Source organism: Chrysemys picta, chromosome 15 (assembly GCF_011386835.1).
Source record: "Chrysemys picta bellii isolate R12L10 chromosome 15, ASM1138683v2, whole genome shotgun sequence".
NCBI lineage: Eukaryota > Metazoa > Chordata > Testudines > Emydidae > Chrysemys > Chrysemys picta.
Window position 1 is genome coordinate 30,097,714 of NC_088805.1, and position 60,948 is coordinate 30,158,661.

Sequence of the window (60,948 nt, forward strand, 5' to 3'; positions counted from 1 at the left end):
TGTCCTCTGGAATGGTGGTTGACGCAAGAAGGGACATATGAATCTTCAGCGCATCTGGCATGTAAATATCTTGCAACGCCAGCTACAATAGTGCCATGCAAACGCCTGTTCTCACTTTCAGGTGACAATGTAAACAAGAAGCAGGCAGCATTATCTCCTAAAAACTGTAACCCACCTTGTTTGTCTGAGTGATTGGCTGACCAAGAAGTAAGACTGAATGGACTTACAGGCTCTAAAGTTTTACATTGTTTTATTTTTTAATGCATTTTTGTACATAATTTGACGTTTGTAAGTTCAACTTTCATGAGAAAGAGATTGCACTACAGTACTTGTATGAGGTGAATTGAAAAATACAATTTTTTTGTTTTTTACAGTGCAAATATTTGTAATAAAAAATAAACATAAAGTGAGCACTGTACACTTTGTATTCTGTGTTGTAATTGAAATTAATATATTTGAAAATGTAGTAAACATCCAAAAATATTTAAAATAAATGGTATTCTATTGTTGTTTAACAGCGCGATTAATCGCAATTAATTTTTTTTATTGCTTTACAGCCCTAGTGATAAAGGGAAATTTAGGCTGAATACTAGGAAAAGCTTCCCACCACTGAGCGGTATTAGATTGGGGTCTCCCAAAGGAAACCTCATTGCTTGGGACGTTTAAAACAATTCTGGATGAGATGCTTGGAAATGTGGCCTAGGCACCCATCCATTAGGTGACCTACCAGGTCTTGTCCGCCGATGAGACGGGAAAGCTAGACAAAGTGCAAGGGGCAGGAAATTAAATAGGGGGGGGGGCTCAGAGGACAGAATGCAGGAGCAGCATTTATGTGGTCTAGTGAGAGGGATTCCAGGGAGCATGGTCAGAATCCATGTCTCTGGGGGACAATGGAAATGAAGGAAGGGAACTCTGCATGGCCTCAGCAGAGGGCAGGAGCCTGAAGCAAAAGAAAGGAAAAGATTTGGGGCCAAATCCAACTTCCTTTGAAGTCAAGGGGAGTCTTCCCATTGCAACTTGAGGCCGTGTGTTAGACATCGGGGAAGAAAGCCACCCCTCTCCCAAGCACAAGGCTGATGCACCACACAGGTGCCTATTTTGAGGGTCTGAGTGGTGCATAGACCTTCACACAGGGGGAATTTTACCCAGAAAATCTAGACTCCCCGGGGAGGTGGCAGAGGTTCCAGAATGCATTCGCTTGAGCAGTCACGAGAACCAGCACGGGAATGGTGCTCCCGCAACGTGCCGGCGGATCAGACTGTTACATCAAATGGCCTGTTCAGGCTGTGCTCTGTACACGCCTGTGATTAGATACACTCTCGTTCCATCGCCAGGGTCTGGGTTTGCACTGGAAATGGATCCAAATGCGCCTTCCTTGAGGGAGCTGGAGGTGGAACATTCCAGCTCAGGTAGTTACCTTAACAGGACGTCCAAATCTTGCATTTGGCCACTCCGTTTTGCGCTGGGGTGCGTGCCTGCCTATTTCACACCCCCAGGCGCCAATACAAGAAAACAGGTGTAAGATCCAGACGTTCCCCCTTTGAAAAGCCATATTCCCTCCAGACACCCCATTTGAAAGCAATAAGGAAGCTCAGCGCTTGTTTGACACCGTAACACCGGGGCCGTAGCCCAGAAGGAAGCACTTTCCAAAGCAATCAGGAAAGGCAGCACTTGAATTTGAACTGCCGGGACACAAATGAGCACAGATTCCACAGAGCCATCTGGGAGGTCTATGCCAGCAGCTCTGATTTACTGTTTGTCAGGCAGTGGAAGTGCTCCGTGCCAACAGATCATTGCACCCTTCACTGACCCAGTTATCCATCAGAGAGCAGCTCACTTTCAGAGCGGCAGTCCCCTGTCACTCGCGAAATATAGATCTGCTCAGCAGAGTCACGGGAAATCATTGGTGGTTTGCTGCTTGGGCCTCAGAAATTCAAAAACCAAAATGAGGGCAGTTGGTTTGCTTTAGATCATGGATTTTTCCACCGTGCTGAAGAAGGGAGGGAAATTTTGAGTTCCTCAACCCACCCACCACCCCGGGCTGTAGAGGAAGAAGAAACCATCTGTTTCCATGTCTGTGCTGGTGCTAAAGGGAGTAAGCTCAGGTTTTGATGGAAGAATTATAACTCCCAGCAGCCTGGCTGCAGTACAGGCTCAGTGTATGGAAAAGATTGGAGTGGACTTTAAAGGGGGACACCAGCCTCAGATAGGGCCAAAATTTAGGGATTTTTTTTATTCAAAAGGAGGTGGATTTACAGATTCGAATGAGTAAAATTCATCCCTGCGGGACTTCAATGATACCTAAGTCTGTCGGGGTGCTGGAAGGGGGGGTCCATGTCCCCTCACACTTTTAGAAGAGGGAGGGCTATGTCCTTCCACTTTTTATCCACCCTAAGGATGAGCGAGGGGGTGGGAACAGGGCCTCGGGGGAAGGGGCAGTGCAGGGGCAGGAGATCAGGGAGAAGGGGCGGTGAGAGGGTGGGGGATCAGAGGCAAAGGGTGATGTGGAGTGTGGGGCCACGGTTCGGGCTCCAGGGACCCCCCACTGTTAGGAAGCTTCCGCCACCCCGAAATCTACTGTCCCTCTGCACAGGGTGTGAATTTCACTATGGATTAATAGAAATGGTTCCTTGAATGTATCAAATCCAATTAAACCATGGTGTGTTTGTTTAATTCAATCATTCCCTCGCAGCCTTGGGAACCCAAACACACCAGCCATTATACATGGGAACCAGGAAGTGAAACTGACTGCAAAGAAAAGTATCATTCTCCAAGGGGCAGAAAATAACAGGAAGTAAATGAGCACCCAGCAGAAATGGTGCAAAGATAAGCGAGCACCTCTCCGATCATTTCTCATGCCAAGGAATTGTTAGAAGCAGCAATGAGGAAAAGACATTGCAATCAACTGGCAAGAGTGTACGTAACTGCTTCCCTCTCTGCTAGGTGGAATGAGAACATCTCAAGTGTGTGTCATAGGTGCTGCACTGCTAGGCATTTAGGAAGATTCTCCTTCAGTTCCAGTGACAGGGGCCTAGGAGTTTTGGAGCAGGAGGACCTGACTCCTATCTCTAGTGTCACCGTGGCATGAAGCACGGGGACAGGAAGGAGGGTCCCAGGAGGTCACAGATTTGTTGCCATGTGAGATTTGCCTTGGCACTCTCTTTTTCAGCAAGAAGGGGCGGATCGGAGACGGGGTAGAAGAGGGGGATGAGCAGAAGCAAAGGGAAAGGAAGAGAAAGGCTGCAACTGGGTTTGGATGCTTCCCTTCTCAGCAGAGGAGCGGGAGGGCAGGGAGAGAAATGCGGGACACGTTACGACTATTTAGACACCGAGATTTACGGTGCCGTGCAAATGCCTTTGCTTTTTGCTCCCATATTGCACCTCAATTCAATTAAATTTAATTGAATTGATTCCTTGGAAGAAGATGCAGCCAAGCAGAGAGTTTATTTACAGCAGAGTATTTCAAACAGCTGCACCAATAAAAGCCAGCGAAGAGAACACGGACGTGATCTAGACGGCGCTTGGTGCAGGGAAAGAACGGCCCAGTTTGGGTTGGAACTGACACCACTTGCTCACCTTCCATGCCCAGAATTTATCTCCCTCTGAAACACCCCCAGTCATATCCAGCCGCCATTGCTAGCACCAGCCCACGCTCCCTGGCATCATTGTACACTGATGATTTGCTGCAAGCCCAGATGCTTCTGTCTGGTACACAACTGAGCCCTGCCCAGCTTAAAGTGTCTGGCACGACAAGCTTTGGTCCTTGCCCAGCTCTGGGGCCTGAGGAGCTACATCGCCATGGTGAAGCGAAATGAATTTTGTGCTGGCGACGGGAGTCAGATAGAATTTGAGCGTTAGAGAGCAGAGTTCTTTGTATCCCCAGGAAAGGCACAGCCTGGGCAAGTGTCCCCTGCTCTGCTCCCCACTGTGCATCAGAGTTCAGTCTCTGGGCTGGTCTTCACTACGGGGGGGGTCGATTTAAGATATGCAAATTCAGCTACGCGAATAGCGTAGCTGAATTCGACCTATCAGAGCCGACTTACCCCGCTGTGAGGACGGCGGCAAAATCGACTTCCGTGGCTCCCCGTCGACGGCGCTTACTCCCACCTCCGCTGGTGGAGTAAGAGCGACGATTCGGGGATTGATTGTCGCGTCCCGACGAGACACGATAATTCGATCCCCGAGAGATCGATTTCTACCCGCCGATTCAGGTGGGTAGTGTAGACCTAGTCTCTGAGTCCTTGGCCACTCTGCTGGGACGGACAGCCAGGGACGGGCCATGGTGTTTGTGCAACGCAGGCCCCTGGGCTGAGATCAGCAATTCATTTCACCCAGGTCAGCACCCAGCAACCAGAGGGCACAGCCCTCTGGTCCTTCCAGGCCCTGTCCTGCAGCGTGCTGAGAGGAACCCCTGGGAGCGCAGAGCTCCTTCCTCTGCCTTCGATTTCAGTTGCAGCTGAGTATCTCAGCACCACACAGACGGAGCCCAAGCTCAGCTCCTGCCCTGACTCCCAGTGCAGGCAGGAGCAAAACTGACCCGCCTGGGGAGCACCATGCAAAAGGCCAGATCCCCAGCAGATGTAAACCAGCACAGCTTCTGAAAGCGTAGAATCCACTGCAAAGCTTTCTTCTGCTTGTCAGCCGGAGAGCCACTGGATTCCTAGTCTAGTCTCTAAATGTCCTTTCTGCTACATGGATAGAAGACAGTGGGCTTAAAGCAGAAAATCACCCTGTATTCCAGATGATCTGAAAGCCCCATCGTGTGGCAGCTAATCGTGGATTTTGCTTTCCCAGCACTGAGTTTCAAACGCAGAGAGGTCAGGCTCGGTTTAGAGAAAGCAGCAGTGTGTTCTCGGCTTTTCTCTCTGCTGGACTGACAGCGGAGATGTGCACGGCTCAGGATGCCAAAGCCTTAGATAGAGGCAAGACTGTGGTGCGGTTTGTGTCAAGAATAACAGTCTTCGTGCTGAGACGTGTCTCATCTCCACCCTCTTGCCCCTCAAATCAGCGCTCCTCAGTTCTGGTTTCTTGCTACAATCAGACACAGATCAGACACGGGCAATCTTTACGTGTTTAGGCTCACTTCCATTCTGCAAAAGCAGGGCGGTAGCGTCATACAGTGGTTAGAGCAGGGTGATCAAAACAGCTGGATTCTATCCCTGGCTCTGCCACTGGCTTTGCTGGGAGACCTTGGGCAAGTCACAGCACCACTCTATGCCTCAGTTTCCCCATCTGTAAAATAGGCAAAATCTGTACTTACCTCACTGGGAGGTGGGTTTGTGGGGCTTTGCTAATCAAGGTCTGTACAGCCCTTTAAGATCCTTGGTGAAAGATGCCAGAAAAGGGCAACTCCTTAGTATTTAGTATTTATTACAATCATGCCATTAAATAGTCATGTTGCTGGAAAGAATCTGCTGGGTCCCATCTAACCCCTCTCACTCCAGCAGTACTAAAGTGTCCTCTGCTTAGGTCCCTCGGTTTTCAGATCTGCCCTGGCACGCAGCTTCAAAATACTGGTGGATTTTGTGTGTAATGAGGGCACTGGTCATTTCTGGTTGATTCCACCCTTTCATCTTCATGGACCTGTAAGTGTGGAAGGGGGACACCAGACCTGCACTTCTCTACAGGTCCATACAAGGCCATGCCCATGTTTCTGATGGAGGAACTTCAATGTGTTCAGGCATTTGGCTGGGTAAGTTTAGATACTCACAGGAGCTCTTTGGTCTGAAGACAGAGTTGTATACCCCAGGAGCACGGGCTTCCTGGTGAGATTTGGGGTGTTTCTTGGTTCCATTGTGACAGAAATATTGCAAGAACCTCCTTTCTTGTGCTCTTTTGGTATTTGCACTCCTTGATGGAGTGAGGAAGTGGAAATGTCTGTGAAAATGGGAGAAACCACAAAATGTCAGAGCTTTTTAGACACTTGAAGAAGATTCAAGGTTTGGGTGAAGGTTCTGACTGGCTGCCCCATTCTTTATACTTCAGCTCCCACCATCTTCTCCCTGGAACGGGACTTGTTTGGTCTTCTGGAGACCAAAGGTAAAAGCTGCAATGTGTGACCTCCAGTGGTGCATATGCTACACAGCAAGTGCGAGCAAACTGGCACACTCAAACTCCTCTTGGGTGAAGAACTGGATTTGCACACATCAGACCTACCATTTGTACTCACAGGGAGGAAGCACGGGAAAGCTGCCTGGAAGAGATTGCACACTCAAAACCATGCCCGTGCCATTGAGGGCCCTTTGAAAACAGCGTGCAGACTGGAAGCCCTGAGCGCTTCTTCCCTGATGTCAAATAACCCAACGTGTGACCTGGGAACTGCCGCGTCTGACGCTCATCCACGGGGATTCTGCTACTTGTTAGCCAGGGAGGCACCAGGGTGTGCGTAAGGTGGGAGACATGTTCTGCACGGGAACGAGCCTGAAAGCTGTCTGGGCAGAGGCAGTAGTTTTATTGTATGGCAGCACAGCACCTACCAAAGCAGAGCCTAGAGCCCGGCCTGGGGCCGCTACACGTCACAACAGACAAAATCATAATAATTCCATAAAGTATCCTGTAGTTGGATTAAGACAGTGGTAAAAATGCTGGAAGCTGCAGGAACCTTACCACTCTAGGGTTCCCCGTACTTCACCATTAGGCATGTCTGCCCCCCTGCCACGGTCCAGTCTGTCCCCCTTCTGCGGATAAAATAGGTGGTTGCTGTCCCTGGCGCTGTTCACAAGCAGCAAACGGGAGGAGGAAGTAAATCAAAATAACGTAACCCACTTCTGAAGCCAGCTTTCTCCTTTGTGGGCAAAGGCAGGCTTAGAAATACCTGGCGCACACTTGAGGGAAGCGGATCAAAGAGGAGTTCTCTGAAAGGAGCCGGTTTGCCGCTGGTGTTGTATAATCCCAGCATGCAACGCCAAACGTGCCGTCATGACAAGGCCTAAAGAGGGTTTCATGGCAGAACGCTACTCCGACGGGCCCAGCACAAAGAGAGACAAGCACTGAGAACCAGCCGACAACGTCCTGTAGGCAAAGCTCTTCCTACAAACGCCACAGACTCCCAAGTGCTGGTGTTAAACCACTTAGGAGACACGGCAAAGATCTCCTGCAGTGATTGCTCACGCCAGAGAAAAACAGGGAAAATCAACTTTTAGAAATGAGAGGCTAAAGCGAGAAGCAGATGTGCCAGCAACACTGAGGCAAAACGAGGCTTTTAGAAACCAAACTTGAGCTTTGTGCAGATTAGCCATTAAAATGAACTCACTTAATTTCATGCCCCATGCAAATCTTTGCCAGCTGTCAGCTCTGCAATCGCTGGAGACTAGCTGCAATAACTACACAAGAGCAGAAATGCAGCAAGTCCATTTATTAGGAGTTTATTGTTCTGGGACTGTAGCAAGCATGCCTAGCCTTTACCACAGACATCCAATGCCAGCAAAAACCTTTTCAATGCAACATCTGCAACAAAGGAAATACAGGACTAGGCCATCATTTATTCCTGACATTCAAGGAATCCTAGTTTAGCCAGTTACTGGGTTTCTGTATGGCCCCACCTTCCTTAATCTCCCAACTGGCCGAGCGGGTCTCAAGGAAGTCCCATTTCCCCAGAACAGAGCATGAGCTCGGTGGTCACGATGGACCCTCTTGGACCACTAGCTGATGTTTCCAACACTACACCAAACCGCTGCCTCCATCCATAACCCGTCCGCTTCCTTTCCCATCTTCACCCCAACCTCTGCAATGCACAACATGGAGCGACACACTCAATGGCTTCATTCCTGAGTGAAACACACGGAGAAGGAACACTAGACCTGACCGAGACCAAGAATCCTTCCGCTTTTCATTGCTATCGGTAACCAGGCTGCGGCTGGTGGCTTGTTACAGCTATATGAGGCCCTAATCCCTGATGTAAGCAGCAGAGCTGTGCTGAAGTATGCAGCTAGGTGGGAATTACGCGGCAACGCTGGCTGCTTATGAACTCATTGGACAAGCCTCCGTTTTACCGGAATGACTCTATAAATGTAGTGCAGAGTAAAAATCTGTAACTCCCACCTGCAATCATTTGCAGCCAGGGGACTAGCACTTAGCATCTTCCAGCGTTTCCACAGCAGGCCGTCCTCCGAGGAAAACGAAATCCCTGTTTGAGGAAAGCATTCCCTCAAGCTGCAGCACGGCTAGGATGCTTGTCCACACAGCAAAATGCCATGTGGGCCTAACTGGTTCCAGGAACCAAGCCAGGTGCAGGGCTAAGCAGTCAGCACCGCGTAGAACATGGTGAAGGTTCACGTGGTTGAGCAGATCGTTAGCCAGGAATGGTACAGATACAAACTGTGTTTTTAGCCTATCAGCGAGAGCGTGGTAAAAAGCTGCCGCATGGGAAGGAGCAGACAACAGCAGCACTCCACCTGCCACAGGCTGCCAGCCACTTCACAACTGAAGAGACTCACAGAGAGAGACACAAACAGCGTGGTGAGAAGATGCACGGAACAAGTTTGCTAGGAAGGAACAGGTGATAATAACAACGCTCCATCAGAGTCGCTTCCTTAGAGCTAAGAGATCAAAGCAGGCGTTCGCAATCCCTTTGGCTTACGGGCTTGATGTGTGTTTCTGAGCACAGGTGCGTCCCTCTGCTCTGCTGCGTAACTGCCTGTATCTCTGTGGGGTTTACTTTAAATCCCGGGGTAAAATGTGGACAGAATGTGAATGTGGAGGAGGCTTGGATTTACTTTACGTCAAAGTTGCAGAAACTTGTCTGCCTCCCAAGCAAGGGGAAAAACTCATAGGGAAGTGTTGCAGGCCAAGCTGGGTGAATAAGTATCGCCGACAGGTTATTAAGCGAAAGCAGAAAGCCTCCAAGGAATGGAAAAAGGGCTGGATCAGCAAGGAAAGCTACCTCTTGGAGGTCAGAAAGTGTGGGGCTAAAGTGAGAACTGCCAAAAGCCAAGCAGAGTTGGACCTTGCAATGGAAAGTAAATCCAGTAGTAAAAGGTTATTTATCCATATAAATAAAAAGAAAACAAGGAAAGAAGAAGTGGGATCCCTAAACACTGAGGAGGAGATGGAGATTAAAGATAATCTAGGCATGGCCCAACACCTAAATGAATACTTTGCCTTGGTTTTTAGTAAGGGTAATGAGGAGCTTGGGGACAGTGGGATGGTGGCTAACAGAAGTAGAAATTACCACATCCGAGGTGGAAGCCAAATTCAAACTTATTTATGTCCAGATGTGGCTGCTGAGGAAACAGTGGGAGAGCCTCCGGGGTACGTGCTCTCATTGGCATGAGGTCAGATCTCCATTTAAATGGGACCAGCTGCTGAGGTGCTTTGCGGCTTATGGGGTCAATCTAAACAGTTTTTAAAACTGTTTAGCAGGGAAGATAAAAACCGGGTGAATATTCCAGCTTCCCAAACCTGAGCACCTACCAGGACCGCTTTTACCTTTTGACACTGAAATGGACAGAAGAGTAAAACTGGACTGAATGGACTGGGAGTAAAACGACAGCTGCTCGGCTGTTACCCTACAAACGCAGCTCTAATCATGCTTTGCCATTCGAGTGAGACTTTCATCAGAAAAGGGCCCCAACTCACTTTACTAACTCCAACCCAGAACCTGCATTCCCAGGACTGCGACCGACTTCCTCAAGGTTTGGGGTCATGGCAGCAGGGCAGCGAGGGCTGGATTCTCACCGGGTGCAAATCAGCATCGCTCCATTCACTCTGCAGCACCTCCACGAGCTGCTGGACTCCAGTACATCTAGGTATAATGGGATCCTTTTCCCAAACACCAGGGCCCATCTTCATCAATGCTTCCTCCGCCCACGGCAGGGTGAGTGGCACTTTATTAGGTTTTAAGCTCCAAAGTGTCAGTTTCACTTCACTGGGATTTTGATGTTTAAATGGCTTTTAAACACCGTGTTTATGAAAGCTTCCCATTATCAAGCGGCGCTCGTGGGGCAGGGGGGCCGGATTAACAAGAGCCTTGGCAAGCAGCCCAAGGTGATCAAAAGATTGAGGAGTCAGGATTCCGAAATGTCAGAACTTAAAAAAAAAAAAAACCTACTGAATAAGTCCCACTGCATCCCACTCAAATCAACAATAATTGAGGCCCCGGAAGCTGCTGATTAAAGGGACGGGGGCTGCAGAGCGACTGATAGCATTTGGGGTGGGATACGGCTCTCTGATGGCATGTGCATGACAGTATGGTGGAGATATACACCCAGCAGGGCTGAGAAAGGCCTTGTTTGCACTGTGTGTCCCCCCAGTTCCCCAGGTTTAGAAAGAGGGGAACAAAGTGGCGAGTACTCAGATACAATCCTGATCTGCCCCGAGCATGCTGGCATGACACAGAAAACATGGGCGTTGCCATACCAACGGACCTGCGCTCCAGCTCGCCCAGTATCTTGTCTCGGGCAGGAACCACCGGCAGATGCTTCACCAGAAGGTAGGAGCCACCTGGCATTGGGCAGATCCACCTTAGGTCTCCTGCTAATTCCTAGTAGCCAGAGATTGCCTTAAACCCTGAGGCTTGGGCTTTCATCGAGCTGCCCAAGTGTGGGGGACCATGAACCACGGTAGCTCTGGATATCTGTGCTGTCCAGATGAAAGCGTGGGGCTTTGGGGACTCTTGGGCCTTAGCAACACCTTGGAGCAAGGATGACCACGTGGCCAATGGCAGGGACTGAAACGGGGAGTATCTACAACGGGAGCTAAAGAACCAGGCGTCCCAGGCATGTCCCAGGCTGGCCCGCCCTGTGGATCAGGCCGAGAACACAACACACAGACCAGTTGGTTACACTGGCACCCGCAGTCTAAGGGCTTGAGGCCTTGTCTACATTGGGGGTCCAAGCACCAGTGTAACTGAGCTGATGCAAACCACTCATTGCGCCAGTGTAAACTGGGACATGCACCCTGGGGTGGAGAGATATCGGTGTAAAATGGGAGCAACACGTGGGAATTCAGGCCCCGGGGGGATCAGCCGGTTGCAATTTGGTATGGCACTCCCCGATTCAGCCTTTCACCTCACAGCCTGGAATGCCCTGAAGATACCTCCCTGGCATATTCCTGACTGCTACAGTTACCCTGCGAGCACCTGGAACCCCAGCACACTAAGACATGGCCCTGCCCTGGAGAGCTTAGCCAGGACAGGGCTGGACAAAGGAAGGGGAGAAGGGGTGCAAGACACAAGCAGAGCAATCGGGGGAGGGTTGGCAAATACCATGTTAGTTCCACCATCTTTCCTTTTTCGTGTCATTGTTTCTTTGCACTCCCCCTTCTGCCTGTATCCAGCTGGCATCTCTTGTCTTAGACGTAGGTTGCAAACCCCTTGGGTTGGGGGTTGCTTTTGCGTTCTGTATTTGTACCGCACCTAGCACAATGGGGTCCTGTCCCAGGGTCGGGGTTCCTAGATGCTACGGTGATACAAATAATCATGGTGAGGTTCTCTAGCATGGGCCTGTGTGTTCCTCCACATGCACACATTAAACAGGTCATGGGGTGAGAAGAGAAGCCAGGGTGTTAATAGGCATGACGGAGGAAGGCACATGAGACACTGAGGTGAGTGAGGACAGGAGATAGGAAGGCGAGTGGAGCGTAGAGGGCAAGGATTGTTCCCATTTATTATCTGGTTGGAGCGTACGGGGTGCTTGGAGCTGTAGCGAATTCCTGCTAGTGCCAGGCCAGATGAGTGCTGTGTTTATCCCTGTGCAGGGCAGACAGGAGCCATGAAGCCAGCAGTTTCCCATTTCACCAGGAAGCCTTGGGGGTCTTTGATCACAGAACTCCCGGCGACCTGGGACGCGGCCCAGCCAGAACGGTGACCAGCAGCCATTGCCGGAGGGCTGCTCCGGGGCTCAGAGTGAAATGATACAGGGCGTATGGCCCTCACCACAGCAAGCTGCCGTTCAGTGGCCACTTTTCAGCCGTCTCAGCAGAGAGGCCGAGGACAGAATGGGCACGCAGGCTGACCAACCCTTCGGGGGGGGCCCTCCAGAGCTAGGCTGGGGAAAGCCGGCCAGGGGGGCAGAGGGGGAAGCCTGCAGTGCTACTGAGCGTGCTCACTGGAGAGAGGCCCTTGTGTCCCCGGCTGTCAACCTAAGCTGCCTTCTAAGAGTACAGGGGTGCGGGAGCAACACCCAAAGCCTTTGATCTCCACCATATTTTTCTTTACAGAGTCCCAATGTGCTAAGCCTATGAACTCGCCCGCTTGGGCTGACATTGGACTGTGCGTTTGCTTCTTTCCCCCCATTAGAATAACAGGGAGAGAACAAGGGTGGGGAATCTGCTTTCCTCCACCGCGTCCTTGCTCATTTCCATTTCTCCCGGTTGCTATGGGGACCAAGGATATTACCTTCAACAGACACCGTTTGTTTTTCTTTTTTTGGTGCGTCAAAAGCCTTTCCGATCCACCCGGCACCTGCAGACCCCACCTCATTATGCAGCTGCCTCCGCGCTGCCAGGCCTAAAAGTTTCAATCATTTCAGCTCCATCCCTCTCTGTTGCTGGGCTCCCCGGCCTGCCGGAGCGGCCGTGATCCAGACCCCGGCGCTCCAGGCTCTGAGCGGAAATCTACAACAACAAGAAAGTCAGAATTTCCAAGTGTGGGAGGAAAAAACCCTTTGAAATTGACACAAACTTCCCAGATGGGAAGGAGAGGGACGGTCCCTGCTGAATCAGAGAAACAGCCCCCTTTGAAACAAGGAGGGCTCCGTTCTCCAGACGCCAAAACCCTCACACAAATTAATAAAATACAATCCACAGCCTCTGATATTAATCAGAGCTGGGAATAATCCACCCTGAGGAGGGATCAGGGTAGGAGGCAGATTGAATCCGGATTAGAGCCGCCTCCTTCAGCTCAGATGTAGAAGGAGCTCTCAGCGCCTGTGCTTGTCACCTGGAGCTCGGCCAGCATGGGATGAAGCTCATGGGCCCGATTCTGAGCGCATACTGGGCTAAAATTGGGAGCATGTCCCTGGAACTGCGGGAAGCTCTACTAGTTCACATGGCGTGAGAGTGAGAGCTGCTCCCTGCTGTACAAATGCAGCATTTGTCCCCCTCCCTCTGGCTGCAACTGTGTCTGTGTAAAGGGACTAACTTCAACCCTGGAGTAAGTCGAGCCCACTGTATTGTATGAGTGGGGAAAACTGCCTGTCAAAATCTGTGAAGCCACCACCGTGTTCTCCCGGGACTCTCCACTGCTGTGAGGCCTGCAAAGCACTGACCGCTGTCAGTGCCTCAGCTGAGACGAACACTCGTATGCAAACAGCGCTGGTTTTACTCCGATCTCGTCCTCTCTGCCCAATTGCTTCTTTCTTCACCCTCTCGTCATGAGCCCAGACGGCGTGCACGCTAGGGCAGGGATTCTTTGATTGGTTTGCACAGCACCACGCACAACGAATCTCCACCCCTCAGTGGGCGCCTTTAGCTGCTACTGTAATACCCATCGTGTAAACACCCTGAGCACACGGCAAACCGTTTGCAGGTACCCAGAGGAGATTGTTCTCTGCCAAGACAGGCTGGCAAATCCATGCAGCAACCAGTGCCAGAGTCTGAAGCTCCTTTGGGTGACAGTCTGCTCGTCTCTTTCACCAGCAACACCCAAACCTCTTTCTGCCACATTACTTCTGCCACAGACTGTCCCTGACCCATGGGCTTCAGTGGGTCTGATGCCGAATCATTGTGAATGAGTATCAGCTCTCTGCATTAACAGCCAAACCCTCCTCCTCGCTCCGTCCAACTACCACAGTCAGCAATGGGGGGAACGTGAGTAAGAACCTGCGTCTCTCTCTCTACGAACCTGCTCATCCCACACGGTGCTGATCACCTCTTGGAGCTGATTAAGTTAATAGGCGCTGTGGCAGGATCAGAGCCCTTAGAGAGGAGATCGGTGAAGGCAATTTCCCGACCTTTATTGACATGCAAATCATCAGCACTAAAGGCAGCTCGCAGGATTAATATATTTCCAAATTGCCTGGCATGGAGTCACATTAGTCAAGTATATGTGGCAGTCAGTCCAAAATGTCTAGTTATTATACCGTCAGCAATTCTGTGCTAGTTTCAAGGGCAGCCCAGAACCAAATGCTCAGGGAAAGTCACTTGGGCGTTCATTCGGTTAAGGCCCGTTTGAGGCAGAGTCCCCGGTGACCTAGTTTTCTGAGCCGCACGAAAGCGACGACAAACGCCGTAGCGAAATGCTGGGCAAAAGCATTTGTCAAACCCAGACATTTTGGGGGAGCCGTGTACAATGTCTGAGAAACACCCACTTTCTGACCCTGGGAAGCTAGCAGAATTGGGGAGCTTCCTGGGCAAAGTGAGTTTTGCAATTTTAACATTTTTCACTTCAAAACAAATTCCTGAGTGCGAACAGGGTCTCTCGTTCAAACACAAGGGCCGGCTGTCAGGCAAAACACTGACATCTCAGTGGTGCTTCTCCCCACAACCTGCAGCTTGAAAGCTGCGAAGTTCCATCTGTCAAGGTTTTGAATCAGATTAGACTTTTCATGCCCCTTTGGGTACGTCTACACTGCAGTATAAACCCAAGTCGGTGGGACCCAGGGTTGTGGACTCAGTGATTCCAAGCCTGAACTTGAGTGTCCACACTGCCTTGTAAGCCTGGGTTTACAATTGCAGGATCCAGCTCTCATGACCGTACTAACGCCTCCACACTGCACTAGCAGACCCTGCGACGCAGGTCTGCAACCTGAGCTGTGCCGTGCCAACACTGCAGAATGCCAGGGCACAGGCCTAAGTCACAGCAGGACTTGGGCTCTGACCCACCCCCCTATCAGGATCCTAAAACCCAGGTTCCAAATGCTTGTTGACCTGAGTCCGATTGATTTGTGGGTGGATGGAAGAGGAGCTTGGGTTCCAACCGGAGTCAGAACCTGGGGTTAGTGTGCAGTGTAGACATACCCTTTGTGGCTTATTGCCTTTTGAGCACTTGCCAAACCAGCAGCAGCCTGCAGCCAACCGGGCTGACAGCAAGCGCAAGAAATAAAGGGAGTCTCTTCCACCCCACTTGGGACTTCCTGTTCCATTCTCTCAAGCTCTGCTGAAGGGGATCTATCCTTAGACAGATGTTCCAGTGTGGCTTTGTCACTTGGGATCTGCTACATGAAACAAGCCCAGCTTCCTGATGTTAAAATTGGAAGTCACTGAATGTTCTGTACATGTGTGCTGTGTTTACACAGCATGCAGCTCCAGCCCGGCTTTTGAAGTTCCCTTTTTGTTCATTTATTCCCAGTGTTACAAACCAATCTGCTACAAAACCTTGCTTTGGGCATTTATTAAGAGAGCCAACAAAGACCTCTGTTTCTGTCTCATCCTCATCAGAGCTTTGCTCCCTAGCCACATATGCATGGATGTGTTTTGCTTTTGTATTTCTTTGGCATTTGTACTGAGAGCAACACACTTTGTCAAAATCGTTGTTTTCATTGCATACAAGGCACAGCACTCTTGGTACTGGGTGTCTTTGCATTGTGCTGTAATTGTCTCCATGTACAGCCAACAAATCTGGCCTCTGCCTTTTATTTACCTTTGTCCTGTCTTGCTTACCAAGGCGCTTGCTAATGCTTTTATCTGGGAAGCGCCGTTTTCACTAGCCCGCCAAATATTCACTATACTTTGTGATGTCAACGCCATTTCTCACAATAACCTTCCTCTGACCTGGTCATCAGCTACATACTGCAGATAATTTGGTCTCTCCTTAGACCATCTTCTACCTGTTCAAAATCACATGACTTAGCTTTGGTATGTAGATCTCTAACTGCAGTCAGTGGTGTCTCTGGCAGCTGGATTCTTGCCAAGAAAATGTGCTTTTCCCAAGTTTTATTCTGACATCATAGTATCCTGGACAGTTTTGAATGACTTTGTCTGCTCATTTGCAATTCCCTTCACCCTAGCACTGGGCTGCATCGTAGCCCTCCAAAGCCTCCAGGCCTGGATTTCACCCTCTGCAACCCTGAGAAAGTCAAGGGGCATAATATCCTCCATTTTTGCAAAGATTTAATTTCCTTCAACACCACGTAATAAAAGTGGTGTTGAAGGAAACCCAGGGGAGCCTATAAGAGATAGCTGCTTTAGTTCCTGATACAGGTGAGGGTTATGAAAGATTAACACCATCACAAAATTGATTCTAGTGGCAAAACCGCACAAGCTTTTACCTAACAGATACACTTACAATATAACAGTAATGACAGCTCATCAGGAAGAGGTTTCAAATATGCTCATTGCAAACAGCATCAAAGCAACTTTCAACCAATGCTAACAGTCCCCCAGGCTATTCTGGTGCCCTTCCTTTAGACTTAAACTCTGTTTTTCATGCTCACAGCATCTAAATGCAGAAATGCAGACCAAGTCCAAAGGGGGGGAAATGGCAATATTTCTTACAGGAAGAAGAAAAGCAGAATGAATTACTGCCATCTAGTGGCTGCAAAGGACATTTCCTCCTTTGGATGAACATGGTACTGAGACAGGGTAAAAAGAACAAAACGCTCCACCATGTAAAACTCCATTGCTGACTATGAGAATAATGATCAAGCCTTTACAAGTCTGTTAATGGGATATGGTCTTAATGCTTCTAGTCTATGCATCTGTAATGATATGACTGTCTGACACGAGCAACAGAGCATGATTTCTAGTGCAGAGTCATCATGGGAGTCAATGGTAAAATTCAAACATTCTGAACGTTCACACCCGCTTTTGGCTACTTCCTGTCTATAGAACCTGAGTAAAGGCCCTGCAAGGAAAGTAACCTCTGGGCTACATAAATGTACAAACATACAGCCCTAGACAATGAAGTGTAATGTTATTTTCAATGAACTGGAGAGTGTGCATGCGTATATCATGGCCCTCTGAATCAGAACAGTTCAAAAGCATCTTAGGCCCTATACTGCTAATGGTGAGCCTCCTTTAGCTCATGTCATAGTGGCCTGTGCTTCTGAAATTCTTTCCCTGCTACCCCTTGTGAAGCTGTGAATAATGACGGTGTGCAACCTACCAACAACTGCAGTGCTTAAGCTGCCACGGATTTGTCATTATATTTGGCATTTACACAGCACTTTAGAAACATTAACTAATCAACCCTCACCACACTCCTGAGGGATGGGTTGCTATTTTCATCCCTGTATTATACATATGGCAACTGAGTCACAAAAGAGCACTGTAGTAAGTGAAGGCAATATAGGGAAGGCCTAATGAAGGCCCAGTATGAGGCCTGAACCAAACTAAAGTAATGGTCAAGGCTTTGCTAGCATAGAAAGCAAAGTTAAGCTGTGAGCAAAAGGCAGGCCCTGCTCACAGAAGTTGGCAAGGAAAGGGCTGATGTTGCAGAAATACATATTCATTTAGCATAGTTATAGTATAAACATGGTACCAAGACATACCATACGGGAACATTCCACAGATAACATGGAACAGACCGACCCATGCCAATGACAGGGGCAAAAGGGTAAAATGATGGATAGAGATGTTTTGATCGAACCAACAGGTACAAGGTGCGAGGCGGCCCCTTACTGCATAGAGGGGTTGTACCTTGCTACGTAGAGGGGTTGCACCTCAATACGTCAGGAGTGATGTATAACTTGTTTGTACTTGTGTATAAGAATGTGTCCCTGGGGTGGTGTCTTTGTCCGGCCACAGGGGCAGTGGAAAGTCCCGCCACTGAGCCGGGTCCTTGCCAAGAGGCACTTTTCTCGTAGTATGCCCTGAATGAGGCTCAGAAACCTACAGGGAACTGCAATTGTGTCCGAGATCGCAATAAACCTGGCCAAGGTGCCTTTGTATATTAGTAGACTCTGTGGTTATTGGGGATTCTCGTCGGGTCTGCTGTGTCAGCTATCTGCGCAGAGCTGGGACAGCACACAGAGGGAACACAAGCACGCAGCCGAGTGATATCAACAGGAGAAAGCAGAAGCACCACACCGGTAGCCTCTCACAACAAGCACTTTTCAAAGAAGTTGATATCAAAGCCAAGAATAGATCCCAAGCATTCCTGGCTACTGGTGGTGTGCTCATACCATTAGATCAAATCTAACCGGATCACCAATGACAGATTATAAATGTGCTTCTTAGAATGTAGCTTGGGACTGTCTGAATTTAAAAAAAAAATACAGCATGTACTGAGGTGCAGTTGTTTTCTAATCCTCAATAATTAATTCCCCAATTAGGTTGGAGTGCAATGGCGTTAAGAACAACGCATTTGGTGTTTGTATTACAGCTTCTTTGAAGAAATGTTTGCTGATCTCTCAAAGGCTATTCGATTGTTCCAAAACTTGTTCCTCCACATTTTGTCATAAAGGACATTGGCATGTTCAAAATTAATAGACTACATGGTAATTCTTGCTGTAGGGATTGCCTTGGGCTCAGTTTGATGCTGAGCGGTCTCCTAGCTGAGATGCTGTCAGGCTACCTTTAGGGATGCAGGTCTAATTGAGCTGCTCAAGCTGCTTTTGTCAATCCCAATAAGTCAAAAAGCACATGGAGAAGTCCCAGGACTGAGAATGTGGTTACTGCATTTCGTATTGCTGATCTAAAACAAACCAGAAAGAAGTGGGAAGACTTTCTCTGAGCACCCTCTCCAGTATAATGGCAACACCGGAGAGCGCTGCCTTCCCTGGGATCCTTAGGATGACAGCAGTGACCTAGCTCTGAGCAGAGTCAGCGCAGTCCTGGAGCAGTGGAAAACAGGTGAAAAGTAGCCCAGAATCCAGGTCATGTGTGTAAATCATGATCTCCTGCTAAGAGTTGCCTTCCCTGTTAATAATGCTTTTACTTAAGTGTCTATTGTTTGTTTGGTAACGTTCAGGACACAGAAGGCAGCACTATCTTCCCCCCCCACAGCTTATCACCCAAAGAGAAAACACAGCACAATGTCCCTGAAAAAGACAGTGTCTTGGACCATTACTGGAGAAGGGAGTCCCATTCCCATTATTTTAGTTGGTGGCAGCCATTCATGGGAAAAGCAAGCTCCGAGGAGAGATCTGACAGCAGAGAGGATGAGCTCCACGTACAATAATGGAGGAAAGCTGGGCTTGTGCTTCAGGCACTGACAGAAACCTCAGATCTAAATTATCTTCCTGATTCTGCCACAGCACCCCTGGGTGACCCTGGAGTGAAGTCACACTCTCTGTGCCTCAGTTCCCCCTCTGTAACAAGGGGAAACAATCCTTCCCTACCACACCGGGTTTGTTTTGAAGGCAAATGCTTTAATGTTTGTGAGGCACTGCTGGGAGAAGGGAGTTCCAGACGGAAGGGGCAGCAAGGAAAAAGGCAAACGAGACAACTAGGGTCTAGGGAAGTTTTTCAAAGGAGAATTGCAGCCTGCGCATTGCCAGCAGTCCAAGGCTTTTCTTCAGCTTTGCTAGGATACTTAGCTCTTAAGTATCACAGAACACCCGATGAGAAAAACAAAGGTGAGGCAGGTGCACATAATTAACCCCATTTTACAGCTCAGGAGACTCCAGCAGAGTTTTGTTGTGTCACAACCTTCCTGTGGCGGAGGCAGTAACAGGGTGCGAGCACAGCACTTCCTAGCTCCCTCACCTGCGTTGTATCACACTTCTCGGCTGGAGTTTGTTTAGTGGCAGCGGGCTGTGCATTGCAGGTGCTGAGGGCTGCTCTGAAGAGAGTCACCGCCAGACACTGCTGCACTGGATTTATAGATTCCAGGGCCAAAAAGGACCCTTGATAACCCAGGCCAGAGCCCTGCCCCACAAGGATTCCTAGAGCAGATCTTTTAATAATAATAAATTTTTAAAAAAATCCAGTCTTGAGGATTTAAAACTTGCCAGTGATGAAAAATCCACCACAACTCTTGGTAAATTATCCCTCCCTGCTAAAACTTTACACCCTATGTCTAATCTGAGTTTGTCTAGCTTCAGTTTGCAGCCCTGGAATCCCCTTGTATTTCTTCCTGCTAGCGTGCAGAACCCTTCATCAAGTGTTCATTCCCTCAGCAGCCACTTCTAAACTGTCACCAAGTCACCCCAGGCCCGTCGGTCAGCCCCAGAGCAGGAGAAAAGCTCGGGAGACCCTGCCACAGCAGGTCCAAGCGGCCCCAGCATGCAGCGCTTACAGCCCACCCCATCGGCCCCTAGCACCCCAGGGAGGGTTTCTCTGAAGCCCCAGCTCCTGGAGCACCAGGACAAGGGAAGAAATGGGGTGTCCGTGTCCCCACAGGTTCCTAGCCCCAGTGGATGCAGACAGCAGCTGGGAAACAGGCCCCTGGCAGCTGCCTACCCAGCACTAATGTGCTACCGCCGCAGCACCCAGCCCCTAGGCGGCTTGTTGGCCCCCTGGCTTTTAAATAGCAGCTCCCGCCCTTCCTGATCGAGCGGCCTTCTCATTGGCTGCTAGCGCTGAGACTGGCGTGAGAGTCCCGCCTATCGCTGCTCTCCACGAGCCTCTCCGGCGCCGGAGACGTGGAGCGGGACGAGAAACACGGCCGGAAGAGGGGGCGGGGCGAGGGGAGACGGATAGGCCGGGAGGCCAATCAGAAGGGGAGGCCGGGGGCGGAGTAGCCAATGGTGGTGAGCGGGGTCGGGGCAGGGCGGAGAGTGGAGACCGGGCCGAGTGGGGACAGTAGCCGGCAGCCGGTGTCTGCGCGGGGGGGGGCCGCCAGGTGAGGCCTCGGGAAGCCCCGGAGGGCGCGGGCTGAGCTCTGGGGACACAGGGAGGGTGAGTGGGCCCCGGGGGGCTAAAAGGGGGTGTCCCGAGGCCGGGGGGTGGAAGGTGCCCCGAGGCCGGGGGGATGGGCCCCAGGAGGGGGTGTCGGGGGGGGGGGGGTGGAAGGCGCCCCGAGGCCGGGGGGATGGGCCCCAGGAGGGGGTGTCCCGAGGCCCGGGGGGGGGGGCAGGAGGGGGTGTCCCGAGGGCCGGGGGGGGGGGGTGGAAGGTGCCCCGAGGCCGGGGGATGAGCCCCAGGAGGGGGTGTCGGGGGGGGGGGTGGAAGGCGCCCCGAGGCCGGGGGGATGGGCCCCAGGAGGGGGTGTCGGGGGGGGGGGTGGAAGGCGCCCCGAGGCCGGGGGGATGGGCCCCAGGAGGGGGTGTCCCGAGGCCCGGGGGGGGGGGGCAGGAGGGGGTGTCCCGAGGGCCGGGGGGGGGGGGGGTGGGCCCCAGGAGGGGGTGTCCCGAGGCCCGGGGGGGGGGTGGGCCCCAGGAGGGGGTGTCCCGAGGCCCGGGGGGTGGGGGGGTGGAAGGTGCCCCGAGGCCAGGGGGATGGGCCCCAGGAAGGGGTGTCCCGAGGCCCGGGGGGTGGGGGGGTGGAAGGTGCCCCGAGGCCGGGGGGATGGGCCCCAGGAGGGGGTGTCCCGAGGCCGGGGAGGGGGGGGTGGAAGGCGCCCCGAGGCCGGGGGGATGGGCCCCAGGAAGGGGTGTCCCGAGGCCCGGGGGGTGGAAGGTGCCCCGAGGCCGGGGGGATGGGCCCCAGGAGGGGGTGTCCCGAGGCCCGGGGGGGGGGTGGAAGGCGCCCCGAGGCCGGGGGGATGGGCCCCGGGCGGGGGTGTCCCGAGGCCGGACACTACCCAGCTGCCTGCACGGGAGCCCTGGGGGGAGCAGGCTGCTGGGGCCAGGGGCACCCCAGAGTCGCTGGGTGCTTTGCTGCCCCGGGTCCCCAGTCAGGCCACCCCCTGGAGATCTTGCTGCCACATTGTGCTGGGGGATGGGTGGTGCTCCATAGATGGACCATCCCTACCCTCGAGCTGTCCTGTTGATATTTGCGTTGAGGGTCTGGTTGGGGGGCATTGCCCTGGGCCCTGCCCCCAAGAGCTCACAGTCAAAATAGACAAGACAGACCCAGGGTGGGATGGGAAATAGCAACCATAGAGAGCTAGTGACTTGCCCCCGGTCACCCATCAGGCTGGTGTTAGAGCCCAGGTCTCACGAGTCCCAGACCGCTGCCTTACCTGCCGCATCATACTGGTACAGCTACAAACCTCTGTGCTAAGGCCATTTCTGTTCCCAGGTCTGACCCATGAGAAAGGAGATGCTCCTTGCGTCCACCCCTGGGCCCAGATGAATCTCTTGTCGATGGCTGTGGTGGCGGATCCGGAGCTGAAATGGATGAGTCTGTGGCTCCGTGTCAGATGGGCAGCAGTGCTAATGGTCCTGGTGGGCTCTCTGTTGGTGCTGTTGCTCCCACTGGCTGCCGTAGAAGAGCAGTGTCAGGCAGTGCTCAAAGGACTCTCCTTCCTGAAAAATAAACTGGGAGTAGGCTATGTAGGGATTACCAGGTACACAGGGCAGACAACTGGACTCAGCGTGACTTCAGGTAAATTAGAGCTGCTGGTGCTGAAATCCAAACCCTCCCCAGGTAAGAAATGGGCTTTCTGTGCTTGAGAGACTAAGGAAATGTTGGGGGAGTGTGGGCTGCAGACACCGGTTACTGCGTGACTGACTGTATAATACTCTGCATTTGCATAGAGTCCTTATCCAAGGATCTCCATGCACTCTATAAACATTAATAAACCCCCTGCAAGTTGGAGAAGTTGTCCCCATTTTACCGAAGAATTAAACTAAGGCCACACACAAAGCTGAAAATAAAAGCTGACGCCTAGTCCCTAGCTGTGCTACCACTCATTGATTTGAACCATGAAAGGAGTGCGTGCTGGTATTTTACTAGCCCTGTTGGTCCTTTGAGGTTCTTTCCGTGTTTTCTCTGTTGCGGTGAAGCTTCATTAAAATAATTTCAGGATCTTGAACACAGTATATTGGACTGGTGCAGAGCAGCCTGGATTTTGGAGCATTTCTTCCAAAATTCTGACATTGTATAACCTGTTGTGCTAACTTCTTTCTTGAATGCGCCTAATTCTACTATTGACTTCTTTGGGCAGAATTCAGAGGAACGATTGCATTTCTAGCACTATATTCTTAGCTACTTCACATGCACTAGAAAGGTATTAAATACTTTAATAAAAAAACCAGCAGAAATGCTGCTTCATACTGATCCCATTACGGACCTTGCATAATTGGCTACATGCATCATGTGAAGTGGAGATCGGCACCCTTTGGCACGCGGCCCATCAGGGAAAGCCACTGGCGGGCCGGGACTGTTTGTTTACCTGCAGCCTCCGCAGGTTCGGCCAATCGCGGCTCCCTCTGGCTGCGGTTCGTCGCTCCAAGCCAATGGGGGCGGCGGGAAGCGACGCAGGACGAGGGATGTGCTGGCTGCCGCTTCCCGCAGCTCCCATTGGCCTGGAGCAGTGAACCGCAGCCAGTGGGAGCTGCGATTGGCTGAACCTGCGGATGCTGCAGGTAAACAAACCTTCCCCCGCCCGCCAGGGGCTTTCCCTGACAGGCCGCATGCCAAAGGGTGCCGATCCCTGGTCCGAAGCATCAGCCATGTCTGAAAACTGGATACTAGGCAAGATGGACCAGTCATCTAATTGTAATAGCAACACCTATGCTAATTGTGGTTTGAGCAAGAGGCCTTCTCCAGCAGCAAGCTGTGCGGGCAGGGCTGGTCCCGATCTACATACCTTTCTCTTTAGACTAAGGTCAGGTGTACCCTTGGAAGGCTTTGCTGGTACAGCTGTAGCAGTATACCATACTGGCAAAGTGCTCCAAGGGTGAATGGAGTTTCTGTCAGCAAAACGCTCTCTGTCAGTATTCCAGCCCACTCACCTTCCCAAGTGAAAGAAGCTATTCCTGCTCCAGGACACTTTTGCTAGTATAACTGCATCTACCCTGGAGGCTTTGCTGGCACAGCTGCATTGGTTACAAATCACGCCCTGTGCCAGCAAAAGTTTGTAGGGTGGGCCTGGCCTGAGCTTCTGGTATTTGCAACCCACAGTAAAGTCTAGAACATGAATTCTTTATATCACTCTTGGCTTGATTAATTTCATTGTAATATGTATTAAAGGAACACTCTTAGTACCCATCACTGTAGTGTCTAAGTACTGTTGTTGTGCATTTCAGAAGTCAAATTAGAAGCCAAAGCCGCTTTGAATCAAGCCCTTGAAATGAAACGGCAGGGGAAGCGGGAGAAAGCCCATAAACTCTTCATGTACGCCCTCAAGATGGATCCAGATTATGTGGATGCTCTGAATGAGTTTGGCATCTTTTCTGAAGAGGAGAAAGACATCATTCAAGCAGACTACTTGTACTCCAAAGCACTGACCATTTCTCCTTGTCATGAAAAAGCTCTGATCAATCGGGACCGAACTCTGCCCCTGGTTGAAGAGATAGACCAGAGATACTTTAGCATTATTGACAGCAAAGTTAAAAAAGTGATGTCAATCCCCAAAGGCAATTCAGCCCTGCGGCGAGTGATGGAAGAGTCCTATTACCACCATATTTATCACACAGTTGCCATTGAAGGGAACACATTAACACTCTCTGAAATACGGCACATCATCGAGACCAGATATGCCGTTCCTGGGAAAAGTCTCGTGGAGCAGAATGAAGTCATCGGTATGCATGCTGCTATGAAATACGTAAATACCACACTGGTATCCCGAATAGGCACTGTAACCATCAGCGACATTTTGGAGATACACAGGAGAGTGCTGGGCTATGTAGACCCAGTGGAAGCTGGGAGGTTTAGGACTACCCAGGTGTTTGTAGGACATCATATCCCACCCCACCCTCAAGATGTTGAAAAACAGATGCAGGAGTTTGTACAGTGGATCAACTCCGAAGATGCCATGAGCTTACACCCTGTGGAATTTGCTGCCTTAGCCCATTATAAACTGGTATATATACACCCATTTGTAGATGGCAATGGAAGGACCTCACGCCTGTTAATGAATCTCATACTAATGCAGGCAGGCTATCCACCCATCACAATCCGTAAGGAGCAACGGGCAGAGTATTATCATGTCTTAGAAGCAGCCAATGAAGGAGACGTGAGACCTTTCATACGCTTCATTGCAAAATGTACTGAGACCACGTTAGATATGCTGCTTATTGCCACAACTGAATATTCAGTGGGTTTACCTGAGGCTGATGGCAGCACTGCTAGATACAAGCAAACGATTCCAGTCAAAACTTGACTGTTATGACGATCCAATGACTAACTGAATGTGTGGAGTAATAAAGCTTCTCAACATTCCTGTTGAGAAACAACTCCACCAGAGGAGAAAATCACTCTTAGCATTTCATTTATTTAAAGATTAGTAAATTAATATACTTTTTTATCTCCATTATCCTTATGCCAAGCTAAACTGTGAAGCGTTAGTGTTGAACGTGCACTAGGTCCAGCTTGTGTTACTGGAGGGGAAAGGAGAGAGAAATCCAAAGTGAGGCCAATTTGCAAGTGTGATCCAGGCTGTAGTAAAACTGATTGAATTACTTTCTACAATCCTGTATGAGATGGCTTCCTAAAGCCAACACCTTGTAATTGCCTCAATGCCACGTCTATCTTAATTTGTATCGTACAGGGAAGGCACAAGCACCCTTTCTAAAAGTCACAAGGTGGGGGCTAGTATTTTATTGTATTGCTACCATTGTCTTATTTCACTTTCCAACAAAACCCCTTCAGCCAGTGTTGTAGCACTTTATTTAAAAGCTCTTTAGCGGAATTATTTTACAATTGTCCAAAGGCTCAAGATCTTCTTTCCTCCCTCACCCCACTGTAATGTGCCATACTGCTCTCTTGGTAGCTAATCTACTTTTGTTAAAGGTAACATCTAAAATTAGGGCTTTTTTTTTTTTAAACTTTGTATGTTCCCTCTATTTGGGTGAGTTTTATGCAGCAACTGGGGTGGGGGAGTGGGGATTTTTTAAAGTTGGTGTGAGACCACTGTCCAGGGGATTCAGGAGCAACTGAACAACCCATCTGTCCAAATTTAATTCAACTGGATTGCAAATTGATTTCTTCTATTGTGTATAAGGGTCCTATACTGCCTCCTGTAGCTTACCTAATTCTGTAAGCAGAAGTTGCCATGCCATAGAAAGTGCCTCTTGCAATGAACACTCCAGTTACATGTTTGAAAATAGGTAGCTTCTGCAAAACCCTGGGAAGTAGGTGTTCCTATACATAATAGGATTCAAGATCCAACCCCACCATGTCAGTAGCAATAGCAAATTTGTATACTAGATACTCTACAGCCCAGTTAATGCATTTTCATCTTCAAATGGTACAAGAGGCTACTAGCCCCAACTGATGGCTTTAACAATTTCTAGATTTCCTGACTGCTGATGTGGTTGAGCTATATATGTCATCTCAACAGTATGGAGAGGGCCACTTTCTGATGCTATAATTTTGCAAGTACTCAGAAGCACATCACACACAATTTCTTGCACGTAGGCTCCAGTAAATTCTAATACTAGAGTTCAGTTACTGTTTGTGTAAGTTGGCAATATCTAATGAAAAAATGTCAGTATATGGCCATGTTCTCATTCCTGCTCTTGCTTTGATAAAAAAGCATTTGAAGCTTATTATAAACAGTAGCCCCTCAGACCCCTTGCTTGCTAGTTAGGTGATAGTATGTCAAAAAACTGCAGCAAACTGAAAATATAACAGCCCAATGCATCCTAGTTGGATCACCTACAGCAGCATCCTGAATCTGAGAATGCAATAAGATCTTTCCGTAGCTCACTAATTGATGGGTATCATATAGCCACTCCATTTCTGAAATCACAAGTAGCAGCTTGTAATTGTTATGCTGCCTAGTTGTTTACTATACACAATAATTTCCCCCACCCTCTGACAAATATCATTTCTCACTTAAAGGCCTGACATGAATCCTATTTAATAGCAAGTTTCATAATAAAACCAGGAGACCAATAAAGTATCAAGATACGATATTGCCTGTTAGTATGTGCTGGCTCATGTTCATGTCATGTATCATGACTCAGTGTACTAGACGTCACTGACTGGGATAATAAACAATGGGAATTGTTTTTAAAAGCATGCTTATTTTTGTAGTACAAGATGTGTATATGGATTCTGCACTTTAGCTATTTGTGGAAAATGTTATTTTAGTAACAGATTAATAAAGTATTTTACTATGTAAATCTTTGTTTGGGGATAATATCACTTAGCACAAGTTTAATACACTACATTTTAATTTTACATAGACGAGCCCGGTTCCCTGAAATCTGAGTGCTAGATGTCATTACTAGGTACTGTTACTTTTTTTTCACTCAGACAGATGTGGATTACTGTGGTTAGTTACAGCAAGAATTCCTGGCTAGCCCTGGCTTTGAAAAAAACAACTTTAAGTGTAGCTATAATTTACTGCATTCCAACCAACATTTCTAATTTGCTTCTAGATTCAGAGGTCACATGATGAAAAATTATTTATTGTTCCAAGCAGGGGTACATGAATGTTTTCTTCTAGAGCACTGTTTCTGGACCTTTTTGATACCAGGGACTGGCTTGCTGCCTTCCTAAACTAGGGAGATCAGGGACCAGCGTCAGTCCACGGATCGGTTGTTGAGAAACACTGTTCTAAAGCACTGAACAGAACTCATGGGATTATGGGGAAACAAGTGTACCTTGTTCCCTCTCATTTCCCAACGGTGTCACCCACAAGTTATGATGTGACAGTTTCAGTTGGTTGGTTCCAGGCTACTGAGGTGAATAATTAGTTTCAATTTAAAAAAAAAAAAAGCACACAACTAGAAAAGTACTGAAAATACTGTTTGTTCACACCAGTGCCAGTGTTGTAGAACTGACCTCAGCATCTTCTCCCCATACTCATGTATGTTCTGGCATCTGAAATTCCCTCATTTCAGTTGGATAATAATATTAGTCATTTTCTCTTACATGCAGTTTAATGTATTAAGTTACTATAACTCAGTTTCGGTAAAGCATTTCACCATGTTGATCAATTAAGTAGTTTAGGGAATCATAGAACTGGAAGGGACCTCAAGAAGTCATCTAGGCCAGTCCTCTGCACTCATGGCAGGACTAATTATCTAGACCATTCCTGACAGGTGTTTCTCTAACCTGCTCTTACAAATCTCCAAATGATGGAGATTCCACAACCTTCCTAGGCAATTTATTACAGTGCTTAACCACCCTGAGAGTTAGGAACTTTTTCCTAATGTCCAACCTAAACCTCCCTTGCTTTTAAGCCCATTGCTTTTTGTCCTATCCTCAGAGGTTAAGAACAACAATTTTTCTCCCTCCTCCTTGTAACAACCTTTTATGTACTTGAAAAGGTATGTCCCCTCGCAGTCTTCTCTTTTCCAGATTAAACAAACCCAATTTTTTCAATCTTCCCTCATAGGTCATGTTTTCTAGACCTTTAATCATTTTTGTTGCTCTTCTCTGGACTCTTTCCAATTTGTCCACATCCTTCCTGAAATGTGATGCCCAGAACTGGACACAATACTCCTGTTGAGGCCTAATCAGAGCAGAAGAATTACTTCTCGTCTTGCTTACAACACTCCTGCTAATACATCCCAGAATGATGGTGGCTTTTTTTGCAATAGCGTTACACTGTTGATTCATATTTAGCTTGTGATCCACTATGACCCCCAGATCCCTTTCCGCCGTACTCTTTCCTAGGCAGTCATTTCCCATTTTGTATGTGTTCAACTGATTGTTCCTTCCTAAGTGGAGTACTTTACATTTGTCCTTAATGAATTTCATCCTATTTACTTCAGATCATTTCTCCAGTTTGTCCAGATCATTTTGAATTTTAATCCTATCCATCCGCAAACTTTATAAGTGTACTCTCTATGCCATTATCTAAATCACTGATGAAGATATTGAACAGAACCGGACCCAGAACTGATCCCTGCGGGACCCCACCCGTTATGCCCTTCTAGCATGACTATGAACCACTGATAACTACTCTCGGGAACGGTTATCCAACCAGTTTTGCACTGACCTTATAGTAGCTCCGTCTAGGTTGTATTTTCCTAGTTTATTTATGAGAAGGTCATGCGGGACAGTATCAAACGCTTTACTAACATGTACATTAAATGAAGGGATCTTGTGAGAAAAGCTAGGTATCAATATCATACTGCCACCTTACGGTAAGTGCAAATCAGACACCATCTCTAAACAAAAGCGACAGTATTTAAAAAAACCTTTGAGAACTTTAGTTTAATAAAGCAATAACTCGCACTTCACATTGTGTACAAAACAAAATTCAAGAAGCAAACCATACAGAAACCAACTGTCAAGACATGGAATAGTCATTTAGCAAACAAAAGGTAAAATGGTCCGCAGTAGCATATACAGCTTTTACATGAAACAAAGTTACCAGCTCTAATGTTGTTTATGAAGCTTAAAAATAATAGTTTGAATGTCATTTACAAATACACAATATAAAAACAGACCAACTTGAGCGGAACATTGATTACATTTTTATAGAATTCCCTCCCCTCTCAATACTAAAATAGGCCATTGTGGTGAAGTTACTAGCATCTGCCATACGAACTTTTTAAATGGAAGGAGGTGTACGGGCCCATGACTTCTGAAATAAGTCAGTGTGTGTTTAAGATGGGTTGTATGTTGCCACAGAGGCTGTCTACCATCACCAACCAAATCCTGGTGACCAGTGGGGCTCTACAATCACACCATTAAGCTTTCATTCAACTGTCTCATTCTTTAAAAAAGTAAAAAAGAATACTCCATAAAACTTCATATTGTACCCAATCTGTAAAGTGAAGATTCCCCCCCATTACCCTCAATATGAGGGATCATTTAAAGCCATTTTACCGGAACAAGAAACATACCTCTTTGCTCTCAGAGAAAAAACAAACAACTGGATTTGTACAGCCCCATTCTGGATCTCGGTGAATGCAACAGTGCAGAGAAGTATTTACACATGAGTGTGATTGGCTGTTTCTCTTGCTAGCATAAATAAGGACACAACATGGCTTCCAAAAAGGCATTTCTCATTTTACTCTTGCTCACTTTTCCAGTAGCATCTTGGCAAAATCAGCATTGGACATCTTTTTAGGCTCCTCAGTGGCTACAGATGAAGTTGCTGGTGAATTCTGAACCATCCCATTCTCAGCCTTTGTCACAAGATTGCTCTGGCGTTGTAATGCACGAGGCACCATTGAGAGCTGAGTTCTGCCCTTCCCCCGTCTAAAAAACCAAAAGGCATGTTTGAGAACATCAAGGAGGTTTTTTTTTTTTTTGGGGGGGGGGGGGGGGGGAAGGGTTGGTACATTACATTTGAATCAAGAGGAAAGAAAAGGTTTGTTCACCACAAGGAACACCCATTTAACTATTGTTCCTTTCTCAGTTGTTTTATTACCAGGCAATGCAGTGTTTACGTTGCTTTCATTTTGTTGCCCGTTGAAAGAGTGTATTTTAGTGCTGGCAAAAGGCACCAAACTGGACAGCCCGGGAGACTGAAGTCTCCTATTTATCCATTGAACAAGTACACAGCAGCAGCACACCCCTGGTCTACTAGCGTGCCTTAAACCCTTATCCGTGGGAGCACCTTTCCAAGATGAAAGGAGAGCACAGCCTTCCTGGCCAATTTGCCAAGACTGCCAATAGCAGATAATTCAGGCCAGTTTTGTGCTCAGATGTTCACATCAGAGATTATCACCAGAACAGCCATCAACACCATGGTACCTTTCAGTCACTGCTACACTGGGTTGGATTTGAACTAGCAATCTGGAAGTGGGAAGTGTCTACATCCTATTACCAACCCTGTGAATCCGCCACACCCTAAACCATAACAATAAGGCACTTCTCTAGCACCTTTCAAACATTATCCTCACCTGTCCTGGGTGTGGTTCCTAAGTATCCCTGTGTTACACACCTGATGTTTTCTAAACACCCCCAAGCAATGCGTGCCATGAATACTTACGCTCCATAAATCTGTCGTGGTACCATGGACTGTGAGGCTCTCCCTGCCTCAGGTTTGTCGGGGAATTTTCGGAGAGGTGGATTACTGATTGCCACCTTGATGACATTTTCCTTAATTGTCAGCCCATCCATTTTCAATACAGCCTGCGAGGCCTGAGCTTCATTTTCGTACTCTACATAGGCCAGGCCCTGAACAAGGAAAGCCCAGAGACAAATCAGGTAAGTGTCAGTGTATATTTTCTGCATGACAGCTTCTGCACAGACCGTAGTCAACTGAGAGGACTGAAGTGACAATGGTAGGTTATAGACATGACATATGGCTGAGATGAAGTCCCACTCTTCATGGTGAAACTGCAGGTGTGCTGAAGAATTCAAAGCTATATGGCTGTCTAGAGAGCAGAGTCTTGCTAACTGCTACTCATGAGACCCCTTTTAATTGACAATGTATTTTGTACATTAGCAAGTAGATAAACAGTCATTCGAGCGCTACACCACAGAATGCTGTCTTAGTGGTGAGACCTCACCGCAGCACTCTAGGATCTGCAACCAGGCTGAGACCATAGGGTTGGAAAGAATCATCAGAGTTATGGGTTAGCCCAGTGAAAGTTAGTGAGAGTCTAGGCATCTCTATCTAGCAGCTACAAAGGCAAGATCCACATGGAATATGCTGCAATTCTTTACTGGGTTAAAACTTCCACTTAGGAAATCAGGTCCATTACCATATACCCTATACCCTATAGTTACTTTAGTTTCAAGAGCAGCCAATCTATTTTAGGCAACACCATCAACATTGAATGGTAGAAGTGGTCTCTGAAGGGTTGGAGAAATTTGTCCCACAAACCACATGGGGATACTTTTAAGTCGTCAGCAACAAAGCATTCCCCATAGGCAATGGTTCTCTGTGCAGGTTTCACTGTATAGCAGCTGCTAACCACGCTGCTGATGGTCCCCATGGGTGAGAGTTTCCCCACTCATTTCAAATTAAACATGGGTAAGGAGAGGCTGCATGGAGGCACTTCCTCCCACACAACGCAGGAGATTTCTAGCAGCTGTCACTGCATAGTAGGCCAGTGATACTCGCAATGATTTCACAACGTGCAAAACTATGCCTTTCTAATTGTGTTACCATTGCTCTTCAGGCCCCGTAGTTTATATGCACTTTTAAGGCTGGATAATCTTGGGAGGACGCATCATTCTGGACCATACAAGTACATCCAGTTTTAAATGTGACCTTATTTAAGCTATGAATGATTAAATACATTCTATGGCATTTAAGTACGAATCCCAGCTCAAGCCAAGCTCTGAACATACCCTGAAAAAGTAAGTGAAGCAAGTGGAGAGCATCAATTACAAGACCTGCAGTGAGAGCCATTTTTGAAAGATTATATTGCTTTAAAATGGATTTTCAAGCTCGTAGTACACACAACATACGCATGATTAGCAGGACAACAGCTGTTAGAGTGACTAGCACTTAATCATGTCTATTTGAGACAAGTGTGGGAGGGCAACATTTTGAGGGAACAGCAGCTGATTTAAAATCTCTCCTTTAATGAATGTCCTTAATTTGATACAGATGCAAATGTAATAAAATCTGTCATGAGATGAGGTGACTAATTCCTTACTGCCACATCCATTGCTAGAAGAAATATTGAGAGATCACTAGAGTCAAAGAATTAAAAACAACTGAAGTCGTTTTAAAACTAGTTATGATCACAGCCGTATTTCCATATAATTACATCAGAAGGATACTGTCGTGTGAGATCAGTTTAAAAAAAAAAAATACAGATTCTTCAGACTACCAGCACCTATTACTAGAATTGAAAGTTCTACAGAACATCTTTTTCCCCCATTTATACCCATACTTTTTGCATTTCACTTAATTTGAGCAAGACAGACTGACTCAGTTTCATTTTCTGGTGCTCATGCACTAGCATGAAATGTTTGGGTTACAGATACTGCAAAAAAAGGTATAAATTTAAACAAGCCTGGTTTTGGATTAAGAATAGCTGGTGAAAACATTCCAACTCCCTTGTTTGGTTTGAAACAGAAAATCTATCTTTTGGACCCAAAATATTCAAGAGTTTCCCTTTGAAGTTTCTTTTAAAATTTAGATTAACGTTAACATTAGATTAACATGAGTGCTGGACACTTACCTTAGGTTTCCCAGCTCGATTAGTGACTAGCCTAATGTCTTTCACATTTCCATGTGCTTTACACATCTCCTCCAGCTCTTCTTTGGTGCAGGAGAATGGCAAACCAGAAATAAATAGTTTATGCTTCTCTAGTGCAGTGCTGTACCTGAACACCTGGGGTAAAAAAGGGACATTAATTCCTGTCCAGTTGCAGACATTCAAAGAATCTATGTCCAACTTGCGCCATAATTTCAGACCATTAAATATTAGTATGAGACTGGGGTTGTGTCTTATGTGATTATAACAGCACTTAACACAATAGGGCCTGTCTTGATTGGAGCTCTTAGGCGCTACAACAATACAACTAATAGGTACGCACTTCTAAGAATTCAGTCTGCTCTAAGCAAGCAAAGGTTTCACCCCAATGAGTCTCTACAATATTATAGGTCTGCTCCAAGTTCAGGAAGAGTTTCCCTAACTGTGTCTTAATGCTATATTTTGAGTGTTAAAATAATATAGGATATCCAGCTAGTGTAGCAAGTTGTGTGTGCGCACACAGGCATTACATCTAACACAGAAACATTAGCAAGATTTTAAGGATACTGAACATACTTCAACGGCTGTCAGCTGCAGTGTTGATGTGCTTCACAAACACTGCACTTTGGGATCATGCGTGGATCAAAGTTCACTATATACAATACCTGCAAACGGTTACTTCTGCCGCATTTGGCGCAAACCTTTCCCTGTATTACTAGCATTAGTCGCAGCCTCTTGAAAAGCATTTTACAGATTATTTGAAAAATATACAGCTGGGAGATTGAGAAGCATGGTTACTACGCTGAGTGAGTACACAAATGACGGAGGATTTATTCAAGTGTAGATAGTCAGAGATACACTGATCACTGCAGAAGTCAGCTCTAGCGTGTGGCTCAGCTACCTGAAAAGATGCAAGAATTCTGAAGGGCTTCAAATGCTTTGGAGGTTCAACCAGTCAAGTATCTAGCACCATCCAAAGAGATCACAGTGTGGGTTCTCAACCAACAAAGCAGCACAATTACCCTCCCTTATTTATGGCTAAATTGCAAAGGGGGGGGGGGGTGATTTTTTTTTTCCTGTTGTAACAGGAGAGTACAGAAAAGGTTGAGAACCACTGGACTAAGATACCAATCAAGCTAATTATTGATTATCTATTTATCAAAAGGTGTCACCGACATGCACTGAGCGCATCTAGTGCGGACATTTCTCAACGTCAATTCTGGACTGCCAGTATGAAGAGGTTAGTGCAGGGTTGATCACTAGGAAGGATTATTGAAGGGACTAGACATGCTGCTAGTCTTCCTATGCAATCTCAGCAATAAGGTTCTTAATCATTCAATAAATAAGTATTGTACCTTAAAATCTGGATTCTTGTTCTTGTCAACACAGGGAGACACAAACATTGGCCTCCCCTCCACAATCCTACGATCCAATCCCAGGGCCTGTAGAGCTGATTTTTCATCCACAAATTCTACATAGCAGTAGCCCCGGAAAGTCCCCCTGTTAGAAAATATGGGGCGGATTTCCACCACTTCCCCACAGCTCTCAAAGAGCTCTTTCAGTTTCACTTCAGGGTCTGCCATGCTATAAGAAAGATTGCTGACAAAAACAGTGACGTTATCTTTAGCACTGTCATGGAGAACTCTGGGAGCTTCTTTTCGGCTTGCGGCTGCCTTTTCCTTTTGTTTAGAGGAAGCAGCTGGTCTCGCAGGTGTACTTCTTCCAAACAGGCCGGTTTCTACCTCCATATCTTCCACCTCTTCTTCAGCACACGCACTGTCACCATCCCCCTTGTGTCTCTTGCTGGGCTGCTCTGCTGTTTAGTGAAACAAAAGCTTGAAATGGTTTAGACGTTCTAGCAAACAGCAGGGTTTTATTTACATAGATATTAAGGGAAAGGCTGCCTTCCCCTAACAGCCTGATCCAGGGAAGCGCTCAGCACCAGGAACTGCAGGTGCAAAATAAGATCCTACCACAAAGAAGAGCAATCCTTTTGGAGTTAAAGAGATATGGACTGCATGCCTAGGACAGTGAAGGCTTTAAAGGGACACAAGGTTAGCAGTCACATTTTTCCACTTACTATCTCATCACACACACTGTAACTATATGCATGATCATGTGTTTTTCCCTCTCCACAAATAAGCGGGTAATAGCATTCTTTTCAAAATGAGCAGTCTTCTGAAACCACCCTGTATATATGCATGTTCCTCCCTCTGGGAGACTTTCCACAAGAAACATTTGTTTCAACCTTCTGAGATGCTGTTATAAATACAGGAAAATGCAGATGGTTTGAATAGCTTGGAGGACATACATAGACTCAGGGAAAAAATAGGGAGATTTCAGCTAATTGGGGTTTACATCCAATGAAATAATTGTATAAGCCAGGAAACACATCTAGTGAGCGCTCTTTTAAACTTATTTCAATTATTAAGGTAATGTAAGTGTTCACTCCCTATTTCGTTTTATGATCACTGACGACCAAACAATGCGAAGAGGCAGTTTTGTGATCGACACGTGGAGATAAATTAAGATCCCTTTGGAACACACAGCTCCAAGGAGACCCCAGCCAGACTTCCTTGACCTGTGCTGACTGCAGGGAGGCAGCTAAAAGTCCTGCTGTCTTAAGTTGTGAAAAATTTTAAGCTACAGTTTGTACCTTCCTCCTCTTGCCCCCACTCTCCGTCGTCGTCATCTTCGACTTTGCGTTTCTCTCCAGGTTTCATTTTTTTAGCCTTTTTGGAAGCTTTTTTCTCAGCCCGAGCCTGCTTTCGTTGTTCAGCTTTTTCTTCTTCCTGCTTCACAAGAGCCGCTTCCTTCTCAGCAGCCTGGAAACATTGGGGAGTTTTGTCAGTCACTACAAACTGAAGCAGATTTTTTCTAAAGCACTGCTTTGCAGACGTATGCTGCATGTATCTACAGCAATGAGAAATAGATTCTTCCACTAAGCTTTACACACACAGCTCGAGTGGGAGGATCACTTAACAGCTATATCTTAACTGGTCATTTCTATAGTTTTAATTGTCATGTTAATTTTACCTCTTCACAAGTATCAACTAGACATCCAGTGCAGAAGAAACTAGTTATATCACCACACTAAGAAGTTAGCAGTTTTTAGGGTATGGCTATACTAGCAAGTTTCTGCACAAGAAGTTATACCACTTTTATTAAAGCGCTGGAATTAAACCGCTGTTGCGTGTCCACACTGTGTTCCTTGTGACAGTGGAGCGCAGCCACATTAGCAGCTCTTGCAATGGCAACGAGAGCAGTGCATTGTGGTAGTTGTCCCACTGTGCAACTGGCTGCAGAGTGCTTTGGGAAGGGTTTGCAATGCCTCATGGGGCAGGCACAGCATCACATGATGCAGGTTTCCCAAACCCATTGCTCCATGGGCCTCCTACTACATTGCCAGCTGCTTTTCAACTGAAAGGGGAATGGGGGGGGGGGGGGGGAGATTGTGAGACAGGGAGTGTGCGTGTGTGTGTATTGGGGGAGGGAGAGACAGTGTGTTTTGGGGGACAGAGAATTTGTCAGCATGCTGTCTTGTAAGTTCAGACAGCAGCAGGAAGCAACCAGTCCTGAGACAGGGGGAAAACCCCAACATCAGCCCGTCTCCCTCCCCAGGCACGCCTCTGTGTTCAAAGGCAGGAGCATTCCACATTAATGGTTTGCTTTGTGTCCCAGAGCAGATCAGCACACAATGGCTGTCAGAAAGGGAGCTTTGAAAGGGGAAAGGCACGTCTCCAGGCCAGCCAAGTTCAAAACAATGAGCAGGGCAGTCACTTGAGGGATTAAGGGACACTTCTGGAGGCCAAGTGATGGCTTTCGGCTGTGTAAACACATTACAGCGCAAATACAGCGCTGGAGCCTCTGCGCTTTAAGGCTTATGACTCTTCTTGAGGTGGTTGGGTTTTTTGCAACGCTGCAACTGAGGAGTTTCTGCGCACTAGTGGCTTGGCAGTGTGTACACCTCAGGAATTACACCACAGAAAGCTGCTTTACTGCGCAGTAACTTGCCAGTGTAGACAAGGCCTTAGTCTTGAGGATATTTCAAGATCATTTGTGGGGCTTGACAGAAGAAGCTTAAGTCAAAACACTCCTGTAAAGATGACCTTGGAATAACTATTTCCTATTCATTTCTCGGATAGTTCACAAAGAAATTCTGACCTTTACTCTTTGTTCATTAACTCGAGCTAGTCTATTTTCTGTTTTTTGAACAGCTGCATCCCAGTCTTCTAAAGTGCCTATAGGATACAAAAAATGATTTTTACTCTTCCCATAATTTGGGAGAAAACACATTTACTAAAGTAAGAATGAAACTTTTGAAAATATCCCTCAATATTACAGATCATTGGACACAACGCAAAAACGAAGTCCTAATCTATCTAGTGGGGCTTGAAAAAGCTTAGAATAAAATCAAATACAATGGAAGCCTTTTATAGGCTGTGATGCAAAGTGCACTGAAGTCAACTGAAAGAATCCCATTGACTTCAATGGGCTCTGGATCAGATCCACCGTAAAGAATTTTTCCTGCCCAGAACTTCCCTGAAAGTAGAGGTTTCTTGCTAAAGTTTACAAGGTTGAAGCAAATGCACTGTACCAGAACAATACAGGACTACCGTTCTACTTCACCACTAGCTTAGAGTTCACTACATAAGAGTTCCCTGCGCAATAACTTCGGACTTAATAAACCAAGAAAGTGACACAACAGTGGGCTATAGAAGTTACCTTCTATCCTCTCAAGAGATAGCAGCACCTCGCAGACATGCTCTGGATAGTCACTTGTGCACTGCACAGCTCGATGCAAGGCCTTCCTACAGTGCTGGGTATCTCCATGGGCCCTGAATTGGAGAAATTAAGGAGCACTTATATTCGCTGTTTTCACTCCCAGATAACACGTATAACCCATTATTATAAAACTTAGCAATTGTACAGCATCTTTCCCTAGAAGAGCGGTTCTCAAACTTTTGTAGTGATGACCCCTTTCACACAGCAAGCCTCTGAGTGAGGCCCCCCCTTACAAATTAAAAATACTTTTTTTATACTTAACAGTATTATAAATGCTGGAGGTGAAGTGGGGTTTGGTGTGGAGGCTGACTGCTCATGAGCCCCCCAGGCCATAACCTTGTGACCCTGAGGGGTCCCGACCCCCAGTTTCAGAATCCCCGCCCTAGAAGATCTCAAAAGCACTTAAACATTAAAAAAACATGACCACATTGAACCTATATTCAAATGGAGAAACTGAGGCAGAAATTAAATCACTGCTTCATTAAGTCAAGCCCTTACCGTTCCAAGTTATAGTATTCTAACCACATATTGGCATATTTGGCATTCCCTTTAGTCATAATGCTGTCCCAGAGCTCTCTGGCCTTCTGCATATTGTTACACAGGCGAGCCTAAAAAGGCAACATTAAAAAAATTCAATATAGGTAAGAATCATCCACACACAGCGGAAACCAGAAAGGCACATTCATCACACTTTGCAAACCTTTTAAGTGCCACACAAGAAATGTCAAAATAAATTATTGCTATTGAAAGCTAACTTCTCCAGTTAGAGCTCTTCTCATCCCCATGTTGGCCTCTGGTTGCCAGGCATATTTCAGTTTATACATTATATAAGATCTTATTTAAATATTTCTGAATGTCTTTAATTTCAAATGTTGTTATTAGTGACTGAACACCTTTAAAAATAATGAAACATGAAAACATCTTTCTTCATATTTATACGATACAATAGATGCTCTATTTGAATAGGAAAGTTTCTAAGCCAGTACTACTGAAATGCTCTTCATTAGCACCTTTAATTTGAGGAAATCAAAGCACGTTGGGATTATAATATCCATGCAAGTTAGGCATATATCCCCTTTTATAGGTGGAAAGAAATAAGAGAGAGAGGTGACTTATCCAATGTGGCACAAAGTTGTGGCAAAGCAAGGAACAGAAACCATGAGTCTTGTTTCTATCTGAATCAGACTGCTGCCTACTCAGGGTCTTTGAACTCATGCTTTCAGGGACACCGTGGGTGGCTGATCAGTTTGTAGTGGTTGTGGTGAAATAAGGAGAAAGTGATCTGTATAGCGGAGGCTGACACAAGGGCCCAGGTTTATATAGGTGTACAGAGGAAGGAGTATGTACACCTCTATAAACACAGATTTCTAAAAAGGTAACTTCCACTAGCAACACAATTTAAATACAACAGATTGATGAAAATATTACCTCAATCCTCGCCCAGTTCTGCATTATAGTGCAGGATGGATCCCCACTTTCACTAAAACCTTCAGATGAAAAAAAAAAAAAAGCAGAGTTGTTTGACGCATGTTTAAAAGCAATGATTCACAAGCAAAGTATTTGTAACACTACAGTAAAAGACTCGCATTACAGATTCACTATATTTGTGGTCCAAGCTTAAAAACACAGGGGCGGCTCCAGACACCAACGCACCAAGCACGTGCCTGGGGCGGCAAGCCACGGGAGATGGCCTGCCGGTCGCTGTGGGGGCGGCAGTCAGGGAGCCTTCGGCAGCATGCCTGCGGGAGGTCCGCCGGTCCCACGGCTTCTGCGACAATTCAGCAGCGGGTACGCCGAAGCCGCAGGACCAGCGGACCTCCCGCAAGCATGCCGCCGAATCTGCGTTTCCAGCCGGACTTCCCACAGGCGCGCCGCTGAAAGCCGCCTGACTGCCGTGCTTGGGTGACAAAATACGTAGAGCCGCCCCGTTAAAACATTATCAGTCTCAACGTAACACGCACAGAATAGAAAATAAGCCATTTTGGAGTGAAAAGAATGAGAATATTTCAAAGCTCTGACTTACGTTCTTCCACCTCTTGTTTTAAATATTCCACTGCACGTGCAAATGCAGACCTCAGCTCTTCTAGTTCTTTACTTGAGTCTTTAGAAAGACAGAGAAATATATCTGCACCTTAAAATAATGATTTCTGTTTCCTTTAGCCTACTATGGTTTCTTCACTAATGTCCAGCACAAAGAAGAAATCCACTTTCACAAACAGAAATTTTGTTTTTTCAAAAAGCATTTTTCACTTCAGCAGAAGTCATTGCATATGGAGTTTAAAAGGACCAAGAGCCACAGGAGATCGAAAACAGAGAAAGAATTTTGGGACAATCTATTCAACTAGGAACTGATTTAGTGAACTGTACAAGTTGTGTTTTAATAAATGCCAAATGACTATTTCCTCCACAATTAATAACATCTTAAACACAGAGGGTCCTGTGGCACCTTTAAGACTAACAGAAGTATTGGGAGCATAAGCTTTCGTGGGTAAGAACCTTACTTCTTCAGATGCAAGACTAACACGGCTACCCCTCTGATATCTTAAACACAATTATTAGAGGCTCTTTAAGAAGAGTATATTGCCATTTCTAAAGGCTACACAGAGCAGAAAATTTAAACTAAGGTGAGTTACTCTCATAAGTTTATATATAGTTACCTTGTGTAAAATCCACCCTTCTTCTTAGATAATCAAGATATGCCTGCCAGATTTCTACATAATCCGTAGCCTGAATAAAGCCAGCATTCAAAGCCTTTTCAAAGTTTTCTAGAGGGAAAAATAAAAGCAAACATGTATTTGCTTTTGTTCCCTTTGCCAATAACTGGAGTTAATAGATTGGGGGATGGGAGGGGGCTATTTCTGTGGTTTTATGAACCAAAAGTTACACTTCAGAAAACTGAATGATGCAGTGGAACCTGTATATAATAAATTCTGATTTGGCAAATTAGTAGGAAAATTGCACATTTGTTTCAATTCAGTAATGTGCAATTATGGTTATAACGAAACCTCAGTTTAAACGTGAAATTGTTCCAGGAAAGAGACTTTACTGTAAAATGGTTCCACTGTGTTTCCATTAATCCAACCTAGTTTTAGAGATATTTCAGAATGGGTTCAGATTCTTTGTTGAATACTGTGCACATCACCATTCGTCAACAAGAAAACATCCTGGTCCGGACACTAATGCCAGCAGTATTTCCTTACCAGAAACAATCTGATGATCAACTCTGTGCCTCTCCATTGCTAAAAGGTACCGATTCCACAGCCCGACAGTCCAGGGACAATTCCTAACAGCTCGATCATGTGCTGAGAGTACCAATTCTTTCACTTTCAACTGCCGGTCCTAAAATAACCACACAATTAATTAAAGGATGCAAAATAGCCCACTGTTCCTCTCATTAGACAGCCACCATCACAGATGGATAGAATATTACAAAAAAAAAAAATTGCCGACTTCAAAAAAAGCATGTTTTAATTTCGCATAAAAGTTTGAGAATTGTAGTTTCAAGTTGAGCACATCAAAAGGGAGAGGAGATATGCTACAGTGTAACAGCGTATAACGTTGGTCCCACTTTCAATGAACACAAACCATAACCAATCAATTAACCCATTCTGCTATGCTACCAGACGGAATGAGACAGATGTAATAAAAGCATTGACTGAATCCCCAATAACTCCTTAGTCACTTAGAGTGCAAGAAAGAAAAAATAATTTAGCCTCACAGCATAAGACACCCCCTTTAAGGGAACTAGGCATAGCACCTGTGCCTTACTCAATACCTTCCAGGAGGGAAGAATGGAGACTAGGAAGCAGCTCAGTATGGGTATGTCTTCGCTGCAGAGTTAACCTGGGCTCTTACTTGGGTGTTGCCTCTAAACGCCTTCCCATCCACACACAAAACACATTGGGATGGACCAGAGGGCAGGACCCAGTTTACCTGTTCTGATCAATGTCAAAGCGTGTCTGTGTTTGAACAAGAAATGCATCCCTGAGAAAAGGGAAAGAGATACTGGTGAAAACTTCACTGATGCAGCTTAGGATGACTAGATAGCAAGTGTGAAAAATCGGGCAGGGTGGGGGGATAATAGGTGCCTATGTAAGGCAAAGCCCCAAATATCAGGACTGTCCCTATAAAAATCAGGACATCTGGTCACCTGTCCGGTTACTTGGCCTGACAGCTTACATGAAAGGAGGAAACTGAGGCAGAATCCAACATAGAGTCCAAGTAGACACTTATGGCTACAAAATAGGGTAAAGATCATATTCTTTTGCTTTCCTTACCAGATACTGATTGTAACGCGCCCACAGATCAGGCACAAGGCAGTTCTCAGCCAGGGCACGCTCATAGATTAACTGAATGCGAGCTGGATCCCCTGCTTTCATTTCAAAGTCAATATAGGCTTGATATTCTGCTAGCTTTGGTGTTTCAGCAACCAGCTGGAACACAAACATGAGTACAAAAAGGAAATAGAGTCGGGAAAATAAGCAGATCAACCTTAAATCAAAACAGCATTTTACAGGCCAAGAACAATATTCTGAAGAACAAGTGTTTAGCCTTAAAAACATCAGCAGACCTGGGAGAATCCTAAGCAGTGGAACTGGATTCTGGCCTTTGATTTTCACTGACCTCTGAATACATGTCAGGCTCTGAGAGGGTTCAACTATACAATTCTATCCCTAAGAGATCACAAGGTCTGGAAAATTAACAAGAATTCTAATGGGCACCATAGGGATATTGTAGAGTGAATCTTGATGCAGGTGTCACTGTATAGACCGGGGCGGGCAAACTTTTTGGCCTGAGGGCTGCATTGGGTTTTGGAATTGTATAGAGGGACGGTTAGGGGAGAGGTGTGGACTCTATCCAACTGCCCGCTATCCGACCCCCCTCTCCACCCCCGCTCTCTGCCCCCTTACCGCGCTGCCTGGAGCACCGGTGGTGCTAAAGCCACTCACCGCGCAGCACAAAGCACCAGGTCAGGCCAGGCTCTGCAGCGGCACTGCCCCAGGAGCTTGCAGCCCCACCACCCAGAGCACTGCGCCGGTGGCAGGGCGAGCCGAGGCTGCGGGGGAGGCATAACAGGAAGGGAGGGGCCGGGGGAGAGCCTCCCGGGCCAGGAGCTCAGGGGCCAGGCAGAAGGGTCCTGCAAGCCAGAGTTTGCCCACTCTGGTATAGACAGTACTATTTCAAGCTGCTATAAAATTCTCAACAGTGTCTATAATAATACAAACAACTGGAAAGTTTCCCTTACGTTGCTTACTGCTGAAAAGGGTTTTCAAAGTCACTGGTTTACTTCTGTGGTTGTTTTTTCTAACCAGGTTGCTTAGTCTCACAACACATGCTTAAAATAGTTACCAGTGCCTCTTCATATGGTTTACTCTTTTCCATCTGCTGCAGTGCTTTCTTGTAGTTCTTTATTACTGCTTCGGGTATAGGATCCTCTGACCATTCTTCATATTCAGCATATGTGGCTTCCATGTCTATTAATATATACAAAGAACCAAAGCAACTGAAAATTATTTTACTAAGTAATCTGAACTTAGCATCATGAGTTTTGATGCTGTCATGTTTGTATACTTAGTTGTAAAGTTTGGCCAGTTGGTTAAAGGGCTGAGGTAACCGTTCCTACACAGTGCAATCTAATTCAAACTCAAGATGAACTGTTTTTAAAACATCAATGGTTTTGAACAAAAACACAGCAGGATTACTCTAAGGCTTTAGGGAAGAGAGAGAACAAGCCAAATTGTTTTCGTGTGCAAGTCAAAAAAAGTGAGAGAACTGTGTTTATCTGGGTTTGGCTAGACTCTTAAAGGAAGAGGACACAGAGGGTACCAAGTGAAAGCATGATGGAGCTGGCAACCTTAATGGACATTAGGGGGAACACCAAAACCTAAGATAAAGCAGCAGCTAGTATGGATTCCCAACTAGCAACCTAGGCTCTTACATAAAGCTGGTCGGGAATTTTTCAAGTAAATTTTTTTTGAACCTGCTCCACGTTAGGCAGAGCAGGGACCTGAACCCAGGTCTCGCACATTCCAGGTGTGCGCCCTAAGCAGCAGGCTATTGGCTAGTTTAGGGTGCAGGCTCTTTTTTTTTTTTTTCCCCTCTCCTGGAAAAACCTCAAGAGGTCTCTGTTTTATCCTGATGGGGAATGGAAAAAATGGCTGAAATCTCGAAAGCTTTAGTGGGACAAGAAAACAGTTTCCCACCCAGATCTACTCTTATACCATGCCTATAGCCATGGCATCTTCATGCCTGTCTTCTGTTTAAAAGTTCCTAGTTTAAACTGTAAGACACATTATACCAAAGTATGTAAAGCACTAAAAGATTTTTTTGGCAATATCTATTTCCTTAAGCATTGCAAAAATCAATCAATTAGTAAGCAAAATATTCCAAACAAAGCAGAGGCACAGAAAGTCTTTGAAGCCCCCAGAATGACACACCCATGACTGATCACTTCAAAAATACACAACCCTTGCAGCAGCATTTTCTGTGGCATGACCAAAAAGGAGAACTCAGTGGCACAATCACTGCCCAACTCAAGGAGGACTTACAGCCTTATTAATGCAGTCTTCTCAAGTTCATAGACTCTTACCTAGCAGCGGGAGCCCCAGCTGGCGCCTAAACAGTGTGTGGATCTTCTCAAGCTGTGCACAGAGTGTCTGCTGCTGTTCAGGGGAAGGAATACTGCCAGCAGCTGGCTACAAACAAAGATATACTGAGCATTACCCAACTCCCTTGGGTCCTGGGTTGATAAACAATAAACCCAAGTGCAATTCTACATAACAGAGACCTCAGATCTTTAAAAAGCAGACACGACAAACAAGCGTCTCATGTGACAGAACTGTACAAGTGCACAACAGGAAAGCTGCTCAGCCTGGAGGTCTAAGGCATGCAAGTAGCATTTCTCACCAAGAACTGAGATGAACACACATTTGTAAATTATGTTTACAATCACAACAAGCCAATTACAGTACTTGATGAAGACAGTGACATGTGATAATGACAATTCACAAGCCCAATGTCAGTAACTGCAAGACAATTTCTAACCTGATTTAATAAATCCCTGAAGTTCATACACAAAATGTATCCTCTAAGACTTCCAGGTACCCTAACAACCCTGACTGAAGACTGGATTCCTTAAGACTATAATCTCCAATTACCCCTATTTAAATAGTTATTAGCATTCTGAGAGTGGCTCTTTCAATGTCTTATTTTGTAAACTACCAAGAAACAGGAGTGGTAATGTTATCAGCCAGACTGTGGGACTATTTTTTTAGGCTTTGTGCTTGCATATTTCAGAGAGAAAATATGCTCTGGAAATTTTGTCTGGAATCCAATATGCACTCACACAGAAGAAGAAAATGAATGAATTCTGAGGAAAAGGTAGAAAATCTCCAAAGATAGAAAACAAACATGGGTGAGTTTTGTTGATAAATATTTATTGAGAAAAAACAAGTGTTTAATAACGCAATATTTGGTTTAATTAATAAGCTATTTTTCTGAGTGTCAAGCCAACGCAAAAGAAGGAAGGAAACTAATATCTGGACTGAGGTTCCTCATTGCGTGCATTACAAATGACACCAGCCCACAGCGATGGAACAGATGCATTGATTGTTGAGAGGCCTATTGGAACTAACACCACCATTTACTCACTTCTGAGATAACAGAAAAATCTGGACTTTACCTGTACTGTTTCCAAGATGGCGTTTTCAAACTCACGGTAAGCTTCCCAGATTGCTGTTCCTTTTGTCACATGTAAGCCAACTGCAGTCAGCGCTCTTTCGAAGATTGAGCGAACTTTCTCAATCCCGCCTTCCTCACCGATGCCACCGATCGAATACTGAGCATACTCGAGCCAGATTTCAGGACCTAAACAAAAGTCATCAGAAACAATGAAGTAAAATCTTCTCCTAGGAAAAAAGTCTCCCTTCTACTTCCCAAATCAAGTGTTTATAGCATATACACAGAATCTTTCATACTAACAATATACTTTCCTTGCACCCTACACTTCCACAAAAGAAAAGAGAAACTAAAATATTCTTTCATGCTGCACTCTTACCCCAATACAATTTGACAGGATTACTGTCCTAGTGGATAGCGGAGCAGTAATAGACAATATCAATAATTTGACTTTTTGTCCCTAATCAAGACAAAAACACTTTAGACATCTCAAAAATTTTTCATGGGATGGAAAATCCATTTTCCAACCTGCTCTATTCTGTAATGTTTATGAAAACTCCAGACTCTTAATGCCTGCAGGGAAGAGTGGGAGGGGAGATGAGCTGGACATAGATAGGGACAGCACAGACAAGCAAGAAAGGACAAAGAAGTTGGCAGAAGAGCTGCAAAGCAGAGCCAGAGAGCAGGACGGAGCACTCGAGCTCCCATGTGACTCCATAGCCCTCCACTATGTTCCCAGCTCCACAACAAAACCCAAAGGGCCATTCATCTCCCAAGTTCCATAGGTCCCGCTCCCCCACGTGTCATTCCAAATTAGAAAACTAGCACCCTATCTTTCCCTTTAGTTTTGAGTGTTTATTTTTACTGCTCTAATCAAACTATCATAAAACATAGTGTTAAAAAAAAAATCAAGAAAAACAAAAAGTAATGGTCTGTTGGAAATAGAGAAGTAGTGCTGGGTGAGCAGTTCTGTCACTTTTCTTGGAGATCAATTCAATTATGACAGGTCAGGGAATAATTCCTTTTCACATGGTTTTTAGATGTTCAAGAGCGGCTTTGCCTGCAGATCTGAAGAATTAACTATGACGCCACTACTGACACCTCCATATCTGCCGATTCAATTCACAGCTAGCTCCACCACAATACATGAAGCAAACCTGGTTGTTCAGCGCAATAAATTAGGTACTTAGCAGCAGCCATCGCCTGGTGAAGAGGTGCAGACAAGTACCAGATATTTGTCTCTCTTTTAATGAGAGTCCCCATGGTCCAGCATTGTAAAGCGTAGGCTGGCTGAGGTACTTGGTTAATAAAGGACGGTGTCTTTGTGGTATTAATGGCAACCTACTCTGAAAAAGCTTTCATGGACAGTGGGCACAATGAAATACATTAAAGACAGCAGGAACTAACAAAATAAGGTCTACAGAAAAAATGCAAGGCACTGCAAATAAGCCTTTTAAAAACTTTCTAAACACGAGAATGGAAGAATTCATTATGGGATACACAATTCAATAGCTTTAGGGAAACACTCCTCATCAGGTAACAGCATGATACAAAACCAGAAAATGTAGTGTTAACCATCTGCTGCCCGCTGAAATAAATGAAATGATACAACAGATCTGAATCATTCAATGACTTCTCTCCAATTTGCACAAACTTGAAATCTCAAACTATGTCACCAACAGATTGTGATTTATTACTTTTAAACAGCTTTTCCTCACAGATCCAAATAAATAAATTAATACAACTTTGGGGGAGTATTTTTCATACTAATACTTCTGATCCAGTTTCAGTATTAACCATAAGAAAACACCTTCTTAGGAAAAAAGAAAGCGATGATTTCAATGCAAAGCTAAAATGTTTATTTTGTAGGATGTATTTGCAACTTACAGATATAGTCTTTCACAGCTCTCTCAAACAGCTCATAAACCTTCTCGCGATCGGTGCTTTCAGAAGCCATTCTTATCTCATCCTTCAACCAGTCCAGCCAAATTTCTGTAAGACAGCAGGAACTTTAGAGGTACATTACCAAGAATATTCAAGAGAGTCCAAAAGACAAGAAATTAGTTTAACTTGGCATCACTAAATAGAATTGTTTGAAAATGTGATTTTTTTGGTAATCCTTTTAACCTTTACAGTTAGCTACGGTTAATTTTACTAAAGCTTTGGCCAATTTTACCACCACGACACCAAATATATAGGTAAATTTCTATTTGTAAAGGCAGAATGTTCCCATGATTCCTATGTGAAAAGAGCATAATTGGTGTCAGTTCAATTCCCAGTGAACAATGGTCCACAGCACAAGGGATCACCAGCACCAATGATACCCTTCTGGATACACTGCAGATGCCAATCATTGAATAGCCACAGAGGCTGTTCTCCCCCTCTCTTCTGGAGCAGGTCCTTCCATGTCAGGGCCAAGACACATCAGCCAGGCAGTGTAGGGAAGCTTACTCAGCTGCTGTCTGTACCATCAATAAACAAATACATTCCTGGCTCAAGGGCTATCTGCAACTTTCAACAGCATCATATTCAGAAGATTACAAAATATTAACCTTTTGGCTGGAGTTTGTATGCTCAACACTGGACATTATAGCCAGAATCATCCACATGACTGTAATCCCCAAAGACGTCTGATTTGGTCTCATGGACTTCATGTTAAAATTCAACGCAAATATTTTACAAACTGTTCAGTTCAGCTGCTAAAAAATGGGATGGGAGTGGGGGGTTCACAAGGATAACACTCAAGGGTGAGCTGAAATCATCCTGTACCTTCAGTAAGTGGAAAGAGTTCACTCATCTTCTGGCGGGCTCTTCTAAGCTTTACCAGCTCTCCTTCCTGGCGGAGCAGTTTTATCAGGTCCAAGTGACAGTTATAGTCAAATGCATTGATGGAAAGCTTTAAAAATGAGATTTAAAGAAATGTAAGACAGAGTACATCTAGCAGTTGGAGCAGGAAACTAGGATACAGAACTCCGGAGTTCTATTTTGGACTGTGCCATCGACTCTATGAACTTCAGCATCTCAGGTTATGGCTACACTAGAGATCTTATAGCAGCGCAGCCACATTCAGTCAACGGGAGAGAGCTCTCCATCGATTTAATTAATCCACCTTCAACGAGCAGTGGCAGCTGGTGCTTTGGTCGTCGCTCAGGGGGTGATTTATTCACATCCCTGAGCAACATAAGTTATACCGACCTCAGTGGTAGTGTAGACATAGCCTCAGTCTGTTCATGTCAGATGAATACAATACATACACCTTCCACCGTCCCTCATGGGTAGTGCAAGGTTTCGTTATTGTTTGTAAAGCCCAATGAGAGCACAAAATGAAAGAAGTCAGGTTTATAAAGAAGACATAGAGGGTTGAATTAGGCTCTCAGAGCAAGAAACCACTGTTTAATATGTGGCTCCTCAGGTGATAAGAATAACAAGCGAGTGCCTGCAAGCCTCACTGAGCAGTTGGTGCATATTAACCAAGTCATCGTTTCAATGGTAAAAATGAGGGCATGTATCCAAACTGCGTTAATCTCCACTTTTCAATAACATCGTTTAACAAAACTGAGAGTGTAAACTAGTATAAAAACCCAAACGAGTTTCAGCTTCCCCTACAGTAACTGGAAATAGCCAACAAAAGTAGTTCTCATCTACAAGATACAGTAGTTCTGAGCTGTCAAAAGACTGAAGTTCTCTTCTCATTAAGGTTCTGCCTCCCTTTTCTCAGTGTCTGTCAAGCTCAGAAAAATCCCTAGACTTGTTACTGTAGGGTCCACCTTGAATGTCTGGTGCTGAAATGGACTGCATGCTCTCAAACTATATTAGTCCTCAAAAATTGCTGTTTCTGGCCACAACCATCAATTATTTCAGTCATCAGTGCATAAAGAAACCCCTCTGAAGTTAGCAGCTATTCCATAGTTTGCCATAGCAATTAAATTGCTGAAGGATTACACAATAGGAGTTCTTCTTTACACAGATATAACATTTTCATAATTACCACTCTGAAACTGAGAGCACTTAGCACACTTTTGTAGAAATACTGAGAGTGTCTCCAACTGAAAGTATCAGAGGGGTAGCCGTGTTAGTCTGAATCTGTAAAAAGCAACAGAGGGTCCTGTGGCACCTTTAAGACTAACAGAAGTATTGGGAGCATAAGCTTTCATGGGTAAGAACCTCGCTTCTTGCATCTGAAGAAGTGAGCTTCTTACCCACAAAAGCTTATGCTCCCAATACTTCTGTTAGTCTTAAAGGTGCCACAGGACCCTCTGTTGCTCCAACTGAAAGGGCTCTGTAGCAAGATGGCCAGAGAAGGTACACTTTTCAATTCTCAAACTAATAGACAACACACACCAAGTTTAGGAACAGTGTAATTTACATACATTTCACATGATTATAAAACTTGGAATTTGATACTTGATTTTTTGAAAGCAATTCCAGGATGTGATCAAAGAAATTGAGACTATATATAAACTGAAAGGATTTCTTAATCCTTTGCAAGAGACAGCAGAGTTATACAATCCTGGATTAACACTACATGAAAGGAGAATTACCCACGCCTAAAAGTTTAACCCAGTATACTCACTTTCTTCCACAAATTCACCCATCAATAATATCACATTCCTAGTCCATTGGTTCACAAAAATCTCTCACTCTCCCCACATGCTAACTATGCTCCCATATTTAATGAGGGGACTATAATACAGACTCCCTCACATATTTATTCATTTGCTCCATAGAGATATCAATACTTCATTCATCATTTGTAGCCCAGTAGCACCCACAACATGCAAGGCCACTGCTATACATACACACGAACAGTCCCTGCCCTAAAGATCCTTACAGATGAAGACAACGAGCAACACAGAACGGGTGGTGAATGATATTATAAGTGTATGGACATTATAGAAAGTGTTTTTTCTCCTTAACAACACTGACTAGCCCTCCGCCTCGCTAGCACAGTGATGGGGGTCGCAGGGTCCCTGGCCGGATGGAACCCAGCCCTCAGGAGCCAGGTCCCATTCACGAGTCCTACAGGAATTGGAAGCCCGGCAGAAAAGGCGCAGCCCCGGATCTCCTGCTCAGGAAGCACGTGGCACTGAGACAGGATTGGGGAGAGATGTTCTCCTGGGGGAGCCAGGAGCAGATGCCAGAAAGGCGGGCGCAGCTCCCGCCCGCGGCAGGGGGGGGGGGGAAGGATCCACTGGGGAAACCCGAAAGCCCCCCGAGCCACAGTGCCCCGGCCCGCACCCGGGCACGATGCTCTGCACGCGCGAGGCCCCCAGGGCGGCGGGCCGGGGACGAGGGGCTCCCTCCCGCGCCCCCCGAGCCTGGCCCCGCCGCCGCGTTAGCGCCTCAGCCGCGGAACAGAGCGCGCGGAACCCCCTCCCGGCGGCCCGCGCAAGCCTCTGTGCGCGGGGCCGCAGGACGGGACACGCCGAGGCAGGCCCCACGCGGGGCTCCAGGGACTCACGCTGCTCCCCGCCCCCTACCTGCTCCTCCAGCCGCTGGATCTCGGCCTCGTTCTCCTTCTCCTCATCCTCGCCGTCCGCCGAGGAGTCCGAGTCGCCCTCGTCCCCGCACTCCCCCTCCGACTCGCGGGTTCCCTCCCGCCGCCCCTCTTCCTCCGCCGTCGTCGCCGCCGCCGCTGCCTCCTCCTCGGCCCCGGCCGCCGCCATCTTGTGCAGCTACCTCGGTTGCGCAGCCTGCCGAGTTCGGCCAAGCAGTGGGGCTGCCCCTGGCGCGCCTGACCGAACCGCCCCCACACAGATGCTGACCGCAGCCCCGTAGAGAAGGGCGAACGCCCGCCTGGAGCTCGCTCTACACAGTTCCGCGGCAACGGCCGTTTCCGAGTAGGGATTCACGGCCTTCTCGTGCACGGATTCTTACAGGCACCTGTGTAGTCTCCTCGGGCCCTTGGCACGTAGGGGCCTTAGGGAAGGTCGCCCTAGCCATGGCTTGACGATAGGGGGAGGACCCAGGCTTGGCCGCCATATTGTGTGTGGCAACAGGCTCAAGAGCTTGTTTGGGCTTTCTGATGAGCTCAGTCCATAGCAAATGGCTCAGGTCCTGCTGCCGTGTCCCCGCTCATCCTCCCCCCACCACTGCAGGATTCATCATCATAACTGAAAATTCAGTAAACACGGGGGGGGGGTCCACTGCACAGGAAATTAAATACTCATTACTGTATTTATAAAGTTCCCTCGGCTGCAACACTGGAGATACGGCATGGGGATTAAATATAGTAGTAATGTGTCCTGTGTTTGCAAAGCTCCCCCATCCCACTTGGCCCCTTACTGGGGACACTGCAAAGAAATTAAAATAATAACTATTTGCAAAGCTCTCTCCATCCTGTCCAACCACGGGGTTCAGGGTGCTGTCTAAAAACTGATACACTAGCAATGCATCATATGATAGCAAGGTCTTAAAGATGTTGGGAAAGGGAACATTAATTCCTCAAAAAGCTTGATCCCGCGGTTTGCACTCACTCCCCCGAAGCCAAATAAAACAGCCAGTAAGGAACAAAACAGACCAACAGGAGAGCTATTGCATTTAGCTTTCTGATAGTGAATCCTCGCTAGCTAGCTGTCAAACTACAGCACAGTACAGCAAATTGGGGGGGGGGGGCAAATTCAGGCTTGGGATAAACAGCATGCGAGGCAATCATCTGTCAGGGTGAGTCCTGTGGAGGGCTCTCAACATCAGGACAGAGACTTGGAATTGAGATCTGAAGTCACTGGGGAGCACAGGGTCTGTTAGCATTTGTACCAACTGGAGCTTCTGCAGGGATTGTGGCTTCAGTCCTAGAGTGCTCGCTCTACCCCTCAAACACGTCCTTAACCGACATGCATCATCTTCGCTGGATCGAGGCTTGAGTGAATCGCAACAATCAAACCCGGAGGGCACACACGCGCGGTGCAACGGGCCGGGTCTGCCTGCGCCGGGGTGGCGGGGGCTGGCTGGTCACGCGCATGTGGAAGGGGGGAGGTTGAAGACGGCGGCTGGGTGGGTGCAGCGCCGTGAGCGGCGGGAACCCTGCAACGTGCGCAGAGGGAGGGGCCGTTTCCCAGGCTCCGAGCAAAGGGCGGCCCCGGCCCCAGGCAGCACAACAATGCGGCGCCGCAGCGGCAGGGATGGGAGGGGCGGGTACGCGCCCTCCGCGACCTCCGATCACGGCCTCGCGCCCGCCTCGCGAGGGGGCGGGGCCGGCGCACGTAGGGGTCACGTGGGGCGCGGCGGGGCGTGACGTAACGCTCTCCTAACAGTGCGCAGAGGGGTGGGGGGATGTCGGGAAGATGGCGGCGCTGCGGATAACGGGGGGTCGGGCTGTTGCTGCGCTGCTGAGACCCGGACTCATGGGGCTGGCGGATCCCACCGCGGGGTATCACAAGAAGGTCGGTGCGGGGCTGCGGGTGCCGGGCTGGGGGGGCGGAACTGGGGGGGAGGGAGCAGCATTGGGGGCTGGGAGGATGTGGAAGGGGGAAGGGACTGGGAGAGAGGGAGCAGCATTGGGGGCTGGGGGGGTCGGACTGGGGGGTGAGGAAGGGGGAAGGGACTGGGGGAGAGGGAGTAGCATTGGGGGCTGGGGGGGTGAGGAAGGGGGAAGGGAGTGGGCGCAGCATTGGGGCTGGGGGGGTGGGATTGGGGGGATGTGGAAGGGACTGGGGGAGAGGGAGCAGCATTGGGGGCTGGGAGGATGTGGAAGGGGGACGGGACTGGGGGAGTGTGAGCAGCATTGGGGGGTGAGGAAGAGGCTGGGGGCAGGATCCTGAAAGTTGTATGGGGACCTTAAGAGTGGGAGATGAGAAGGGGGTCTGGCTGTTGGGGGATAAGGGAGCTTATGAACCCCCATGCACTGGCTGAGAGCCCCTATCTTTGAGGATGGGTCAGCTGTGGGGGTTATTAGCTGTGTGCCTTGCCATGCGCTGGGCTTTGTCTGATGCATGTTTTAAACGGTGCAGGCTTTATGAGCACTTTCCTGGCTGGGGACTGTAGACACCATAGTCATTGCAGATCAAATTCCCTTGTAGGAATTTGTTAGTCTCTAAGGTGCCACAAGTACTCCTGTTCTTCTTTCTTCTTGTAGGTAGTGGATCACTATGAGAATCCTAGAAATGTGGGCTCCCTTGATAAGAGTGCAAAGAACGTTGGCACTGGATTAGTGGGTGCTCCTGCCTGTGGCGATGTTATGAAACTACAGGTGAGCTTACAAATACATAACAACAATGCCCCGCTTATTTCTGTGTGGCTAAAAAAATGCTGAATTTTGTTATCTAGTGACTTGAAGTTAAGCTCTAGTCACTGAGAGAGAATTCTAGTATAATTAATATTATGAATTGACCACACTGATTATGTTGATAATCATAAGTTGTTTGCAAGAAAGAACAGCTGATGATGAGACAAAGTAACATTACAAAATGGAAGCTGTGGACTATGAGCTTGTTACTCTTAAATGAGAGCCACCTAATCATGACACTTCTGTCAGAGAATTTTCATCTAATGGTATTACAAGTGGTACCTTATGCTAGAGTGAGGTTTCTGTCTTGTTTATACATCTGATAGCACTTTGTGAACGTTCACTGTTTCCCATGTATTGTCATTTTTCCCATTGTTGTTTTTGTGGGTTCTTCACACAACATAAAGGGGTGGGGGAATTAAAAAAGGAAAAATGTTCTGGTAAAACCACAAAAAATAACAGGAGGATTCAGGGGCAGGTGTCAGACCTGCAGACTGCTTTTGACTCACCTTTTGCAACTAAGTAGAGTATGTCCTCTGACCAGTAACTGCAGGCTTAAACCATTAGTAAAATTATTTTCTATTTCTAGAACTAAAACGTAAATGTTTTACAACATTCCTTGCCTCAGTCATAGGCCCTACGTATCCTGCTTCACTGGACACCAGTGAAAAGGGAATCTTGCCCCTGACTTCTAGATGACTAGGCTCAAATTAAACCATTATCCAGTTGAGTCCTCTTCAGTGTTGTTAGTACAAGCATGTGATCTAAACGGAACTGATGTCATTGAAACTCTTGCAGGTTGAAGTGGATAAAAATGGAAAAATTATTGATGCAAGATTCAAAACATTTGGCTGTGGATCGGCAATTGCCTCAAGCTCATTGGCCACAGAATGGATTAAAGGGAAAACGGTAAAACTGACTTCACACCTATGAGAGCATATTACACAGGAGCCGGCAGCGGTCTCCAGCGATTGCTATTAATGCTACACCCTCCAGTATCCGAGACCAGATGTGGAATAGTGGTCTGAAAAGCATAGTCTGGCGATGACATTTTACCTAGCGTGAATTTTTTTTCTAGAATGAGGGAGATTAAGAATCTCTTCCATCTCTAGCATGGGAATTTGACTTTTCTAGTTCAGTAGTTTTAATTTCCATTTCTGGAAAGGCAGCTCTTACTCGGGTAGCTGGATGATTTTCAGAATGGCCAGAGCTTACATAGCCAGAAATAATGTATGTATATTCTCTTCCACACAAGCACCAGGACTTCTTCCAACAACTAAGCAGCTCTTCTGAGATTATTTAGGTTTCTACCTATCCTTTCCCCATCAGTCTAAAACATCAAGTTGTCAGTCTTATGCACATAGTGCCGTACAGCTGTAAATGCACGAACTGCCAATATAGGTTCCTTGTAAGGTCACAACCTAGAACACTAGTGTGTGCCTCGACTTCGGTCATCTGCAACTGTTCATTTGAAAACCTTTTCCTTAAAGCTGGTATTTTGGGATGGAAGGAGAATGGGAAAGATGTTGATGGGGTGGTTATGTCAATTTGTTTATACACAGTCCTTTAAAATACTTGTGCACAATCGTTGAGTATAACAAAATAATAATTCTTCCTATGTTTCTCTCTGAACCCCCATCCTGAAGGCTAGTCCTCAAAACACCCCTTTCACAAATCTGTGGCACATGTACACCACCTAAGGTGTTTGGTGGCAAGCAGTCAATCGTATATTAACAGGTTTATACATTTCAGGTTGACGAAGCCTTGAAGATCAGAAATACTGATATTGCTAAAGAGCTGTGCCTTCCTCCAGTTAAACTACACTGTTCTAGTAAGTCACAAGTTAAATACCGATTGTTTAAACACTGAACTATTTTAAAAATTAAAATCTATGTTGTCAGACAAAGCCCAGAAACATGGTACAACTCTAGCTCTTATTATTGAGGTCTCTAGGTATTTGCAGAGGACTTACATGGGTGCATCAGGATGTATCTAGTGTTACCTGTCTTTTGAGTCTGCCATAAGTTCTCCCAAGTCAAGTGCCCAGTTCTACTGATCTCTTTTTAAAGGTGACCTGCAAAAGAAACAAATCGGGGGTTGGCTGTTTTGGGAGGTACAATGGGGGCCTAGAAGACATTCTGCTTTTATTTTTACATTAGAAACCAGGTCTTTCATCTAGAAGAGTCTGTGGTGACTAGAGAACTAGTAAAGTGACATCAAAGAGCCAAAAATGGAAACCTGAGCTTTTAATCAGAAGGAGTCTTGTCTGACCAATTTTCCTTTCTCCAAAATATTAGTCATGAACTTTAAAGATTCAGGACCCCTTCCCCCTCAATGTAAGTCTAAGTTCAGAAGCAAATGATGACCAGAGTTGACGTTTCTGATGCTGGTATGGCAAAGCAGAAAAGATGGCATAGGCCCCGTTTTTAAAAAAAAACCCTCCTTTGTTAGCTCCCTTGAAAGGAAAAGGAACATAACCCAGATTAAGGATGTTGAATGAGAGAGCTGTGCAGTCAGTTGGCAAATGGAAGAGGGGGGAAGGTGGGGATGTCTGTCTAAAACGTCAGTTAATTCCTCAGACAATTAAAAGCATTTCCTCAACTAAGGAATAGTGCAGGCCGGAGCCAGAGCAAGCTTTGCTGTAGAATCACTTCTCCTGTATCCCAGTTGGGACCTGCAAGAAAATCTACCCTTCTCTGTTTCTGCTGGTGGCTCTGTTGTATAGTCGCACCGTGTCTTTGACCCATTTTTAGAAAGTGGATCATTTTTCCCCCTTTACTTACAAACCAGTTTCAAAGTGCTCGTTCTCTCTTTCGCTTTTCAGTGCTAGCTGAAGATGCAATCAGGGCTGCTCTGGCAGACTACAAGTTGAAACAGGATCCTAAGAAAGAAGAGCCAGAGAAGAAAGCAGCCAAAGCCTAAACCTGTGTGAGACGAAAGCTGGCTTTCTCGTTCCACTGAAATGTGCAGTGCAGTTACTTTAGATGTTAGCGATGAGAACCAGTGCAGTACTAAATGAAGCTGTAAGAGACGCACAATGTTTCACTGGTCCACATGTATTAAACCACCCTTGTGGTGCTCAAATGACTGGAATTTTTTTTGAGCTTATTTCAGCACACGCTACTGTCCTGTCTTGACTTCATATTAAGTGTACGGGTGAAGGAGACAGAGCTCTGAGTGTGACAGTTGAGTTTTCAGCAATGAAAATCCTGGGGTTTCAAATGTTGCAAGGGCTAAAATTCATAGACTAAATGTATAGTTTTGCCTAAAGTTTTGTATAGAGAAGGGTTATATTGGAAAGCGTTTTGCCTTGATCTGAATGTTTATGCAGGAAATTGCAGATCAGTTTTATTGCATATGCTGTATATAATATATTAAACAATCTATGGCAATTTCTGTTGGGTACAGTTCTGTTGAAAGTCCATTTCTCTGACTCTTTGGGGCATTCATATCCATCCACCCTACAGTTCGTTTCCTAGCATTTCAAAACTTAGGAAATATCTGTTTAGAGGCTACTTTAAAAAACACCCCTGTTTCATCCTATGGCATTTAACAACCAAAAACTGAATTGAAAGAGCAGGTAATGGCCACTAGAAGGCAGTACATTCATGAGCTGTTAAGAATAGGCAGGCACAATATACTGATTTTTCTAGTTCAAGTACCACTTTCGCCATCAGTCTATGCAGTAGTTTAAACAAGGGGTACCAAATGTGAGAGGTGGACCTTTGAACACTAGGTCACCAGGCAGGCAGACAGGCTGGCCACATGGCACCTGGAATTTTTCCAGTAATGCCCTTAGGGTTTGTTTAGCTTTTTTTTTTTTTTTTAAGTTTCCTTCCCTCAGAAAATGTTGAGTTTCTAACTTTTCATTTAGATTTAGAAATGCAAATTTTTTCCCAGCAAGGAAGTTCTGGTTCCCTCCTATCTTAAGAAGGCAAATTAAAAACACATTTTATTAATAAATCCTTGTTTGGTGGGGCCTTGTCTAATGGGTTTTGAGTACTGGAAGCTGGCATTACTCCAGATGCTTTGTAAGCCTGTGTTGGGGGGTGGGAACAATATGTTTGTCTATAGGCAGCGTTATATCAAGAAAAAAGTGTGTATTAAATGTTACACATCCCCTCCTTTTCTGTATGAAGGGAGCAGGCACTGGGCCGTTCCTTCTCCAGTCTAATGCAAAAGAGGGTACTAGCCCATTAGTGCTGCAGGGGCTGAGGCTGTTCATGGGGGAAAACGGGAGAGAAAACCGCTCCAAGGGAGGGTGGTGGGGAGGACCCGGGGAGGCAAGAGCCACCCAACGCCGGTAGGCTGGTGTTGACTAGGTCAGAGCCTGCACCACTGCTCCTGCCTGCCCACACAAGGGAAGCATGTGTGGGAGGGGTGTGGCCTGCCTCTGTTCACCTGGCTATCAATGATGCTAGAACCGTTTTTATAGTCCGGGTGCTGAAGGGTGGAAACCATGTATTTGGGTTATTACTGTTTCAAGCCAGGGGGTGCAGTACCACCCTCAGCACCTATACTGACTATGCCCCTGGCTGGGCTGGGTTAGCACTGGCAGGGTGTGCATTGGGGTCCCTCCTACCTTCACCCAGTCTGTGACAGCCCTTTTGATTATTTAACTCCCCCTGCCCGCCCCATCTTGTGTGTAACTGACAAGCTGCCTCACCATCTCTCCCAAATGTACGGGAAAGGGGATTTTGACCCCTGCTTCAGGAGCTCCTGCTGCTATCTGATGGCACAGAGCATTCAGCTTATCCCCAAAATTCCAATTAATTATATGCCTCCTGCCCTCACATCTGCACCCCCCCAGCCCAGCAAATAATTCTGCTGCCCTCACACCCCTAATATCGGTTCTTCCCCTGCCTCAGTTTTCCACACCATTCTGCCCCCATTCCCCCACTCATCACTTCTCCCCCCAACATCAATTCTGCCCCCTAATCCCCCCTTCGCCCACATGAGTTCTCACCCCAACATCAATTCTGGTCCCCAGCCCCCCACATCAGTTCTCCCACTAGGATTGGCCTGGAGTCTCCCAGAATCAGCATCGATCTCCCGGTGATGCACTAGTGAAAGCAATCCAGGAGATTTTAATAGGCTATTTTAAGAAAATGACATTACGTCATGTTGGGGGGGGGGGGGGGAAATCTCCCGGAATAGCTTCAGTCGGAGTTGGCAAGCCTGCCTCCACCACACACAGCCCACTACATCAATTCTGCCTGCCCCGCACAGAGCCCAACAGATCAAGTCTTCTCCCATACATCAATACCATCCCCCCAGCCACCATTTACATTTGCCCCCAGACTCCACATCAGTTCTGCCCCCACATCTGCCTGTCTTCCACGCCCCAGGATTAATTCTGCCCCACATCAATTCTCCTCTCCCCCAGATCTGCCATCTCCCTGTCCCTCCAACCCCCAACCTTAGTCCTGCCCTCTCCTCCCAGTCTCCAAAGTGCAACCGACCCTGGTGAGTGCCCTAAGGCGGCCCAGGGGGCAACACTTTCCTCAGCTCAGTTGAGGAACACCTTAAAGCTGAATGGGGCTGATAGCCAAGGCTTGAACCCCAAGGATCCCAACCCATGCTCTGGGAGGGAAGAGCTTTCTTCACCCCACCCCCAGGGGTAGGCCAGACCCATGAGGATAATCCCCAAATTGACTCCCATTAATTCTGTAGGGCACCCTCCATTGGCTGCACAACTGGGCTCATCTCATTTATACTGGCTGGCCGTGATGCTCTAGCAGGTGGGTCATGAGTCACTTGCTTAGCATGGCAGCACCTGCAGGGGACTGGAATAGCAACATGCCGGCTGCACCCTCGAACCCGTGCAAGGGCAGCTGGAAGCCGGCATACGGCCATTTTCAGGCACCTTCATGCTATCGACTGAGGCTGCCTGGTGGGGTCCCAAACTCTGAAGCAGGTTCAGCAAATCCCCCGTCCCTATGCTGCATTCACGGTACAGACAGCCCACAGGTGTTTGCCCTACCCCCCGTCCCTGTGACCTTAGCAGGTCAGTTCGGTGCAGGTTTGGGGAAGGGGGCGGGGAAGGGGACGATGGAGCATGCTCAGGCCCAGTATCGTAGATACAGGTCCCCTCCATAGGCCCAGCTGGCCCCTTCCCCTTTGTATGTGACAACACTCCCAAACGTATCATGGGGATTCTGGCCCCGGTTGCAGGCGCTCTCAGCCCCATCTGACCATGCCCCATTCTGCTCCCAATTTCCCATCAAGTCTGCCCCTTTCCCTCCACCTCTGCTCCTCTTCCAGCTCTGGGGGCTCTTTACCCCCCGCCCCATCTTCCCAGGCTGGGTGTTGCAGGGAGGCAGGGGAAGGACCAGAGGAAATATCCTGTCTCCATTGCTCACAGGCGGGGCAGAGCTCCACTGGCAGCAGCTATGATTGGCTGCTCTTCCCGGGGAGGCAGGGAATTGGCCACCCTACACGGCTCCCAGAAGCCACGGCATGGCCCCGCTCCGGCTCCTATGCACTCCAATGGGAGCTGCAGGGGCAGTGCCTGTGGATGGGGCAGCGCGCAGAGCCGCCTGGCCGCGCCTCCGCATAGGAGCCAGAGAAGGGACATGCCACTGCTTCTGGGAGCCACTTGAGGTAAGCGCCACCCGGAGCTTACACCCCTGAGCCTCTCCCCATGCCCCAACCCCCTGCCCTGATCCCCTTTCTGCCCTCCGAATCCCTTGATCCCAGCCCGGAGCCCCCTCCTGCACCCCAAACCTCTCATCCTCATCCCCAGCCTCACCCCAGAGCCTGCACAGCCAGACGGAACCTGCATCACTTCCTGCACCCCTGCCCCAGCCCTGATCCCCCTCCCGCCCTCCAAACCCCTCGGTCCCAGCCCAGAGCACCGTCCTACACCCCAAACTCCTCATCCCCAGAGCCCGCACCCCCTCCTGCACCCCATCCGCACCATACAATTTCTATTCCCCGATGTGGCCCTCGGGCCAAAAAGTTTGCCCACCCCTGGTCTAGTGACAGCTTCACAGGATCACCAGCAAGTCAAAACGTAGTTCCCATTGCAAGCGGATTCGGCACTGCCACCTCGCACGGTTTTATCTCTGGCTACGTAATAATTGGTGTTTTGCTTAAATCCCCAGTTGCTGGACTCATGAGAGTCTCAGTTTCATTTTTTTCAAAATAAAGATTCTAGCCCGCTTGGTTGCCGAGAAGAGCTTTATAATCATGAAACAAGTGCACCATAAAGGTTTGAAAACCAGAAGGCAATTTTAAAAACCCAGTTAATATTGGGTGCTTTTGGGGGGCCTGACTCACAATATTTGAATGGTTGGGGTTTGCAGTACTATAAAACCCTCCGACAATAATAATAATAATAAATCCCTTCTGAGAAATAAACCCACAAAAGCAAAGAGATTCTGA

The 60,948-nt window shown here is 47.0% G+C and overlaps 3 protein-coding genes across 7 annotated transcripts; 2 read left to right on the top strand and 1 right to left on the bottom strand.

The window, feature by feature from the left end:
* The first annotated feature begins 20,458 nt into the window (after positions 1-20,458).
* FICD (FIC domain protein adenylyltransferase) lies at positions 20,459-26,936 on the top strand. 5 transcript variants are annotated; one of them, XM_024101463.3, is made up of 3 exons: positions 20,459-20,602; positions 21,943-22,290; positions 23,895-26,936. In XM_024101463.3, exons 2-3 carry the CDS (start codon positions 21,993-21,995, stop codon positions 24,968-24,970), a joined length of 1,374 nt encoding a protein of 457 aa, XP_023957231.1. In that variant the 5' UTR covers positions 20,459-20,602; positions 21,943-21,992; the 3' UTR covers positions 24,971-26,936. The 5 variants fall into 5 exon arrangements, with proteins under 5 accessions (XP_023957231.1, XP_065424887.1, XP_005298630.1 ...); XM_065568815.1 differs by having other exon boundaries at positions 20,480-20,602; positions 21,943-22,248; XM_005298573.5 differs by having other exon boundaries at positions 20,540-20,658.
* Positions 26,937-28,961: 2,025 nt separating this feature from the next.
* Positions 28,962-51,080, bottom strand: SART3 (spliceosome associated factor 3, U4/U6 recycling protein). Its single transcript, XM_008163629.4, has 19 exons — positions 50,819-51,080; positions 48,108-48,234; positions 47,226-47,330; positions 45,343-45,527; positions 44,251-44,356; positions 43,011-43,135; positions 41,939-42,094; positions 40,862-41,000; positions 40,319-40,426; positions 39,685-39,762; positions 39,090-39,148; positions 38,160-38,269; positions 37,602-37,714; positions 37,041-37,117; positions 35,533-35,701; positions 34,232-34,692; positions 32,862-33,014; positions 30,710-30,897; positions 28,962-29,973 (listed from the first exon to the last, which is right to left on the bottom strand). The coding sequence occupies exons 1-19, from the start codon at positions 51,002-51,004 to the stop codon at positions 29,793-29,795; spliced, it is 2,826 nt and encodes a 941-aa protein (XP_008161851.2). The 5' UTR covers positions 51,005-51,080; the 3' UTR covers positions 28,962-29,792.
* A 1,446-nt stretch (positions 51,081-52,526) lies between these two features.
* Positions 52,527-56,954, top strand: ISCU (iron-sulfur cluster assembly enzyme). The gene is made up of 5 exons (XM_005298571.5): positions 52,527-52,720; positions 53,413-53,526; positions 54,361-54,471; positions 55,315-55,393; positions 56,387-56,954. The coding sequence occupies exons 1-5, from the start codon at positions 52,622-52,624 to the stop codon at positions 56,482-56,484; spliced, it is 501 nt and encodes a 166-aa protein (XP_005298628.1). The 5' UTR covers positions 52,527-52,621; the 3' UTR covers positions 56,485-56,954.
* The last annotated feature ends 3,994 nt before the right edge of the window (positions 56,955-60,948 follow it).

Coding starts and splice junctions, on each gene's coding strand:
- FICD (XM_024101463.3), top strand. CDS start 21,993: ATGAATCTCTTGTCGATGGCTGTGGTGGCGGATCCGGAGCTGAAATGG. Junction 22,291..23,894: donor GAAATCCAAACCCTCCCCAG/GTAAGAAATGGG, acceptor TGTGCATTTCAG/AAGTCAAATTAGAAGCCAAA.
- SART3 (XM_008163629.4), bottom strand. CDS start 51,004: ATGGCGGCGGCCGGGGCCGAGGAGGAGGCAGCGGCGGCGGCGACGACG. Junction 43,136..44,250: donor GCTGGGGCTCCCGCTGCTAG/GTAAGAGTCTAT, acceptor ATATATTAATAG/ACATGGAAGCCACATATGCT. Junction 37,118..37,601: donor ATCTCTTGAGAGGATAGAAG/GTAACTTCTATA, acceptor TGTATCCTATAG/GCACTTTAGAAGACTGGGAT.
- ISCU (XM_005298571.5), top strand. CDS start 52,622: ATGGCGGCGCTGCGGATAACGGGGGGTCGGGCTGTTGCTGCGCTGCTG. Junction 52,721..53,412: donor CCGCGGGGTATCACAAGAAG/GTCGGTGCGGGG, acceptor TTCTTCTTGTAG/GTAGTGGATCACTATGAGAA. Junction 55,394..56,386: donor AGTTAAACTACACTGTTCTA/GTAAGTCACAAG, acceptor TTCGCTTTTCAG/TGCTAGCTGAAGATGCAATC.